The sequence below is a fragment of the Melozone crissalis genome, unplaced genomic scaffold, assembly GCF_028551555.1.
Source record: "Melozone crissalis strain CALT ecotype California unplaced genomic scaffold, PUWL_Pcris_2 ptg000068l_1, whole genome shotgun sequence".
In the NCBI taxonomy this organism is placed as follows: Eukaryota; Metazoa; Chordata; class Aves; order Passeriformes; family Passerellidae; genus Melozone; species Melozone crissalis.
Window position 1 is genome coordinate 10,764,164 of NW_026535846.1, and position 71,381 is coordinate 10,835,544.

Genomic DNA, 71,381 nt, shown 5'->3' on the forward strand with positions numbered 1-71,381 from the left:
CTGGGAGCGGAGCCGCGGGGCGATGGGAAGCAAAGGCACCGGGAAAGGCTTCAGCGACTCGAGGTGCGAAACTTCGGCTCGTAATCTCCCCCAGCCGGCACCTGCGCCCGAGGGCGGAGACGGGCGAGCGTCCCGGCGGCAGCGGAGACGGGCGGGGTGCGGGTCCCGGCGGGGCTGTGGGCCCGGCGTAGCCGCGGGGCGAGCGGGTCTGCGGGTCCCGGCGGCTCCGAGCGGGGACCCCCGCCCGCCCCCGCCCCGCGCCGCCCGCCGCCGCCGCGCGGTGGCGCCATCGGCCCGGAGAGCGCCTCAGTGCCCCCGGCGCGCACCGGGCACCCCCGCCCGCCCCCCCCCGCTCCGCCCCGGGCAGGGCGGCGGCACCGCCGGGGAGGGGGCGGCAGGCTCGCCCCGGGACGGGCCGGGCCGGGCCCGGGGGTGAGAGCTGCCGTCGGGGCGGGAGGAGGAGGAGGAGGAGGAGGGGCCCCGGCGGCGGTGGGCAGAGGCGCGCATGGAGCGGCCGGGGAGCAACGGCAGCTGCCCAGGCTGCCGGCTGGAGGGGGGCCCGGCGGCGGGAGCCGCCACCGGCCTGGCGGCCGTGCTTATCTTCACCATCGTGGTGGACGTGCTGGGCAACGCGCTGGTCATCCTGTCTGTGCTGCGGAACAAGAAGCTCCGCAACGCCGGTGAGCGCGAGGCGGGCGCGAGGGGCGGGCGGAGCGGAGCGGCCCCAGCGGAGCGGAGCGGCCCCGCACCTCACCGCACCTCACCGCACCGCTCCGCACCGCTCCGCACCGCACCGCGCCCCGGGCTCCGCCGGCCCGGCCCCGCACGGCCCCGCTGCTGGCGGGACAGGAGCCCGCGGGCGGCGGCGAGAGCAGAACGGCACCGGGGCGGTGAGGGCACCTCCGCTGGGGAGCCCCGGGCCGGTCTGCCCCGGCCGAGGGCTCCGAGCTGCCGCTGAGCCGCTGCAGTGCCCGCCCGTCGCTTCCCTCCGGTGGCCGTGCTGCCGCGGGGCTCCCGGCTCGCTCTCTGCCCGTCCCGTCCCGTCCCGCTGCTGCTGCTGTCCTCCGACTTTTCGAAACTTTTGTCCCCCAGAGGCAGCTGCAGACGGAGGAGCCAGCTCAGGTAAAACCCACGTCCCTTCAGCGAGCCGCGCTGGGAGGAGCGGGGCAGAGGTGCAGGTGAGGACGACTCCGAGAGCCGCGTCAGGTGCTGAGCAGGAGAGCTCGGGTTTTTAAGACAAGTCCATTACAACGTTGTACGCTTGCTTTTGTGTTCCAGCCTTTCAGTGTTTTAGTATTTTTATTACAAACCTGCTATGCTGAAAGCACAGTGAAGAATTTACGTCTTTTTTCCACGGGTAACTTGGAAGTCTGCCTTGTATTGACTTCCCTAATGAATTCGTCTAGGAAAATTGTTAAACTGATACTATTCAGTATTTTCAAGAAGGCTGTATTATTTGAGGATGTAAATTTCTTTCTTTCAAAGTCTTGTTATTTCAGCAAAGAAATACTGGATATCCGTATTAACAGAGAACTTATCCTGGATATAAGTTGCTCTGTAAGGAGTTTCAAGTAGTCTGCGTAGGGCTGCTTATATTGTACCATAGAGTATGTTTTACTGAGGACTATATCACTGTCTGCTTTTATAGAGAGAGACATAAAATGACCTTCAGTTTTATAGCTTGTAAAATGGCTTTAATGAAATATCTGTGGTGTTTACGATGTGCAAGTTGCAAGTATTTTGAGATGCTGATGTCTTACTGTCCCTCTCAGTCTCCTGTAAATAAGCAGTAACTCAGCAAGGTTCAGTAAAAGTACCGGATGTATAAGGCTGAGAGGACAATTTCACTCCAGTGCCTCTAACATTTGATTGATTTATTAATGAAAGAAAGCACAGAAATGGCCATTGGCTTGGGCAGGCAGTGGATGCAGTGACCCTGAATAGTGAGTTGCTTTTTAACTGGTACATAAAACGCTGCCCATAGCTACACAGACAGGCTGTGCTGGGTTTATGAGAAACTGCAGTGTAACTGGAAAAGCTCTTCTCTTCAGCTTTGCTTTAAAATGTGGGTGCTGAAAGCCAGTAATCAGTGGTTCTGGGGAAGAAAAGCACCCTGCCCTTCTCCCAAGATAACTAGCTGTTTATGTTATCTGGCTGCCAGCAGATTTGAAGCTATTAACAGCTTTTATTACCTTGCAATTCGTTGATCACTTGAATGCATTTCATGTTTTGAGACTGCCTCCGCTGTGAGTGGAGTTAAAGCTCCCGTGAAAGTGAAAAAGAACAGCTTTGTGTTGAAGTGATCACGGAGATATTTTCCAGATCTTAGTCCTTGTCAGTAGCCTGTTGTCTGCTCTCTGTACGAGCTGTCGGTGTGTAGGAATAAAGTCAACACAAGTGCAAACAGTGCTAACCTTCCTGATCTGAGGGGACGTGGCTCTTGTTGTAGACAGAACGTGAGTGTGACTAGTGGGGAATTCAGTGTGACAGACTGTGAAGCTGTGGTAAGTCCCAAGACCCATCCTGTTTTGTTCACCTGAGCACTGTTCCTGCTTCGGTCACAGCCTAAACTGGGAATTCCTGTGCTAAATCGCAAAGGGGTTCAGCAGCAGGGGGGTGAGGTGATCAGGCCAGTGGTGGTGGTGATTCAGTAAAGTAAAATGTCTAACCTGAATCTGAGTGTTGTCATCTTGTGTTGCTAAAAAGATCATATGTGCTTAGGATGTTCAGACAGTCCTGCATATCTCTCTGTTGGGATGTAAGCAGTCTGCCAGCCTCCCTGGATGCAGGACAAAAAGTCAGGGATCTCAGCTCAGTTCATGCTCCTCCTGACATGTGAGCAGCCACGTGAATGAGAGGGGCTCATCTGGAGCCCAGCAGTCAGATTGAAGTCTTTTGGACAAAGAGTTTATCTGCTCATGTGCAAATACAGCCTAAGCCCGTTCAATAAATGAAAAGGGCACCTGTGATGGCTGTGTCAGCTCCTGCCAAATCCTGGAAGGACCAAGTCTTCTGTTTCTGGAGCAAGCTCATGCAAGGTCATCCAGCTGGAGCTAAAACTATTGTCAGGATAAGCTGGGTCCAGGCTGGGATGTGTAACTGGCACTGCTTCAGGAGCTGTGGTGGGTGTCACTCTTGTGAGGTGGGGTTTTTGGTCTGTTACCCTGGATGCTTTTGAAGAACTTGTCCCTTGTCACTTCAGCACTGCCCACAGCTGCAATGGCACATAGCCACAGGAGTGTGACTGTTGGGCAGCACCTCACATCAGCATTTGCCTGGAACTGAACAAAGAGAAGGAGGTGAGTGGTGCCTGTGGGCAGAGGAAACTGGGATTCACTGAAAGCCCCAGGTGTGTTCTGTGGTAGACAGCTCACATCCACAGCTGGCTGTTCAGCCAGTCATGCTGGACAATGTCTGGTGTTGGGCTTTCCTACATCCAGGGTTACCTGGACACTTGGAGATATTTGTGTGGTCAGAGAGGTTCAAAAAAAGCTCCAGGCTTTGGTCTGTATGTCCACAGTGCAGGGCAGTGACATGATTGAGGGTGAAGGGTGTGAGGAACAACCCTGCTCCTCTCACAGAAATCTTTGACAAACCTGATCATCCTTCTATTGCTCTGGACACTGGGGGAGTTGGGAAGAACTTGCTCTTTCCAGAGAAATCACACTGCTTCTCTTTCCATCTGGGAAGGTGTAAGGTAAGTTGATGTGCCCAGTGTTGTTTCTGGGAGATGCTCAGAGTGCTGAGCACAGATTGGGACCCAAGTAACAAACAATGGTAGTGAGCTGTGGACAATGGGGCACGTGCGGGATCAGGACCAGCCGAGGGCTGCTGGCATGGCTGAATTTACAGCTTTCCATTCTGCCTCTGGCCAGCTTTACAAGTGTGAAAATCAGCTCTAAAACCAGCCAATATTTTTCAATGAGCTAGCCTGCTCCCTAGGCAGAGGCTCTGGCAATACCCTCCTCTAGTTCTTCTGAACTCAGTGCAAACTCAGGCACAGAGCCCAAACATGCATTCCCTGGAAACTCATGTCTCCCAGCAGTGCTGCCTGGAGCTTTGTGTGCAGAGAGCAATTTCTGCTGCCTCACAGGCCCTTTTTTGTCTTGGGAATGTCATTTCTAGGGATCCAAACCCTCTCTAGGGGCAGGCAGAGCAGGTACAACTCTAATGAGGTCACTGGCTTTTAATCCTTTGGATATACACTATACAGGGCTGTTTGCATAGCGAGGGGATTTTGTTCTTGAACTGTCACCCCAGCCAAAGTCAGGCGTCACACACAAGTCTGGATGTATTATGTCAACAGTTACCTTTGTCAGCCAAATGCAAACTCTCAGAAGAAATCCTAGATCTGTTTGACAAGCCCTCCAGCCAGAAAACTGTGTTGACTAGCAGGAGTTGTGTTTCCATCCCTGAGCACGGGCAGGGTGACCAGCCTGCACTGCCCGGGTCAGCCGTTTGCCCTCTGGAAACGCTGGCACTGGGCTAAGTTTTTGTTTGCTTGAGCAGGGCTTTTTATTTATTATCCCAAGACCTCTGGAACTTCCTGGCTGGCCTGGGACAGGCTTCTGGTTTGTTTTTTTTTTTGAAGTCAATGTTAGGAATTTGGGTGAGCTCTTTCATAGGCTGTGAGTCCAGGTTTTCTCGTTACAGATGTGAGGATGGTTAGCAGATGGTGCTGGGGATCTTCCCAACTCGCTTCTCAGAGAATTTTGCTATAGCTGAGATTTAAGTCATCCTTATTTGCAAAGATAAGAAGTAATACTTGTACTTTCTGTATCATCTATATCAGGATACTTTCACTGTACTTTTTTAGCATCAAGCCTAATGTATTGATAGATTGTTGCTTTTTTCCTGATAGAACTATTGCCTCTGTTTTTTTAATATCCTTTAGCTTTCTTTATAAAATGTGTTGAATTGTATAAAATTTGCTCTAATTTTATAGTAGATTTACATTTTTTACTTTTTTTTTAAAATTTGGCTCTTGTCTTAATTTCTATTTTAAACCAAATATTTTCTAAAAAATATACTGTTACTTTTTTTGGTGGCAAAGAGGGCTCTACTAAGGCATCTTTAAACATCGTCCAATAAGCATTGTCACACTTGCTTATATTTAGATGTTTTCTCTCAGTTATTTTTGTGTCTGGTTCTTTCTAGTTTTGTGAAATTGACCTTTAGGAGATGTTGTTTTGGACCATGTTCTGTTTCCTTACCTCAAATGTAGTTGGAAACTGTGATTGGTTTTCTTCCAGCTACTGCAGGATTTCCTTGTCCTAGAAAGCTATCTATTATATGTAGGTGTTGAGATTTATTTTTTTTAAATTTTTTTTAGCACCACAAACCCTCCAGCATCTGCCATAAGCCTGAAATTCCATCTCTTCTTGCTGTACACTGTGGGTAGATGCTTCAGGAGCTGCTCATCTGTTGCACTGATTCACTTGTCTACAGCAGACTCCTACCAGTGCTGCTGGTGCCCCCAGCCCATGGCCCTGAAGTGAGGGGGGCCCTGCTGCAGGTGGCTGGGCTTTCTGGGGGCTCTGCTGAGGGGAGCAGCCTGTGTGTTGGTTAAACTGTCAGAAGGTTTGCTGGCACTCCAGGGTCTCCCCTTCCCCACCTCTGCTATGGAAGGGTGGCACCCAGCACCCCTTGCCCTTCAGCGGGGATGGCACCTGTGGCATCGGAGGGGTGAGCTGCTGGCAGATGTCTCTGCTCCAGAGGGGGGCTGTCCGTGCCAGGGGTTGTTCTTGGCTTTGTTACTGATGCACCAAGAGCTCGGTGGTGAGTTTGCCATCTCGAGCTGACTCCCCCTGTGCCCCAGCCATGGGAGTGGTACCTGCAGCACCGGGGCTGGGGCTGGGGCTCAGCACAGCGAGGGCCTGGGCTGCAGGGCTGCTGCAGAGAAGTGTTGAGAGTGGTCTCTTGGGGGTGTGGTGGGCTCTGGGAGCAAGAGGGCAGGGGGGGATGGATCTGTCCCTCTGCTGCAGCCCTCTGCTCTGTAGTGGGGCTGCTGGCTGTGGGAGGGAGGTGGGAGAAGCAGGAGTGACAGTGGGATGAAACCTGTGGGAAAATCAATTTGGATTGTGGTGAAGTGTGAACTTTGAGTGTAATAGGTGTAATAAAGTGGAGAACAGTTTTGACCTGTCTTTTCCTAGAAGATGTCTTGCACAGTGAGACACAGAGACAGGGCATTTGTTCGGGCTGTGTTGGAGCCACAGGCACAGCCCCATGGCCAGACTGATTTGGAGAGGTCTCTGATGGCATCACCTTCACCTGCTCCTGCATTGGTGAGCGTTCAGGCTGCGTTCCCATCCAGGCCCTGGCACATCCCTCCTTCCAGCAGTGCTGCTCTGGGCTCCTCCTGGGCCGTGTCCAGAGTGCCAGGGAGGGGGCTCAGCCCCTGCCCTGTCTTGCTCCAAGTGGCATTTCTGGTCCCATGCTGTGCTGCTCCCATGCTGTGCTCCCAGGGCTCCAGAGGAAGCAGCAGCTCACTCAGCCATGAGCAGCTCCTAAGTTGCTTTGTAGCACAGTAGCTTCAGAAACATTTCTAAATTGGTCCTTCATGTAGCTCCTTTGGGGTTCCCAAGGGGATTCCATCTCATCAACTCTGTGAGGTCAAAGCTTCCAATATTTGGGTTTCGTTTTTTTTTTTTTTCTTTTCTATTTTTTTTTTCCAGGGAAAAATGTCTTTATGTAGATGTGAGTATTTTTAGGAATGCTGGATCTCAGGAGCCCCTTTGTGAAACTCTGTGTAACTCCCAGCAGAAATTTTTGCTCCTCCCACTCCCAAACCCGGGGTTGGAGCAGGACTTGAACACAGCACTGTAAATCATGGATGTGTGGCTGGGGAGTGGAGCTGAAGCACTGTTAGTCATTCAGTAAGTCAGCAGTGCTCAGCATGCACTTCAGGTGTACAAGTGATTTGGGAGCCAGATGGTATGTGGTCAAGTGATAAATACATGATTCGAGAGGAATTGTCATGGTTTGATGCTGGCCCAGTGCCAGGCACCCACGAGAGTCTTTTGCTCACCCTCCCCTGCTACAGCTGGGCAGTGGAGAGGGGGAAAAATAATTGACAAACATTTCGTGAGTGAGATAAGGACCAGGAAAAACACATAAAGGACAAAACAGGCTCAATTTATGGTTGAAAAATGAATTTATTACTGACAAGATCAGAAGAGGATAATGAGAAGTAAAATAAACCCCTAAAACACTGCATCCCCCCAGCCCCTGGCTCCTTCTGACTGACAGTGCAGGAGACAGGGCTTGGGGGTTTGGTCAGCTCATCATTGAGATTTTCTGCTGCTGCTCAGGGAGAAGAATCCTTCTCCTGTAAGACCACTGGGTGCCCCCATGGGACACAGTTCTCCCTGAACTTCACCAGAGTGGGTCCATTTTGTGAGCAGCAGCCACACCACACCTGCTGCAACATGAACTCCCCTATGGGCAGCAGCCCTCCCAAAACTGCTGTGACGTGGCTCTCTCTGTCCTCCAAGGAAAGGCTGCTCCAGCCTGGAAGAAGGGTCCCTCTTTCTCCATCGGGTCTTCCACTGGATCACAGCCTCCTCCAGGCATCCACCTGCTCTGGTGTGGGCAGCTTCCCCTATGGGCTCTGGGTGGATCTCTGCATCTCCCTGGATCCCCACAGGCTGTGGGTGGGTCTCTGCATCCCCCCTGGATCCCCACAGGCTGTGGGTGGGTCTCTGCATCCCCCCTGGATCCCCACAGGCTGTGGGTGGGTTTATGCATCCCCCTGGATCCCCAGGGGCTGTGGGTGGGTCTCTGCATCCCTCATGGATCCCCAGGGGCTGTGGGTGGGTCTCTGCATCCCCCTGGATCCCCACAGGCTGTGGGTGGGTCTCTGCATCTCCTGTGGATCCCCATGGGCTGCTTCACCCTGGTCTCACCGTGGCTGCAGAGCAATCTCAGCTCCCATGCCTGGAGCACCTCCTCCCCCTCCTTCTCCACTGACCTTGGTGTCTCCATCTTGTTTTCCCTCACATGTTCTCACCTCCTCCTCTGACTAGAAGCAAAACCTGTGACTTTGTTTTGATTTCATTCTTAAATGTGTCATCACAGAGGCATTACCAGCCTCTCTCATTGGCCCAGTTTTGGCCAGCAGCCTGTCCATCTTCAGAGCTGTCAGAGATTGGATCTGTTGGACATGGTGGAAGCTTCCAGGAGCTTTTCACAGGAGCCATCTTTGTGGCTCCCCTGCTCCCAAAAACCAGGCTGAGCAAAACCAATGCACCCTGAATCAGGTTTCCACTAGAAACAGTAATTCTGGCATTTCTGAACTGAAGATTATTTATCTTTGCAGTGTTTGACAAAAGTTCTGTTACACATGGGTAACAGGTTGAAATTAGTTGAAACAAAACTCCTGTTATTAGGCAGATCTGTGCAGATTTGTGTCTTGTATCGTGTCAAATAACACCCTGCCTCCCCAGATGGCCACCCTATGGACAAGAGAGCAAGCCATGCTCAGCACACTGCTGAGCTCCTGTTCTCCCTTTCTCAGTCCCTCCTAGCCCTGTGCCCTTCCCTGTCTCTACCAAAGGCTCTTCTTTTCTTTTCAGCCCCAAAGAGCATTGCTGCCCAAGGACTTGATGTTCCTAAAAAATCTCAAGAGCCAAGTACTGGCGTAGATAATGGTAAATAATTAATTACCTTGCAGACAGTCCTTCAATATGAGCTGGAACATCTTTCAGGAAAAGGGAAGGTGGGCATATGTGCTCAAAGTAACTGTTCCCTCTGATTAATTAAAAGGCTTAGAAGGACAACTGTCATGTCATGGCCTATAAATAAAATGGAAATTAATTCAGAGGTGGGTTTTGTATACTTTTATCTTTTTTTCATTTTGTTTGCATTTTGTTGTTTGCCTTCATGCAGGATGTTTAATTCTTCCAAGTCTGTCCCCCAGCAGAGAGCAGGGGTGGAGGAGGACAGGCCAGTCCTTAGGAGAAGGCTGTGCCCCAATCCCAGGACAGTAATGTCTGATGGGACTGCTTTTTCTGGTGCTGGGCAGGCACACAGCCTGCAGTTCCCATGGGCTCTATGAGCTGTGACTTAAATGCAGTTTAACATATTTCACCTTGCTCTTAGCCTGTTGTGTGGCCTTCAGATCTCAGCTGTGAGTTTTATTTCTGCAGGTGCTGCAGTAGAAAATAGATCAAACTGAATCTTAATGGGATGGGTGAAATCCACAGCAGTGTGGCATTTGGATGCATTAGGAAATGGAGCCCTGGCTGTGCTGCCCAGGGAATGCTGCCTGACAGCAGGGTGGGAGGGAGCAGCCTCCCAGGGTGCCCACAGCATGAGCCAGGATGGGGCACAGGGCTCGTGAGGAGATTCAGAAGGAGCAGTTTAGGAAAGGGAGAGATGTTCTCCAGGTGGTCCAGGATTTTCCAGTGACTTGTGCAGAGTAACTAACTTTCTGTCCTGTGTCTCTGAGGTGAGGAGATCCTATTCCTTTAGGTGACCGCTGCAGCTTAGGCTGTCCCTGGACTTGCTCACAAACATAGCATAGGAGGGTTTGTGGAGTGAACAGCACATAGAAGGTAAGAAGGAGTAGAAGAATGGAGTCCTGGTGCCTGGGTATGGATTTGGGCTCTGCTTTTAGGGTAGAACTATGGGAGACTGGGAGATGCTGATGTGTGCTGATGTGTGGTTCTTCTGCACCCACCCAATCCACCTGCTTGTCTCCTGCTTTCATCTGCTGGCCAGTTTCAATGGCAGCAGCCATCCAGATCTCACTGGGTCAGTTCTTTGGCCCTCAGTCCCACCTGCAGGTTGCTGAAATAGCCCTGCCCAGTCCTTTTTGGTGGCTTGCATTGTCAGCGCTCAGCTTTGGGGCTTCATGGGCCAATGGAGGGTCCCTGGCTCATAGGGGAGCAGGGTCAGGATCAGCAGGAAGGATCCAGGCTTGATGGGAGCTGTGTTTTTAAGGCACACTGATGGAGGAGGGAGCGTGTGAGGCTCCTGCTGGTGTCCCTGAGGGAGCAGTGAGACAGGGATGGCAGCATGGTGGCACTTCCCTTGTGCTGCTGTCAGTTTTTCTTGGCTGGTTTCTAGGAAAATGGATTATACCGCATTCAAAATATTCACTACTGGATTTAATAATATTTCAAAAATAACTTAAATGTATTTCTTTCAGAAGTGGTATTCCATAGAAATCCTTTCTGTTTATCTGCTGGCATTGCCAAGCACGTACTCCAAGGCCAGCATCCACACCAGTCATTGCTTCTTTAAACAGAATGGGAGAACAATAGCCTGTGTCATTAGCTGGCCCCGAGCTGTCTGAGGACAAGGGCTGTGCATTGTGTTATTCCCTACCTGCAGCTTTTCCCTGAGATTGTCTGGGTCATATCTCTGTGTTGGCTCTGCCAGAGGTGCCTCAGGGAGCAGAGCCAGGGCTGAATGGCTGGGCAGGCTCCCTCTACCACTGCACCTTTGCCAGCTGAGTTTGTTCTTCAGCCTCAGTACCTCTAGAGACAATTCTTCAGTCTCTACATGTCAACGTCCTCCCTCCTCATCTTTGAAGTGCTCTGGAACTTTCTGAAGTGTTTCACTTGTGGAGTGCTGGGAAGGTGGTGATCTCTCAACACTGGCCTGATGGCTTCTTTGCAGAGCTGACATAACAGCAAACCCCAGGCCCTGTGGCTGATTGCCCAGCCAGGTGAAGTTGCCCAGCCTTACAGCACCCCAGGACACTCCTGTGGCTTCTCTGTGTGTCAAGGGAGGAGATCAGAGCTGAAACTCAGAGTTTGGCCAGTGGTGCTATGAAGATGTGGGCGTGAAGTGCATTAGCTTTACCTCAAGTGTAGCAAACACCCTTTCCAATTCCTGGTACAGAGATTGAAAGCAAGTCATGACAACACAGAATATTCCTGGAAGTGGTTTCCAGTAGCATTTGGAATAGTCTGGAGTTGCCAAAGTTATTATTTCTGCTGTTCTCTCAAGCTCCTCTCTCACCTCCGCTCTTCTGACTCCTGAGGAAGGCAGATTGTGCTCACACTGGCAGTATCTGTTAATATCTGACTGAAAATATCTGTCTCTACTGAGTGTAGCACCATTAGCTTATTTACAAATGGTCAGTATGATCTCAGCACCTCAATAAACAGCATTAGCAAAGATCATGGAATTCACAGATTGGTTTAGATTGAAAGGGATGTTTAAAGGTCATCTGGTCCAGGCCTCCTTCATGGAGCAAGGACATCTTCAACCAGATCAGGTCACTCAGAGCCCTGTCCAACCTGGCTTTGAATGTTGCAGGAATGGGGCACCTACCACCTCTCTGGGCAGCCCCTACCAGTGGCTCACCATCCTCATTATAAAAAACTTTTTCCTAATATTTAATCCAAATCTACCTTCTTTTAATTTAAACCCATTATCACTTAGTCCTAGTGCAACAACCCTTGGTAAAACATCTGTCCCCATCTTTCTTACAGACCTCTTTAGGTACGAGGAGATGCTGTAGAGTCTCCCTGGAGCCTTCTCCAGGCTGAACACCCCCAAGAATTTGAATGAACATCCAACCTTTCCTTCATAGGAGAGGTGTTCCAAAATGAGGATGAGTTGAAGAGTTAGCTATCCTCTGCTTTCCACCACTAGTTCTGCCTGTTTTCTTTCTGGCCTTTCCAAAAATATTGGCAGCATCTCTGGAGTTTTCAGTGCTCTGCTTTGCAGGGAGAAATTAAGCTAGAATGAAGTATACTGGTGCCTTTACGCAGAAGTACATGTTATCAAGGCAGAGATTATATCTTTGCTATTTCAAGGGAAGACTAGAAATTAAAAGAAAATATTTTTCTGCTGTACTTAAGATGTGAGCATTAAGTCAGTGGTGAGCTCTGCGATTATGGCTTATGTCTTAAACAGTCTTTCTAGTAACCAAAAGTGATTAGTCAAAATTAATTGGACTGAGTGGAAAGCTTGCTGACAAAACACTTCAAGAGTAGGTGTAGCTGACAGGCACAAAAGCGGTCAGACATTACAATGTGGATTGCAAACTCTGCCTCTGCCGTGCTCATCGTGGGAGTTTCTGTAGGGAAGGGAGAAGTGTGGTGTGAGGATTGCAGAAAAACTCAGGTGTGATGGGAGAAGGAGGGGCATGTGTGATGGGAACAGGAGGGATGCTTGTGGTGGGAGGCTGTGGGTGAATCCCTGCCTTGGAAGGGGCAGTCCTGTCTGCTGAGAGTTAACGCCATGGCCAGCAGACAGAGCAAGGAGGAGCAGCAGCAGCCACAGCTCTGCTGGCTCTGGCCAGGCACAGGTTTGCAGCTCCTGCACAGGATCCAGCTGCACTCCTTGCTGAGATACATTTGGGCCCCGAGCAGACCAGCAAACCAGCCTGCTGGAAGGTGCCTGACCTCAGGTCACTCCTCACCCAGGTTAGGAGCATTGAGCATCTCAGCACATGTACTGGCCTTCAGGCCCTTCGGGGATAGAATTAGACAATGCTTTGTTTTGGAAGGGATTTTAAAGGTCATCTCATCCCAACCCCACTGGCACTGGTGTTACCCTCTTAGGAAAACAGAGAATTTGTAAGACAATGCACTCTTGTTCCTGACAGATGCTGATGAGCCAGTTCCTAATGACCCAAGACCTTGCTGGGGACTCGAGGGGGCCCTGTATCAGAACAGCTGCAGTGAACAAAACATTCCCTGCCTGCTCTAGGCTCTCATGGAAAGGTGAGGCAATGCTGTCTGCCTGCACCTTGCTCTAAGTCCTTCTAAAAAGCAAGTGAGGACAGAGAAGCCAGGAATTGACTTGAGGGAAAACCTAGGTGGGAAAACCAGGGTTTCCCATGCAAGGCAATGAGGAAGTAAAACTGACTTGCCTAATTAAGACAATAGACTAATTAGCTAATGAGAGAAGTCTTTCCAGTGTGGATGTACCATTGGAAGCCATTAATTAAAAGTCTTGCTAAATCCCAGACTAGACAAAGCCTTTGATAATAGGGAAGAGGAAGAAGTAGTTAGCACTGTGTCCCTTAGCACACACAAAGCCTTGTCCATGGAGTCTTTAAAATAATAAATTTGCTTTGGAATAAATGATACAGATATGGAAACAGAGGAGTGGGGAAGCAACAAACAGGGCTTACAGGGAGCTAGACTCTTTCAGTCTTGCTGTGGCAGCATCTGTTCTTCCTTACTGGTATTTTGACTCCAGTTCTCTCATTTGTTATTTCCTTTTTGAGACAAATTTCTCCCAGGAGAGGTTGGATTTCTCCTGATTGATCGTTGCATTACAAAACCAGTTGCTGCTGCTGGGCAGTTTCCATTGCTTTGGCAGACCAGTCTTTTAAAGTTTCCTCTTACCTTTAAAAGTGATTCTTTTAATTATTTCTAACAAATCTGTAACGATACCAGTTTTTCCTCCCATATGGAATGAAGACAAATGATCAAACTCTGACACCTTTTTCCTGGAATATGATCCTGGTTTGTAATCAACTCTTCTATTTTTCTCTTCCCTGTTTTTAAATGAGTTTCAGTTCCTGGTAGTCATCAAAACTGTCCATGGCCTGGCCTGCAAGAGACCTCGAGAGGGACTTTTAGAGGGGGGCTGTAGGGACAGGAGAAGGCAGAAGGGCTTCATGCTGACAGAAGGCTGGTTTAGATGAGATACTAAGACAAAATTCTTCAGTATGAGGACGTAGTGGGATAGAATATAAGAAAATAAAGATAGTGTAGAAAGTAATCTCACCCCTAAGGAGTTGCAGCTGGGCCAATTATCAAAGATTAGAAACAGGCCTGACTTTAACAGGCCACAGCTGTAACCAGTGAAAAGCAGAGTGCTATAAAAGAGTGGGGTGGCTGGGTGAGGGGGAACTGGAGTCAGTGACTGTTTTGTGAAGAAGAGTCAGTGCTCTGAGGAGATGCCCACGAGAAACACCAAGAAGGTGTGGAACTTTTGTGATAGGAGATAACAGCATGGGACCCCTGTGATAAGATGGCAATGAGGATGGTGAGACACTGGCACAGGTTGCCCAGAGAAGCTGTGGATGCCCCATCCCTGGAACTGTTCAAGGCCAGTTTGGACTTGGCTTGGAGCAAATGGGTCTAGTGGAAGATGTCCCTGCCTGGGGAGTTGTTGTGTCAAGCCCTTGGCCACAAGTTTTCCTTACCTGGGCTAAAATTTTCCCCAAACTGGAATGGGAGGATACAGCATGTCAATGAAGAGGAAGTGCTGAGCAGCCCTCTGTTGAGTTTAACTTTCTGCCATGGACACGTAAGACAATTCATTCTAAAATAGAAAGCTGAACAGTTACTCTGCACTGTGTTGTTCTAGAAAAGCACTTCTTTTTTTAAAGAACAGGCAGAGAAGCTAATTCCTGCTAAGCATTCATTTTGTATTTGTCCTTTCACTCACCCTTGCTTCTCTAATTCTGCTGAGACTGATCTTTCACCAGGAAATGAGGAAGGCTGGGGAAAGGTGCTGTGTGGGGGGCATCTAAATGCACTTGGTTGCTGACTGCAGGTGGATGAGGATGCCAGCACAGACGAGCATGTGGCAGTGGCTTGCACTGCTTCAGAAACCAGTGGCCCTTTTTGTTCTGAGGGATCTCTTTTAACTCCTGGACTTTCTTGAAAGCAGGGTTCTCAGTGTGTGCTGAATCCTTTTTAAAGTAACTGGGTTGGATTTGAATTAGGAGCCCTCTAAATACTGTGAGGAGCTGGTGGTACAGCTATATTTGTAGTGGCATCCTGGCTGCAATGCCATAGCTCTGAGCTGCCACACCAGCAGGGACTGCAGGGCTTGGCAGCTCCCTGTTGGGAACAAAGGCATTGGGCACAGTGTGTGTTGTGTCTCTGTAGGCTGTTGTCTGTCCTGTTCTCCCACTGTGCTGAGTGGTCCTTGGGGGCAGGAGAGAGGGGAAAACAGAGTGGAACCAGGAGAGAGAATGACTCTAGTCATCCTAGAGCTCAAAGTAGAATTGGAAAATCTCCAGGATCACTGAGTCCTACCATTGACCTAACACTGCCAGGTCCATCATTAATCCTGTCCCTAAGTGTCACATCTACACATTTTTTGAACATTTCCACCAGCCTCCTTGTCCTTCTTTGGACACAAATCACTTGAACAGCTCTGCTCTAATAGGAAGATAGATATTTTGCAATCATGCTAAAACAAGACTCTATAAAAGTCTTCTGATTCTGGACCTTTTGGCCTGGCTGGTGCTGACTTTAAAGGTGAGGTCTCTGCTGAAGTGGCCCAGGAATAGAACAGGGGAAGCTGTTGTGGAAGTTCCCTGCAGTGTTGGTAAAAGGACAGTCTGAGCTGAAGTGTCCTTCAGTGGCAAAAGAGATGAAAGTAGCTTTGGCTTGTGTACAGCCCCTTTCATATGCCTCTGCCTGTGATCTCTGTGCTTGTGTGCTTGTCAAAAACAGCGTTCAGTTTCCTTTTGTGGAGGGTGTGAGTGGTTGGAAAGCTCTTGTGCTGGCTCTCTGGGCAGCTGTGAGCAAACCCCGGTGCTGTTGATATCCCTTCCACAAAAGTGGGCCTGGTAATGTTTATCTTTCACCCTTGTGAAAGGAAGGCAGAAGATGGGATTTCTTTAGGATGGTGGTGAGCTGTGGACTGTAAAAAGAGCCTCCTTTCCAGAGGACTGCTGCCAGACCAGTACACTTCAGACAGACTATGTGCTGCTTTCTCTGTCCTAGACAAGGAGATTTTTAGCGCTGTGGTATCTGAAAGAAGCTAAGATGTGTTTGTGTCCATCTGTCCTGGTTTCAGCTGGGATGGGGTTAATTGGAGCCCAGTGCTGGGCATTGGATTTAGGATGAGAATAGTGTTGATAACACACTGAAGTTTCAGTTGCTGCTAAGTGTTAGTGTTTACACCAACTCAAGGACTTTTCAGCTTCTCATGCTGCCCTGCCAGCACGGGGGGCATAAGGAGCCAGAAGGAGCATGGCCAGGGCAGCTGACCACAGGGATATTCCAGACTGTGTGCTGTCATGCTCAGCCTATAAATTATGGGCAAAGCTGCCCAGGGGCTGCTGCTCAGGGACTGGCTGGGCATCAGTTGTCAGGTGGTGAGCAATTGCATTGTGTATAATTTGTTTTGCATATTCTAATTCTATTATTGTTATTACTTCCTTTCCATTTCTGTGCTATGAAACTGTCTTTTTCTCAACACACAAATTTTACCTTCCCTCCCATTCACTCTCCCATTCCACTGGAAGGAGATGAGTGAGCAGCTCTGTGGTGTTTAGTTACTTGCTGAGGTAAAACATGACACTGTCCCATCATCTGGTTTACTTTATTTTTGTCAGAAGTGCCCAGTTTGCACTTTAGGAGCTGCATCAGGGACAATGCTTCTTCCTTGTGAGAAGTGCTGGTGGTGGGATGTGAGACCTGTGGAGCTATAGTTTCCCCTCACATTGTATTAGTTTCTTTGTCTCATTCTTTCTCCCTTCATCTAAAATTATTTTAGCTTTTAAGTGCATTTCCAAGCTGTGGAAAGCTACTGACATTCAGAAGCTTTCAATCTTCACCACCAAGAGCACAATTCTTCTGCATTTTCTATCAAAAAGTGTATTATAACTCATCAGTCCAGTAACACCTAAGTTTGCAAAGGTTTATGGGTTGTTTAAATATATTAGGTCTATGAATCCAAAAAGTAGATATCTGCTAATGCATCAGATCTGTTCCTTATGCCTCTTGTACTTCCCTGCCTTCCTCACAATCCTGCTGTAGTAATTTTTTCAGGGACTAGCAGTGTCTGCCTGTAATTGTGTTGTGAGTATCTTGAGAAGTAAGAAGCCAGATAAAATTCAAAGCAGGACAAGGCAATCTTCCTACAGATTTTGAAAGTGCTGCAGAATTGTGGATTAAAGAGATCAAGCACCTCTGCTTTTGCCCTTTCCCTTCTGCCTGGGTGCTAAATGACCTGCATTAAAACAGTTTAGCAGAGCAACAAAACACAGCTAGTTTTAAGCAGCAAAAAGGCAGAAATAGAGCAAAAAGAGTCCAAAATTAATTTGGGAAGCAGCTTGTCGCCTTCTGACTTAAGATCTGTGTTCTGAATCATTGTTGAGAAAGAGAAGCCATTGCCCATGTGAGTGGATTTACATTGGGTTTAAAAGGAAAGGATGAGATTGAGTCTGGTGTTTAGGTTTGCCTGCCATGAGTCTTCATCTCAGTTTCCCTCTCCTGTGACACTCCCATGGAAGTAGGCCAAGAGAGTTTCACTCTGGGAAGCAATGTAAAGCCAATGAGCTGAGTTTCACAGCATGGAAAATATTTGCTCTCTTCTGCCAGTCTTCTTCCTTAATCTCTGAATATCTCCATGCACAATCTCGTCTGTAATTACAGCTGCACTGGAACCTGAGAGTGTGATACCTATAAGTTACTTACTTTACATTTATTTATTCATATAGCTTTTATTGTCTTTTATCTGTGTTGAAAACCAGGTTTTTGTTTTCAACTGTTCAAAGTCAAGTGTTTAAAAAACACACAAACCCAATCCTGTTGGCCCAGGCACTCATACACCAATACAAGTGTATCATGTGCCTTGTCATCTTACCAAAAGCTGCAACTTCTAAAAAAAGTAAATTGTTTTATCAGTGATTCTGGCAGCTCAGGCAGGGGTTTGTATGAACAGATGCTTTAAAGGCTAAAGGGACCAAACAAGGGTGCATGTATCAGTGTTGTTCTGAGACAATGGAGATATGGCCAGCCAAGTTGTTTGAGCTAAACAATGGACTTTTTGCATACTAATTGATAGCTTGATGTTTTCTTGAAATGTGCTGGTTAACAAAAATAATGACTGCATCACTGGGATACCAGTACATCAGAGAATCATAGAGTTGTCTAGTTGGAAAAGACCTCCAAGATTCAGCCATTAACCCAGCACTGCCATGTTCATCATTAAACCACATCCTAAATGCCACATCTACACGTCTTTTAAATCCCTGACAGGATAATGACTTTACTGTGTCCCTGGGCAGCGTGTTCCGAAGGTTGGCCACCCTCTTGGTAAAGAAATTTTTCATAATATTCAATACAAACCTACCCTGGAGAACTTGAGGCCATTTCCTCTTGTCCCTTGCTACTTAACTGGGAGAAGAGCCTGACTCCCACCTGGGTACAACGTCTATTCAGGCACTTGTGCAGGGTGATAAGGTCCCTCCTGAGCCTCTTTTTCTCTGGGATAAACATCTCCAGCTCCCTCAGCTGCTCCTCATCAGCCTTGTGCTCCAGACCCTTCCCCAGCTCCATTGTCCTTCTCTGGACACACTGCAGCCCCTCAATGTCCTTCTCGTGAGGGGCCCAAAACTGAGCTCAGCATTCCAGGTGTGCCCTCAGCAGTGCCCCATCATTCCAGCTTATGGCTTTATCTAATTCATGTTTGATTTAGATTCTAATTTTTCACATCATTCAGAAAAAGAAGGTTTTAAACAAGCAGTGCCTCTTAACGTACATGTAATTTCATCTTCTGCTCTGAGTAAAGGAGTATAACAGGGAGCAGGTGTTGCTTCTCCCAGCTTTATACATACTTGACTGTGATGCTTCTTTTAGAAATGTTTCCTTCTCCAAAGAGCCAAGTACAAACTGTCATCTTGATAACGATGACCAATTAAGAGAAGGAAACATGGAAATTTCAGGAGAGGGAACAGCATATGACCCTTATAAAGTGCTGTAAGCACTGTGGAGAGCAAACAACTGTACTTGGTTCCTGGCAATATCTTAAAAAATTAAAATATGAGGTAGCCCAAGAGGACCTGGTTGTAGAGCTCTGTACACCATCAGTGGTGTAGTCTGGTTTTTCTCTAACACCTTCAAGCCAGAATTTTGGAAGAATTTCAGTAAAAAAAACTATATTTTAATTTCACAGTGGTTAAAAAGGTATCATTTCTTGACAAAAGTGTGTCTAGCCAAATATTAAAGACTTTTTTCTCTTCTTCCATGGCTAATTTTGATTAAGATCTGCTTTGCAACAATGCCAGTAAAGCCAAAGTTTTTTTACTTCAGAACATGGAGAAAGGTACAGCAGATTTATTGGCAAGGCTGGATGTATTTTATTAACACCACAATGGGGAAGTCTGATTCTGATTTATTTGCAGAAATTTCACAGTTTGGCAGTGCTGTCTGGCAGACTTTCTCTTGATCGTTAATTGACTGAATATTAGGATTGGCCTGAATAGAAAGTTTTGTTTGAATGGGAACTTCAGTGTGTGCTGAATCCTTTTTAGAACCTGTGAACATTTTTGAGAACCTAAGGCACAATGGTAAATGTTAGAGAGTTTAGAAGGAACCAGTAGTTCCTGATCAATGCAGTTCTGATTCACATATCTGTTAGAAATAGAACTTTTCCAAAAGCTTCTGTCTAAATTTAAATGGACTGTTTATAGCAACCAGCCAGTAATACAATATACTGAGCAAAACGTGCTGAGCATGTGGAGCAAACAGGGTTATTAAGGCATGAATAAATCATTGGTTCAAATAAACTTGCACTAACGATGGTGCCCATTTAAAGAAAATGTACCTCGTAATTCAAAGTGTTTCAGAATTTAAAATAATAGTTACAGTCTTAATCACCAGGAGGCAATGTTTCTTTCCCTTGGTGGCAGAGGAAACCTTACTAATGTAGGGCTTCTCCTTCTCTAGGTATAAGACTCTAATTTCCCCATGAAAATCATATCAAACATGTGCCATTGTATGGGATTATTCCCCTCTGCCAAATGGGGAAAGGGAGAGAAAGATGACAAATTTGGCCTTGTGTATTGTTTTAGGGAGTGAATGTCTTTGACTCTTGATTTCTGTACTATGGGGAATTGTCATGTCCAGATTTGGGTTTTGGTGTTTAAAATTGGAACAAAAAGTCAAAATTCACTGTGGACTGGAGGTCGATTGCAGCTTGTCAAAACACTCTTATTAGTGCTGAAAAATGTAAATGTGCATATAAGGTAAAATGGAACTTTTCCATGAGGCAGCTCCTTCTGGCAGTGGTGGTGCAGGGCATGGCACCAGATGACCCTCAGGTCTGCTTTGATGTGGCTGTTCTCAGGCTCAGAGCATTCCTCAACCCTTTGGTCTCCATGAGGTATGAGAAAACACTCCCTTAACAGACCTCTGTGCATGAATTCAGTGTGGCAAATACTGACCTTACTTACCTGGCTTTCTGAAAACTTCCTGCTTCTGGTGGCACTCAAAGTCCAAGGCATTTTTTATAGAGACCTGAAAATGCAGGGTACTGAACCAAAAGGAAAACAGTCAAAATGTAAGCTTTCTACAGCTCCATGTATTGCAACCCCTTGCATTAGTAAACCTTTTATTTATTATATCAGACATAGCTGTGTGAATTCATACATTTCAGATGCATACAAATGAACAGGAAGAATTTTAAGTTCCTTTATGAGTGAGTACTTTCTGGAGTTTTTATTTTTTTTTTTATGGTGCTTGATGCTCTTTAGCCTCCTAAAGCTTGAAACCAGGACAGTTAATGCTGTGGGATGGGATGAGAGGGAGTTTGAAGAATGGAAAAGCACCAGAAACAGTTTCTTATAAGGTTACCTATAATCCCCTGCTAAATCCATCCTTCAGAAGCATCTCGAAAGGGATGCTGCTGATGTTGTTGCCACAAAAGCAGTGTGAGTGTTCCAGCACGCCAGGATCAGCCCTGTTGGGAATGTCCCTTCCCATAAAGAGAAAGGAGGGAATTTACCCTTGAGACTTGTCAGTAGTGGGAAGGGAAGTACCAAGTGGGTTAGTTTTCCTACCACATGAGGTTTTCCACTGCCCTCACTTTTCCTATGTTTTGCTGAAAAATAGAAGAAAAGCACCAAGGGAGTGGGGTAGAAATGAGAAAGAGAGGAATAGTAAGGATTCCCTTGTCTGTGGGATGTGGATTTATGAGTCTCATAAAATGCTTTTCTGCTTTTCCTAGTGAGAAATAATCATGCAATTCTGTTATCTTTGAGAGCATGATGATTTATGCTTTTAGAATGAGTGTTCTTTCCAATTTTCCACATCTTTTCAGTGCTTCAACAATGTCTTGGGGAGATTTCTTTTTCCCAAGAAAGGGTGGACCAGATGGTCCTTGGGGCCCCTTTCCAGCCTGGTTTTCTATGATTCTATGAAAAAGTGTGTTTGATTGTTTGTTATTTTTTCCATATGTAGTTGTGTGGTGTTCTCCATTAAGGGCTCTGTGATTGTGTCTCTGGGAAATGTGTTTAGATAGATAATCATTCACATGATTTTGCCAGAGTCAAAATCTGTGTAATTATCTAAACAACTGCATACCCTGCAGAGTTGGGTTGCAATTCGTGGCTTCCAACCTGGGCTTTATGAAATATCTAGTTTTGTCTTTGATAGTGTGTGGGTAATTCACATGATGTCATTCAAGTTTGCAAAGTACATCTCCAGAGTATTGGTTCTGGGATCATTAGTAATGAACATTAATCATAATTAAAGGAATGTCATTATTTGAACTTTTGCATTTTTGTCCTTTCAATGTTTATGTGACTGTTGCAGCAGCTGCAAATATTGTTGTAAACATCTGACCACATCCATGGAAAGAAATCTGTAAATGATCAGAAGACTACTAAAGTTAGGGCTTTCTTTTCCTGGACTTTAAATGGTGTCAGCAGCATAGTTACCTTCCCAACGTGTTTTCCCTTTTCTTCCTAATACAGAGAGGAGCCAGCTTTGCCTTCCTTTACAACCCCTGTCCATGGATAACAATCCAAATTAATCCTGATCCCATCTTTCTACACCATTTGCACATTGCAGGAGAATGTGTAAGTGAGGGAGGGTAAATATTTAGAGCAGGTACTGTCATAGCGTGCAGCCAGTGGGTGTGGGCTGGGGACGCGTCACCCCAGAGCGTGTTGTAGGATGCACTGTGGTGAGGTAAGGCACAAAGCATCTTTCTCATCGTGTGCCCAAAGAGGCTGCACCCAGCACATCCTGGAAATAGCAAGGTTGGGTTTGTTTCCAGAGGGCTTGTTCCCATGCAGTCTCCAGCACGCTCACCCTGGCTCAGGCTGCATGCACTGGACAGAGCATTTCAATTTCCAGCTCTGCCTGTAGGGAAATGAAGGAGCATTTTGAGACCTACTGCGTCTCCTTGCAGAGGTCACACTAGTTCAGTGAGAACTGGGTTTGTCTTCCCATGACACAGCAGTCTGAGGGGAAAAAATATGTGAATCCTGGCTTAAATGGATAATGTGAAATGCAGATGTGTCATTATGCCTTGCCCTGCTGTCTGCAGGGGCAGGGCTGAGCCTTGTGCTTCTGCTGACAGGGGTCTTGCATGGTTCCCAAAGTGTCAAAAGTTGAAGACAACTGTACTTTTTGGGTCTCTAGAGAGAGTGTGCAGTGCCCACACCTCCTGACTGCCCCAGCATTCCATCCATCCTGATCCCCTTCCTCCCTCACAACCTCTCTCCTGGGCTTTGTCTGCCTTCAGCCCAATCCTGTATGAAAACAACAGAGGGAGTTGGCAGGGGCTGTCATTTTCCTTCTGCTGTCACATCCACCCCAGAATGAATCTGAGGGTGACTTATGAGTTTAAAGTGAACTAGCAGCAGTTTTAAGCAGCGTCCTGCTCGTTCTGCTCTTATTCCTGATTTTTCTCTACTCATTGAATGCAGCCTCTCGTCAGAGAGGGAGCTGTCCTGCTGGCTGCAGCAAGCAGGCACTACAGAAGGGAGGGGACACTGCCCATGAGCTCCCACTGCTTTCAAGGGTGATGCCAGGCCTTGCAGTCACATCTCTGAGTCTTGCAGGAGGGTGGGAATTTCACTGAGTTGTATTGATGTAGGCATATAGTGCAACCTATGTGTTCTCATCAGCCTTTTTCTCACTTAAAACCCTTTTAATTGAACCCTTTTTGAAATTCTTGAGCATGTTTCCTCCTGCCCTACTTCATGTCCCAAGTTAAAAATTACCATTAAAGGTTTTACTGATAATTGTATCTTTATTGCATCCTGCAGGCAGAGCTCAAAGGTTGAGAGGAATGATGTGCCAAGCTGGGCTTTCCCTGAGGGGATTTCCTTTGTGATGGAGCATTCTGGCTCCAGCAGCTCCTTCAGCCAAATTTTCTTTGTCAGCCTTCATTTTAGAATGTGACCAGGTAATACTAGAAGAAAATATGGCCTTTAATTCTTACTCTTAGGTTTTTCCCTGCTGGCTTTCAAACCAATGATGTTTCTGAAATGCTGAGATGCAGATTTGTTTCTGTGTTTTCTTTCAGGGAGTGAGCAATGGCAGCCCTGCAGGTCCTCAAATGAGTGCAAGATGATAATGTTTTACAGAAGAAACCTTTGTTGGTGAAAAATTATGTAATCAATTTCCTAGATTCTTTTTTGCAGAAAACATTTTTTTGTGTTGTGAGGAAGAACAAAATAGTGGTTTTGACATCTTCAGAAATTAAGATTTTCATGTAAAACTTTCTTGAAAAAAGCACCAACCCAACACTTCAGTTTTATAATTATAATAAAAGAGCTTGAAGTCACAGTGAAATATTCTGCTCCCAAATTTCTTCTTGTTTGATGCACTGGAAATTAAATTTTCTGAGGTGATGAATAACAAATTGTGTTGTAGCAGGAGCCAAACACTCTTGTTCCAAACAGAAGGTTATTTGTACAACCTGTGTGCTGGCGTGTGCCAGGAAGTGTGTGAGGAAAGAGCAGTGGCACTCCAGATGCCACACTTCACCAATCCTTCCATTTTCAGGGTTTTCTGAATTGCAAAGTTTATCTTGTGTTTTGGATGGAATAATACAGATCCAGATCCAACAAGCAGTCTGTCTTCAGTGACTTGATAAATTGTTCTTAATTTTCTGGAATAGGTTAATTTCATTTAGGTAAGGAAAGGCAAAAAAGCAGGCTTTTCAGGGCACTGCCAAAAAGGAGATTAAGTCAGCATCAAATCCATTAGTCGACCAATTTATCTGTGTTGGCTAACACCATTTCAGCCTCTTTGTCTGTCTTTTTTTTTTTCTCCTTAGGTGACAGTTTAGGTAACTTTTCACTGCTGTATTGCAGCATTACCTGGTGGTTGCTCTGCATAAAACTAGGTTTACTGCCCTCTTAAAATTTTTTAAAGCAGATTTTGTTTAGTTTTATTTTTTTATGGCAACTTTTTCTTCTTCTGTGAATGTACCAGTTCTTTGAAAACTGATTTCTGGGACTGTGCAATCCTAATCATTGTTGTAGGCTGCTGCAGAACATGCCGGTAGTAGAAGTTGCCTCTATCAATTGTGCATTTTTGTGTTCATCATTATTCAGTGCCAGCTCTGGGTTTCCTTTCAGGATTCCTGTTCCAGGCTCCAGGGTGTGCTTGCTTGGGGTTGTCTTGGCAGCCTTTGTTTTCCTCATTTGAGTTTCCTATGACAGAGGATTGGAGATTCCTCATAGACAGAGGTTCTGGTGTCACTTGAAGTCTAACCACTGATGGAGACTTTTTTCACCTTTGGAATACTTCTAACATGTCCATCTTTTGAGGATTCTTTTCTAATTCCCTGGCATTAAATTTTTCAAATTCTTCCAAGAAACATGTATGCCAGCTATTATCCCTGCCTTTGCTGGTGTCACTGAAGCCATTAGGGATTTAGGGGAAAATACTGGCTTAGAGGAGACTTCTGCTAATAACTTCTTCCCAAAATGAGTTTTCATCTTCTAACCTGATACACTGAAGGTGAGTTAGTTTCACTTGAAGTCAGCATTATCCTCTCAACAGGAAATGTTCCTCAGGTACCATGGTGGGGGAATGACTCCATGGAGTTGTGGGAAGAGTGTTGCCTATGGAATTTAAAGTTGCATGTGCTACATTCAGCATTTCTCATCTAAGCTCATCCCAGTGTGGGGGATTGTGGGGAGCTCCAGGACTGGTGAACAGGGATGTGCTCCTGCCAGTTATACCCCATTTCTTTGGTTGTTGTTGCTGTCACAGCCCCTGAGCCCGCTGTGCACAGAGCTGTGCCAAGTGCTCAGTGAGGGAGGACTCCCCAGAGCCACAGGGTGAGCATGCTGGAAATGTTTCAATTTCTGTTCTGCCTCCCAGTCAATGACATCCTCGTGCTCACAGATAGCAGTGAATCCACTGGAGGCAGATCTTTGCTGGCAGAGCAGGAAGCTGGAACATGCAGAGGCAGCGGTTTGCTCATGCTGCACGGCGATTGACTGGAAAAGTCCTTGCTTGGAACAAGGATGTGTCTCTCATTTGTCCTTATATTCAGTTCTCCAGTATAAGACTAGCTCTTACTAATTAAATGCAGAATTACACAGTGCAGTCACCTTCTGTCCTCTGAAGAAATAGAGAACAAAACGTGTCAGCACTGCACTCTCCTGCTGTGGGGTAATCTGGAACTGGCTGTTGGTTATGTACTTAATTTGTTTGGTTTGTCAGTGTTTATTAGGAGCCTTTTGATAAAAGCAAAATCATCCCATCCCCTCTGGAAATCAGCATCCTTCTAGCAAAATGTACAGCTTGGCTTGCAGGGTACCTTTTAGTCCCAAGTATTTCCCTGTGGTTTCTGTGGTACCTCTACAAAATCAACTCCAGGTGTGACTTAATACAGTCCTGTTCCCCCAGCAATCCCAGCTGCTTTCATGGTGTAGTCACCAGTGCCTGGTGGCATAGCGAATTTGGGAGTGCTGAAAGGTGGTGACAGGAGTGGCCTTGACCTCTCTGGGAAGAAGGAAATGTGTGGTTTGTTCTACCATCAGCATCCTCCATGTTGAATACTGCCATGTCGTAATGGAATATTGTAATACCAAGTGAACAGCAGTAAAATTCAGTCTGGTAAGATTTATTACTTTAATATTGGAGGGCTTAAGCTGATACCAGATTAACATATTCATAGGGTTTTAGGAACTGCTTGGGTATTAACTGCTTCCTTTTAAACTGAAAACTTTGCAAGGGTGTTGCATCTCCTCTGCGATAATGACTCAGTCTGTCTTTGTAAGAGGTTGAATTTCTTTACATGATGTTTTGAGACTAAATATGAAAGAGGGGAAATGGCCCTTAATTTTAACAAGTTCCCATTTGGTTTAACAGCTGCTGTGAGATCTCTCTTGTCTTTTTGGCTGTGTTTGCCACTTAGGCAGTGTGTTTCTGGTTGTCAGAGTCATACAGAGTTCTAATGAAGTGCAACACTTTTTTTCTTTTCCCTACAGCTGTTATTTGTCATTTGATATAACTCTGCCTTGTGAGAGTTTTATTCCTGAATAGATGATAAAAGGACAGCTAGTATCAGAAGGCAGTGCTGGCATGAGAGACTTTGCTTTGTTGCTAGCATAGAAGAAGCCATTGCTCTCCTTTTAGAGGATGTGTTATATGGCTGAATTTGGGAAAGCCTTTCAACTCCTGAGGGAGCCAAAGCCAGTCTCTTCCCCTGTTCTCCCCCTTGCTGCTGTCCTGTCCTAATTAGCAGTTAAACTCCACGCCCTGTGCTCTCAGTGCCAAGACACTGACTTCTGGCAGTCATGGGAGGTTTGTTTTTCACTGCAGTGCAGTAAACACTCTGTGTTTGTGCTCTGTGCTCCCAGATGAGGGCTGTGAGATCTGCTGAATCAGCAGACACGGCCCACGCTCCTTGGGGCTCATCCTCCTCTGCCCCAGAGGAGGGAGATGTGACAGCCAGGGCTGGGTGACGTGATGGCCTGGGCACGGCGTGGCCCTGGGGAGGCTCTTGGGTGGTCCAGAATGGAGAGTTTGCTGCAAGAGCTGGGCTCTGCTATTTTGTGTAAATCTGTTATTGAAGCTGCAAATCCTGGTTCTGCTAGCTCTGACGTTACAGATAACCCCCTGATTCCTTAGAGTACGCACAGAGCTCAGCTGAGCTATTTCAGTGTTGGACATTTCATGTGGCTGTTGTACCTTCTGCTGGGCTGAAGGTGACTCCCATACTCTCAAGATGTTTCTTGGGCTCCCTAAATGCATGTACAACCAACACTGGTGTGCTCCCATGCCTGACAGGGAAATACACACCATATCCTTGCATGCTGCCAGCTCTGCTTGGGAAGCAGAGACTGTTTGCTGGACTCCACTCATTCATGTGCAAAGCTCTCATCCATTGCCAGAAACATGCCAAGCAAATTTTTGGATGGAATTTCTGTGAAGCTCTTTGTAATGCACACTAACCTTGCCTTATGTCTCCCTGTCCTCTCTGTGTTTGTGTGCTTTTGGGGTTCCCTTTGGAGGAGGAGGTGGGAAGCATGCTGTGAGTTTCCATTCCCTGCCTGGATATGTCTGTGTTACACTGCTGCTGAGGACTGGAAACTCTCATCCTTTCTAACCCTGCCAAATCAACCCCCACTTAGAAAAGTATCTTTAATGATATGTAAAGATTTCATGGTGAATGTATGGCATTGGTATTTGTTACAAATACTTCTCCCTAGAAGACTCTGTATTAAGCCCACGCTTCATTTAATCCTTAAAACTTCTCTTACTTTGGAGTTAGTTCATAAACAAAATTACTGTATTGGGGACAGATAACAACATGGGGTTTCAGCAATTAAATGAAAAGTAGCAGGGAATCCTAAGGAGAGGAAATGGAGGGTCATAAATGGCTCTGAAGAGACTTGAAGGCAGGAATTAATATCTTGTGCTTAATGAATGACAGCCCTTCAAAAAATGCTGTTAGATAAAGCAATATAGGAGTGGAGAAGAGGACTTTTCAGAAATTGCGCAGACTGATAGATGGCTTTTCTTTTAGAAATTTCACAAACTTGACCATTTCTCTTGTCTTTGGAGAGGGTGGCAAAGGAAAGCATGACCTCTAAAACTGATAGAAATTCCAACACTTCAGTGTGAAAACTTATAGCTTTTTCCTCTATTTTGCCCCTGCCAGAGGAGGAATCTCACACTGACTGAAGGTGCTGAGTTATTTCTTTGTTTCTGAGTTTACTCAACCAGCACATGCCTAAAGCATTTTTTATGGTAGCAAGTAGAGTGGAAGGTGTAGCTTGGATTTGAGTAAGGGCAATGTATTTATAGAAATCATAGAATCATAGCTTCATTAAGGTTGGGAAAGAACTCTAAGGTCATCAAGTCCAACCATTAGCCCAGCACTGCCATGTTCTCCACTGAGCTATATCCCCCAGTGCTACATCCTCCCGCTTTTGGAACACTTGAAGGGATGGTGATTCCACCATTTACCTAGGCAGCCTGTCTCAAGCGAAGAAAGCCTCCTCCTTTTAGCAGTTTTTAAGAACTGTGGGTGAGGGGGATGTTCAGTTGACCTCCCAGGGTCCCTCCAGCTCTGTTGTTGCTGATGGATTTTGTAGTCACACCCTTGGCTGCACAAACATGGAGGTGGAGAGCAGAGTCCCCTTTACCAACCTCCAACTAGCTTGAAAGGTCACTCAGGGTTAGCATTAAAGGGCTGCATCCTCCTGACTTCCTGGTGGGAATCATGAGGCTCAAGTGAACACATTACCACTTTGAAGTATGGAGGTGTGGATGTGGATGCTAAGTAGTTTCAGAGAGAAGAAATGTCTGTGATTTATTTCTTGCTGAGAAATTTCGTTAGGGAGAAAAAGTGAAAGGAGGGGGAAATTTTTAAGGGGACACTGAAAGCATCATCAATTGATGGTGGTTGTACAACTCTAAAAGTAGGCCTACCCTTATCACTACAGATTAGAGAGTAGGACTCAGGGGTATTCCAGGATTAGGCAATTTAGCTAAATACGTCAGAGTTTCTTTGCCTAATGTGGATGGTCTCTTTTACAGCATCTTTTATTCTTTCTGGAGCTTTTTTTTTTTTTTTTTTGCTGCGGGCAAAACATAGTTTTTAAGAGCAGAATCCAGCAGTGCTCTTCTACTGGAAGCTGTTGGTAGCAAAGTGTCTGCCAGCCTCTTCAAGTATCATCCACAGGTGTGAGGTCTGCCCTTGAATGTGTGTATTGCTGCCTGTGAGTCTGACTGCTTACTGCCTTCAGTAATTTAGGTGTCACTGTCCCATGGAGTCTTATTTGCCTTCAAGCCACTTGGACATTATCCACCACTAGACTCCCATTGAGATCAGTGTTGGAGCACACCCACTTGAGCCATTTGTTCACACATGCTCATGCTGGAACTCATTTACTCTGGACTTTACTGCAAAACCATCTTTTCCCCTTTTATAGACCCACACATGGCACCTCAGTGTTTTGTAAGTCATGAGGAAAAGAACAGTAGCAGATGCCATCCAGCAATACATTTGGGACTCCCTAGTCCAAGTTTCTCATATCATTGATCGTTTCTTCTTGTTCATCCTGTACCCAGGCTTGACATGAGGTCTGTAAACCCTGTGGAATATCTGGAGTGAAACTTTTGCTGATGTTCTGGGAAACAATGTTTTTGGACTCCTTTCTGGGAAAATGAGGGCATGAGAGTTTTTTTATTTTCCAGTATCATTATATTCTTACTGAACCAACTTTAACTGTTTGCATTGGACTTTTGCCTGTGTAATTGTATCAGAGTCCCTAAAGTGTTTCCAGGTGAAAGTAACTCTCCATTTCCTGTGGGATTAGTAAATAGTTATGAATGAACCAGGAGGTCCAGAACAGATTTTCTTTTACTTTCTTTTCTCCTACTTGCATTCACTGTGTCTCTCACAGTTCACACAGTCTTGATGAAGCCATGACATCTTGGGATTCTTTCTTTGCCTGTCCATTTTGTAGGGCCTCTTCTAGCAGATTGTGAAAGCTGGATGAGCAGTTCTTCAGGTATCTCAGCCCTTTCCATTGCCCCTGGTCATGCTGCTTTCGTGTCCCTCATGGCATAATTTCTCTTCCAGCCTCACCTCCACTGCTTGTATGTACTGTGGCTGTACCTGCTTCATGCCAGGTTCAGTGTGAGGCCACAGGAAAAAAAATGGGCTCTAGGGAATTCTATTATCAAAATCTAGCCCATGGGGTGTTGTTTTTTTGTTTTGTTTTGTTGTTTTTTTTTTTTTTAAATATGTTAAGGTCTTCTGAAGAAAGCCAATCATTTGGGGCACAGCATTGTATGGCATACCTCGTCTGTGCTGTAGCCTACAACTGGGCTATCACCTTGGAGATAATTTGGATCCAAATTATGTTTCTTTTTCATAAGTCTAGTGGCAAATGCTGTGCAGGAGCGCAGGTGATCATTACCCTGCTACTTGCCCTAACACCCAAGCCTTCATTCAGGAAACCTAGAATTGGTTCAGAATGAGTTAAACACTGAATGGTCTTCATCAATGGAAACATTTTTGTATGGTGACTGTTTCTTTAGTGGCTTCATTATTTCCATATGCAATTCAAAAGAATTGTAGGGGAAAAAAAACCACCTCCCATTCTCCCCAGCTAAGAAGGAAGAGCTGGGACTGGAGAGAGAATCATCCCTGGTATGTCAAGACAAGTTGTTAATTGTGGCATCTGCTCCTTTGCAATGCATGTCCATGGTTGTAGTGACTGGTGCTGGCACTAAGGTTTAGTCAACAAACTGCTGGTGAGGCACAAGGAGGAGCAGCTCCCAGGCTCAGCTGTGGTGGTTCAGCAGGGCTCTCCAGGGCAGTCAGACAAGATTTTTATCACTAAAATGAGCTCTGTGTTCATATCTGACTGTGTGCTCTGCCTGACAGCTGCCTAGGAGTTGGTTGCTTGCACACAGCTCCTTTCTGGGAGCACACTTTGACCAACACCAATAGCAAAAGAGCATTATTAAGGATATTAAGCCTGAGTTGGCAGATTTTTTTTTCTAGAATAGTAACAGATGGCAAATTCTGGTGGTACAGCTGCTAGGACTGGCAGAGGATGGATGTTGGTTTGTCATTTCAGTGGATGCTGGCAATAATTCATATTTGTGTTTATACAGGGTCTTTCCTCTTTGAGAGCACTTTACAAACCAGGTGATGAATAATGGCGTGGAGTTAACGTGGGCTGGTAGAGCTCATCCCTGAGCCCATGTGGCCAGTGTGGGAGGGCAAACATAAGGGCAGTGGCCTGTGCTTCGTACACAGCCTGGACGTGGATGGGGCAGCTGCTCTACATAACCTAGTGCCACTCAGCAGGGGTTTCAGGCAGAAAAGGAGGGCAAACAGCTGGAATTCAGGGGGTGGCACTGGTATCCAGGGTATCAGGTGCTGCTGTGGGTACCTGGACTGACCTCTGGCTGTGTGGAGTTTTGTGTAGACTCTTCCCAGAGACACCTGTGTCCCACAAGAAGCTGCCTTAGGGTTAGGTGGCCCCCAGCCACGCTGTCCTTGCAGAGTCAGACACGGCAGCCCAGGCTCTGCAGATCACCTGGCACTGGCAGAGGTGCTCGGGCTCCCTCTCACTCCGTGCCCCCAAGGAGGGAACGTGGCCCCAAGGCCCTCTTGGCTCTGACACTTGCTCTCCATCAGCCTTGCTGGGATGTGCTGTGAAGGAGGCAGGATTTCCAGGCCCGTCTTTAGTCCAGGCATTTGGAATTGATTTGAGAAGGAATCAGGATTTTGTGTGGATTGGCTCACTGTCTCACAGTGTTACTGCGGGTGATGAGTTTGGTGGATATAACAGTGAAAGGACAGAAATCTGGGGCTCATAAGCAGAAAGGGCACTTTTTAGCACTTTTTTTGTGTTTATTAGGAGCTGGATCAAGACCACCACTTACTCCTCCTCCATTACTAGCAGATTCAGTTGCCATAATTGCATTCAGGAATAACATCCCGCTAGCAAAAGCTAAGTATAGAAATCCATAAGAATTACAGCACTGTGGTTTTCCCTAATGCGAAGGGTCAGAACTTCCAGGAAAACACAGGAAGAAATCATTAAAAGACACTTAAATGAACATTAAATTATTTTAGAAATTTGAAAAATGTTGAAGGTAGGTAAAATGTCAACTTTATATAATTTTTCCTTTCTTTATATTATATTCAGATCACCTTTTCAGGAAGGAGTGCCTGAGGTGAGCAGGATGTGTGAGGATTAATGGGTAACAACATTTGGAAACTTGCCAAATACAGTTTCCCTAGGATGGTGTAAAAACTTCCTTTTATTTATAAAGTATTTGAAATTCTGAAGATGGGGAAGTTGCTCTGCATTGGTACCAAAAGAGGGCTGACCGCTTTTTAGGTGTTCAGAAGAAGATAGAATTTAATAATTTTTATTCATATGAGAGTGAATGTCCAGCTACCGTTTGTGTAGCAGCAAAAGAAAAATCCTCCCCTTTACATTGCTTCCAGTGTAATTGTAAGTGATATAAGGAAGGATATGAAATCATGTTAACAGGGTGTTCTCTAATTTCTAGCTCATTTCCACAGACTTTTGAGCTCAGCTAAGGCTGTCAATCTGGCTGATCTTAGCCAATTGAAACTTATGAATCTCTGGGGTGTGAACACTGCCAACTATTGCCCTTTTCTGCATTCAGTTAGAGTGGCTGAAGGCACAGCTCAAGTATGGTTTTGGCAGCAAGACAATTAGAAAGTCATGACTTAAAAGTTTAAAATCCAGTAAATCCAGTCCTTCACCTGGCAATGTAAACAATTCTGAGCCATCAGCCATGATAATATATGGTGCATAACAAATGTAATTGAAGCCCTACAGGGCTGGTCCTTTCTTCTCCAGTAAATCTCTGAGGCTTTTCTCCTCATTTCTCAGAGGTCCAGAGGGAAGGGCAGCTTTCAGAGCTGGAGTGATGCACTGATGAGAGGGCTCGTGGAGTCAGGGATGCCAAAGCTATGCCAAAGTGCCTGGTCACAGCAAGGCAGAGGAGGAGGAGAGTTTGCTTTGTGGACTGCCTTGGCCTTGCTCTGTGCATCTGCAGGGCTGGCACAAGGCAGGAGCAGCTCTAAGTGCCCCCAGTTTTCCCATAGGGAATGATACCAGCAAACCAGATAATAGTTGGTAGCCCATTGCATACTGCTGTTTTCTGGCTTTGTGGTTGTGCTGAGGGATCTCAAAGGACTGTTTTCAGGAGTTAAATTATTCTGGAGTTTAATGCATTTTTAGGAGTTTCATAATGTCCTTAAATTGGATATTTCCACATTGTCTAATCTTATATGCTAAGAATGCTGTGGGTTGGCAATACCTCCTGCCCTTTTTGTTATTATCCTGTGTATCATTTTGTGCAGCACAGTCAGGATTTGAGAGCAGCTGACAGCCCAACTGCACTGTCTGTTTAACTGCAGGAAACCACACTTTATCCCTGTCTGAATGCTAATGGAGTAATGATAGCAGATAATTAATTGAATGCCTTTTCCTTTCTTTTGTTTGTTCCTCTCTTTGAACATACTCCCTCAATACAAATAAAATCCTCAATTAAAATTTATGGATTAACGAATTGAACAACAAATATTTTTCTTTTTTTTTTCTTTTTTTTTTTCTTTCTTTCTGCCTGGATCTCAGTGAGAATTTTGCTGATTTTAACTTGTGCTCTCCTGTCAAACATTTTCAGTTGTCAAAGTGGGTAAGTATACGCTGGGCTGTCATGTGGGTACATCAGTGTATCAGTGCTTATCAGAATGGTGGAAAGAGATGAAAACAGTCTGGGATTTCTCCTGTGTCATTGTGTGTGGTGTGGAAGCCAGGAGCTTGTAAGGATCAGTGCAATGGTCCCACTCCCCTACGGAAGGATTGTTCTTAATGCACTTTGATGGGGTAAATATTGTGTACCCAGGAATGACCCTTCAGAGTTTGTGATGTAAGAAATGCTTCTCAGAGTGAGGGCTGCAGGCTCAGCATCCCCCCCATGACCACAGCATCCACTTAATTACAGCACTGCATGATCACTATGATTGCACATGCTCAGTGGTATCTTTATGTCATAAAAGAAGAAAATTGATCTGAAAGCGTTTCCTATGAACTGCCACTTAGCAGAACTGAGCACACACTTTACATCTGCAGGCTGGATGTTAGTGACACACAAGCAATCACACAGCAAGTGGCAGGTAAAAACAAACAGGAAAAAGAGGCCATCACAGCTAATAAAGAGTCTTCTTGCATGCTGAATAAAGCTTTTTATGACTTTATTTTTTTGCTTGAAGCAAATAGTCCATTTTGTTTCTGTTTTGCAGTGAGCATAAGCTTTGGAAGGTTAAACAGAGAGTATTAGATTATGGTAAGTGGTCATCAGAGGCTTGCTTTACAGTCATGGCCTGTTAAATTGTTTACTGAACCTCATTTTATATATGTCTCTGAGGCTGATGTGCATCTTAAATCCCATTTATCTGGAAGACCTGAGTCTGTTGATTTTTTTATAAAGCCTGAGTGAACAAACATAAAATTTAAGATTCTCTTTATTATGAGCTGTGGTTTATAGTATAATTACAGTAGTAAGAAGTCAAGGCAAACATACCAGTTGCATCAATAAACTTTCAGCATTTTGTTTAATATCTTCATTGATGATCTGGATGAGGGGATTGAGTCCACCATCAGTAAATTTGAAGATGGCACCAAGCTGGGCGCATGTGTCAATCTGCTGGAGGGTAGGAGGGCTCTGCACAGGGCCCTGGGCAGGCTGGATGGATGGGCCAAGTCCAACAACATGCAGTTTAATAAGTCCAAGTGCCAAGTCCTGCACTTTGGCCACAACAACCCCTGCAGTGCTCCAGGCTGGGGACAGGGTGGCTGGACAATGCCCAGGTAAAAAGGGACCTGGGTAAAAGGGTAAAAAGGGTGTGCTGGACAGCAGACTGAACATGAGCTAGCAGTGTGCCCAGGTGGCCAGAAAGACCAAGGGCTCCTGGCCTGTGTCAGGAATGGTGTGGCCAGCAGGAGCAGGGAGGTCATTCTGCCCCTGTACCTGGCCCTGCTGAGGGCACACCTCGAGTGCTGTGTCCAGCTCTGGGCCCTCAGCTTGGGGAGGACCTTGGGACACTGAGCACGTCCAGAGGAGGCAGCAAGGCTGGAGAGGGGCTGGGAACACAAACCCTGAGAGGAACCACTGAGGGAGCTGGGGGTGCTCAGCCTGGAGAAGAGGAGACTCAGGGGTGACCTTATCACTCTCTACAACTCCCTGAAAGATGGCTGTAGTCAGGTGGGTGGTTGGTCTCTTTCTCCAGGCAGCAACTGACAGAACAAGAGGACAGAGCCTTAAGCTGTGCCAAGGGAGGTTTAGGTTAAATGTCAGAAAGAAATTCTCCACTGAAAGAGTGATTGTGTGCTGGAACCATCTGCCCAGGGAGGTGGTGGAGTCACCGTCCCTGGAGGTGTTTAAAAAAAGACTGGACATGGCACTCAGTGCCTCCTAGCACCAGGAGGTATTAGGTAATAGGTTGGAATAGATGATCTTAAAGGTCTTTTCCAACCCAGCTCATTCTGTGATTCTGTAATTCTGTTGTTGTGTATCTTAGCACATTTTTATAATACAGGTTTTTAGACCTGCTTTTCTACAGCTGTCAGTTAGTCTGGCAGAAGCTGGACAGACACCAGGGTCTGATCTCACTGCTGGGAAGAGGCTGGAACAGCAAGGTGACCAGTCATGCAGTGAGCCCCATGGCACTCATCCATTGTGCCCGTGGGTCAGCTTCTCACTTGCTGCCTCTGAAGCTGTTGTGTGTGGTTTTGTTTGCCTCAAAATGCTGTGCTGGGCACTGTCCATTTGGGAACAACTCAAATCCCTGAACAGAGTGGGGAGGAAGCAGCAGCTGGGACAGCAGGCTCACTTGGAGCTAGACTGTTCCAGGTGAGCAGAAGTTGGTTCACAGCTGTGTTTCTGCTTTGGTGCAAATCCTGTCACTCAGGACAGTTCAGTTTCAGCACTGGGTGTACAGGTAACAGTGCTGACTTCAGGTTGCATTGAGCATCTCTGTCTTGTTCACCTGAAGGAAACAGTTTTTTAGGTCTGTAATACTTCTGTAGAAGAACTTCATACTAATAACAAAGAGGTTTGGATGTTTGGACATTTTGAGATGTACAAAAAGTGACAACTTTCAGAAAAATATTTTATCTCCTTCTCCCCCCTCAACTTTTAATTCTGGTTCTCAATTCAGGATATGCTAAACCACAGCCTGTAAAGGACAGCCTACAGCTGCTGTGTGGGAAAAACAGGGAGAGGCTGGATCTGTGCAGCAGGAGCTTGGGCACCAGGGGATTTCCAACAGCCTCTTGAGGCAGGCAGTGCCAGTGACCCTGGTGTTTGTACAGTGATGCTCAGTTAGGCTCTGTAGAACGATACCTGTTTGGATGAGTCAGGTGCTGCTGGGGCAGCCTGCCAGTAAAGACTTTTGCGTATGTGGTTTATTGATTTGCAGAATTCATTGAGGTATTTCCACATTTCCTAGAACCAGGGCTTGGTATGTCCTCAGATAACCCGTGTTGTTGGATAATCCAGGCAGAATGAGAGGTAAGGCCAGGCAACTGCTGGAGTGCAGGAGCAGACTGCTGGAGTGGGCACAAATAGGTTTATGGGAGCAGAGGGAGAACTCAAAGAAGTGCTAAGGCATGAGATGTTCTGGAATAAATTCCCTTTTGCATCACTTGCACATGCCTGTAATCTGCTCTGCAGCTGGGCTTCAGGTTGCTTGGAGTTGTTCTTTTTTTTCCCTAAACAATTTTGGATTACACTCTGAACAATGTGTTGTACCTCTATAATCTGTAGCTTTGTGTTGGGCTTCTGTAATGTAAAAGAATTTGTAATTTCTCTGAAAATGTGGAGAAGTCTGTATTACCAGTGTTACACTTGCCTTTCTCCCCCATTCCTGCCTCTTCATGTGTGACTGTAACTGGGGGATGGAGCACAGTGGCACATGGGCCAGTTTATAATAAGTAGAAATTAAAAAAGGGATGGAAAATGTGAAAGCTAATAAGGAAATATAGTCACATGCCAACAAAGAGAAAAAGATACATCTGAAAATATTGTTGCAGAAGCAGATAAATTTAAATTGGAGATAAAGCCCTACTGGTATTATTTATGGGCCAGGCTCCTTTGTTTTATAGTGGGAAAATGTAAAAAAAGCAGTACTGGGGATCATTGGCAGGAGAGTGCTCTTTACCTTTTCTAAAAGCCACATATATTAGATGGCTTCCCATTCTGCAGTGTCTCTGGGAAGGGGGTCCAACCTCATCCTACAGAGGGAAGGACACAAGCTGTTGGTGCAGGGCTCAGCACACGGTGGTCTCACAGCAAACCAGGGACTGCAAGGCCAAAGCAATGTTTAACTCAGATTGCTCCTATTTTAATAATTAGCCAACAGCCAGTTCCCATGCTTTGAAGGGCATATTCTGCTTTGGTGGCATGCAGTGTGCCCCCTCTTTTCAGTATTAAAAATGCACTGATTTCCAGGACTGACCTGCAAGTGGCTGTTTTATGGGTCTGCCTTGCCCCTTCTCCTCACCAGAAGAAAGGGATGAAGTTGAGCACATTGCCACAATAACTGGGAGATGGGCTTGTTTCTGTGGAGCAGTGCTGAGTGAATATTTCTGGCTGTGTTTACAGGCACCCAGCACCCTCCTGGGCCATAGGCCTGGTGGGTAGGAGAGGTGAGACTGCACCACTGAAGGTAAAGAGCAGGGCAGATTTGTCCCCTGAGTGGAGGAGGAGATGATGATTTTCTTGATAAAACCATGTCATTTTCTCCCTGCAATGAAGTTGTGTCAAAATAATACACACAATACTGTGCTCTTGGATTGAATCCAAACTATGAAGTTCATCCTGTGAATATTATTTCTGTAGATTTTTTTTCCTTATATTTTTACTTTCAAATATTCAAGTTGGTTAAGAAAAACCAACAGAAACTGCTTATTTCTTCCAGCAGCTGGCAGGAAAGTGAGACTAGTAATTTTCCCTATGATTTTCCTAAGCTTTGGATTAAATCCATGGATGTGGTGTTTTAAGTAGGGAATATTCAGCTTTGTTCTGCTCTGCCTGGTTCAGAACTGGACGTTGAATGTGTCTCTTTCATGCCCAGCAAAGGCAGAGACTTGCTTTCTAGCTGTTTGTGTATAAACGTGTATCCAGGTTGGACAGGTCTGGTGAAGAGGGAGAGTTGTGGTCCAGTTAGGGAGTCTGTCTCCAGTATCCTCTGGAAGTCTCTAAACTGGATTGCTGATACCTCTCTGTCTCTGTTTCACTCTCTTGAAAATTGTTTTAGAAAAGGAAATTCTGGTGCTGGGGTCCCATTTTCTTTTTGCTGAAGAAAACATGTGATACATGTTCTTCTGTTGCATGTTTTTGATTGAGTGAATAAAAGTTTTGCTACAGAAGAGCATTCCCTCTCTGGGGTGCCTGCAGCCTCACTAAGCCTGGCCACATTTGGTTCTGCCCATGAAAATGGGCATAAATGGAATTAATTATATGGAGGACCAGGTTCAGTAACTGCATTTTAAAAGGCTCTCAGTAAGTTATTAAATCAGCAAGAAAGCAGCACTGAGGCCCAGCAGATGCAGAAGCTGTGTGCTGTGGTAAACCTGTGTATGTAAAATTTCTCTCTAAAAAGATTTTAGCACTTCACATGACCTCTGCTAATAGTTATTTTGAAGTGACAGTCTGTGTCAGCTGCCTCAGCTGCACACTGCCAGGGGCTATTCTCCAGTCTGGACTGCTTTCTGGTCAGCATGAAGTGCCCTGATATGAGCTGTTGACTTGTCCTGATAGTTTTTGTTGGCACAAACACAGCCATGACCCAACTGCAATGCCAATGCAGCCATGCTTTCCAACAGCCCTTGCATGTTTTTTCCAAATGCTAAAGCCTGTGACCTGGTTGAATCGAGGTGTAAGAGAGTCCTTTCAGGGATACTTCATAAAAATACCTCTTTTTAGTAATATTAAAATAGATATCTACTCCCCTAGACAGCAGGATATGAGGGTTTGAGGAGGAGGTGTAGGTGTGATCAGTTGGATGGGATGTTGCCTGCATCACATAGGGGCACAGGTCTTCACACCTCAAATGTGTTACATACAACTATATTCTCTATATATACTCTCTCTATGTGTATATGTATCTGCTGTCTAGTAATATTTTTCTTCCCACTGCTGCAGATACACCTAAAAGTTGCAGAGTTAGGAAAACCAACTGTCTTCTCTAGTGTGCTGTCCTCTAACTGAAGTATTGAGCTCCTGCTGACATGACATTCTCTGTGGTCATCGAAATGCTGAGTATTGACAGATGTCCTTTTCCACATTGTAGCTAGTCCTGTAGTTACACCAGTTCCCACAAGACCTTGGGGTCCTTTTCTTAATGCAGTCCTCCATGCTGACTGGCAAACTGAACAGAAAGGCTTTTTGCATCCCTGAAAATACACCAGACTCATGAAATGAGCAGCAAGCGCTGTTAGAAGGTCACTGGTCACCCGGGTCATTGGAGGCTGCTCCTCACAGTGGAGCTGTCAGGTGTTGTCCCACACAATACAGAATTTTCAGTCCAATAAGGTTTAAATTATTTTATACTTTCTGAGACTCTCAACTTTCTGTTGTAGAGCCTAAATGAACAAGCTGCAGCACATACTCTGCAGAGATGACTGACTGCAGCTTATTAATCACATTCTCTGCCCAGGACCAGACAGCGAAGCAGTGACTGACCTTCCATATTGAACTGGACAATTTTAACATTAAAAAGACAGGAAAATACACCAAATAAGATAAGCACATCAAGGCTGCCTGCACTATGGCTCCTTGAAGAACACACAATCATTAACATGAACAGTGCAGAAATTCTGGTGAATGCATACCTACTTACATGCAAGAGAACAAAAGAGACTTTTCCTGTGCAATTGCTGTCAATGAAATTAATAAACCACTGAAAACATAACCTGCCTACCACACTCCTTTGGCCCATGATGGTCAGAGAGAGTCAAGCTGGCTGGTTAACAAGGAGAACAAAATCCTTCCCTCCTACACAACTTAGAGGACCACAGGTACCTGACTCCCAGCTGTAGCCAAGTTACAGGTAACACTTCTAGTGCAGAGTGTTCCTAAGAAGGAACATGCAGGTCAATCATGCCTAGTTACTCTCTCTTGCTGTCACTAGTAGAGCAAAGTCTTCTTTTCTAGGGTTTCACATTCCAAGTGGACAGTAGATTGAAGCCCATCAGAGGACTTAGGCCTAAAGAGGAGTTTTGAATTGCAAGTTGTCCATCTGGACCTACACTAACCTCTCACGGTCTCTTCTTTTTTGTAGGCAACATCTTTGTTGTCAGCTTGTCCGTTGCAGACCTCGTTGTTGCAGTTTATCCTTACCCCCTGATCTTAAGTGCCATCTTCCACAATGGATGGACCATGGGAAACGTCCACTGCCAGATAAGTGGGTTCCTGATGGGCTTGAGTGTCATCGGGTCCATTTTCAACATCACGGCGATCGCCATCAACCGCTACTGCTACATCTGCCACAGCCTTCGGTACGACAAGCTCTTCAACCTGAAGAACACCTGCTGCTATCTCTGCCTCACCTGGACGCTCACGGTGGTGGCAATTGTGCCAAACTTCTTTGTTGGCTCCCTGCAGTATGACCCCCGGATTTACTCGTGCACCTTTGCCCAGACGGTGAGCACGTCGTACACCATCACGGTGGTGGTGGTTCACTTCATCGTCCCGCTCTCCGTCGTGACCTTCTGCTACCTGCGCATCTGGATCCTGGTGATTCAAGTCAAACACCGTGTGAGACAAGACTGCAAGCAGAAACTCAGGGCAGCTGACATCCGAAACTTCTTGACTATGTTTGTGGTTTTTGTCCTTTTTGCTGTGTGCTGGGGACCATTAAACTTTATTGGCCTTGCTGTTTCAATTAATCCTTCAAAAGTGCAGCCACATATTCCGGAATGGCTTTTTGTCCTGAGCTATTTTATGGCCTATTTTAACAGCTGCCTCAATGCTGTGATCTATGGACTTCTTAACCAGAATTTTCGGAAGGAATACAAAAGGATATTGCTGACACTGTGGACTCCCAGGCTGCTGTTCATTGATGTGTCCAAGGGCGGGACAGAAGGGATGAAAAGCAAGCATTCTCCAGCCATAACAACCAACAACAACCACGCTGAAATACACCTATGAGTCAGGACTACTATTTATTCTGGATTACAGTTGTATATATAATACATAAGAGCCTTTCTAGCTGTGTGCATTGCACAGCTGGCGTTGCCCTCATGCAAGGAAGGAGTCTGCAACCTTTCATGCTTAGCTTATTGCTGTGACATCAAGGCTTTGAATAAGGATTTCCAGAAGGGAAATAACTGATCTTTTTTTTTTTTATGTGTCATCTTTCACTGTGTGCCTAATTAATCGGTTTGGTTGCTTTTGCCACGAGCATGCCAATACCCGAAAAGGGAAGCGTTCAGAGTGCATGGAGAAATGCAGTTATGCTTGAAATGCAACCTTCGAGAGGCAGCAAAATTGCCATTTATTACACACAAACCTTTCTCCCCTTCCTCTGAATTCTATTTTTCTAGCATTAACTTAACCTGAACTGTATCAAACAAAGTGTAAACTGCATGGCTTTTTACATTATAGATAAGTAACCGTATTAGCCAGCAGGTGTATGTATGGGCATGGTGTGTGTTTTCCTTTTTCTTTTCTCTTAAGGTTTAGGAGCTAGCCTGGGCTAGATGTGAGGCAGGCAGAAGCCAGACCAGTGTGTGTCTGATGCACTCATTTTAATTGAGTATCTACAGACATTAAGTACCCCTGCACTCTCCTTCCCAGGCCATGAGTAAGTTTATGACATATGACATAATCTAATTGCAGTAAGATACTTGGAGCCTGATTCTAATTTAGGCAGTATCCTATCATGGCCAGCAGTCATTCCAAACATCTTTCAATAGTCACTGCTACATGAACATCACAGTAAAAAAGATGAACATAGCACAGTCCCATCTGTGTAACACAGATTGCAACTTTTAAGTTCCAGTAACATTTACACTTGCAGACAAAGGCAGAAGGGGAAGGCAGTGTTGTTACAAAAATCCTTTTTCTTGCGCATCACAGAACATGAATTTGCTGATGGGAGAAAAAGTGGAGGTTGTTTTCCCATTTTATTCATGTACAGAACTGTAATTAACTCACAGAGTGGGGAGACAAAAGCGGCTTAAGCATAATTATGCATCAGTTCTGTTTAAGCCTGGACTGTGCTATCTGTATCACTGGAAACCGTGTCATGAAGTTCTGGGGAGGCCAGTATCACATTAGACATAAGCACATGGGCAAAGATAAGGCTGTTTTTTAATGGAGTATGAAAGGGGTGTGTGTGTGTGATGGCAGCTGTCTGTAGGTAGGACTTCTTTGTTTCCTTAGCTTCATTGTGAATTCATCTCTTTATGGCTTTAAATGTGGATCCTGCTTTGAAACAATCCCATAAAATGAACAGGTAAGGCTCCCCTGGTGCAACTGTACCTTCAGGTGAGCACCCCTGCCTTGATGCTGGTGTGCTGAGGGGCACAGCAGGGAGAGGGGCAGGTCTGAGCCCTGGGGGTCTAACGAGGACAGCAGGCAGCCCTGCCCCTGGTCCAGGACTGCACTCTTCTCTCTTTGGTTCTAGTCAGGACTAGTTCCCAGCACTGAGCCTGAAAGACTGAGACCAGACTTCGCAGGCTCCTGGAGATGGAGGTGTGTAGGATTTCCCCAAAGCCTGAGCAGGCAGTGTGCCTAATCCTTAGTGAAAATAATAAGCCATTTGTGCACTGCTTTCTGAAACCAACTTGCTGCTGAATGTCCCTTCTGCTGATTTTTTTTGGGGAAGAGGAATTGAGAGAAATTAAGGCTCTTTCTGAAGTGGGCCAAGGAACTTTGCATGCAGCGTTGCCTCCATGAGGACTGAGTGTCTCTGCTGCCATGTGGTGAAGGTCACTGCAGTATCAGGGGGGCCCTGCATTAATAGGGTGCCCTGGCACTTAGGAAGTTTCAAACTTGAACATCTCAGCCACTTCAGATGAATGTTGTTTTAAAATGCACTGCAGCCAGCCTCCCATAATAGGAATCAAACTGAGTTCTGTTTTGGCCTCTTAATCTGTCTCAGCATGGCCAAATAAAGGTATTTTGACCCTCAGAAATAACTGTTGTCTGTTCGCCTTCCAGAAAAACCACCCTGGATGAATTCACACCATTCCATGCAAGCAAAATCATTTTGAATTGAACTTGGATAAGAAAAGCACTGAGGGCACATAGCTGCAGGGAGTGTTTGTCCCATCACGCCTGGGAGATGTCCCGTGTTCCATGACTTGCCTTCAAAGTCATTTGCAATTAGCCACAACAGTGTTAGTTAGAATCACATTAGCAAATTATTTGAAGCATCTAGTGCCAAGTGAAATATTCTGCTTTAAGACAATTGTGAAGAATCTTGTGCAAGTTTGCCAAATATCTCAAATATCCCAAAGCTGGGGTTTCATTTTAGGATTCTTGTCTTTTTAACTGAATGTTCAGTGGAGGAAATGTGGGGGTTTTTTTATTATTATTTTATTCCTTAAGCTTGTATTTGCACTATTTCCTATTCAGGCTCCAAAGTTAACAGCCAGCAAGTATTTGAACCAAACCAAGTCCAAAGAGGTCCTGAACAGGCAAGCTGTGAGAGTCCCTTCTCCAGCTGGCAGCAATGGGAGCAGCAGGAGCACGATAGGGCATCTCCCCAGGACTCACAGAGTCACCACTCAACCAAACTATGCAAAACGATCTGCTCCTGTTCTGCCACAGGCTCTGAGCCCAGCTGCTGCCCACATCTCTGCAGGGGCCAGGTGAAGTACCTGCAGCGCTGGGGTGGGTCTGAGCAGCACAGGAGCACAGCCCTGCCCAGAAGGGCTCTGGGTGTCCCAGGGAGGTGCCAGGGCTGGGCTGGTTCAGCCACCGTGGCTGGAGGCTTGAGCTCGGTCTGCTGGAGCTGAGGTTTGCCATATGAACCATGGGAAGCAGGGAATGTAGCCTCAAAGAGGAATCACTGTGCAGTTTGTTAGCACTTTGAGAGAGGCAGCGCTTAGGATAGCATGGAGTTTTATATTGACTTATTAAACTACCCAAGCAGCTCCTTATTTTTATGTTAGGAAATGGTTAACAGGGTACAGAGAGTTTATTTTTGTTAGGATTTGTTTACAGAAAAAGGGAAGTGTGTTTTAGCTGAGAATTCTGAGCAGTGTCACAGTTTCCCTATGGGAATCTAGCTTTAGTCCAAATTTGAGATTTCAGTGAGATCCTACAATTTTAATTGCATTCTGCCAGTTCCACCTGTTGCATATCTGGCCTTAAGTCTCATTGAGATCTCATATAAAGTAGTTTCAAATCACTTGCTCTGGGTTTGATATGGTGTGTTGAATATCTCTTCTAGTCTCAAGCTCTAAAATTGTTGTGGTGGAAACTTATGGAGAGGAAGTATTGCTGTGAAGAAAGATTAATCTCTTGCCACAAAGAAATATTTTTGGATGTTGCTAATGAATGTTGTTTCATCAATTTAAGAAGAATGTAACCAATATATTTATATATAAATGTATATTGTATATACTGTTTCCATTTTAATGTTTGAGAATTCTTCAATATACTTTCCTCTTGCCATTTTTGTTCATAAAATAGATTAATTCCCTTTACCTGTTAAAAATGTAATAAATCTGCCATTGGACTATTTACTGATTTTTTTTTTCTCCGCTAGCAGTTACTTTTTAATAAATATTTGGAACATCAGCTTGAGTTTTGTTGACTCACAGAATGCAGATTGAATTGACAAACATGTTTGAGTTCACACATATTTCAGCAGCCCAGCTTGGACCTGGAGGTGAATGACCCAGGGCATCTGAGACATCTCCTTGGATCCACATGTTTTCCTCCTCTTGCCTGTGAGCCAGCTGACTGATGCACTCTGGCCTTCCTCATCAGGGAAGAAACTTTCGCCACACAGCCATTGCTCTTCTCCCTGTGTGCCCCTGCAGTGTCCTTATCCTGCCTACCGTCGTGTCTGTCCGGGGTGCTGTGGGAGCAGAGTTTGTCAAATCCCTTCCCTTGCTCTTTCCTGGGAAGGACAGCACAGCTGAGCTGTCAGCAGGAGGGTGTGGGAGCCAGGGGGGCTGTAAGCCAGGGCACAAGGTGGTGTTGGCTGGTAGGGAAGGGATGGGACAGAGAGGGTCACCCCGGGCTGGGGGCACGGGGAGGGCTGGCACACACGGAGCTTTGTGAGGATGCTGTATCCAGGATGTTCTGTTTGTGCTCTTTCCCCCACCTCTGTTTTGGGGCAGGTTTTGCTGTACTCATTCAGTTCTTCAGCCAACAGGTTCTATCTGCAGCTTGCACTGATTATATTCCTGTGCTGACTTCACTGGAGCTGTTCTGGGGCAGTCCCTGAGCTGGTTGTGAAGCAGGGAATGTGGGAGTATGGAGGGGCCCAGTGGTAACTGCTACTTGAGCGCCTGTTTCCTAACCAGATGTCACATAGAGCCATGGTGTTAAGGTACTAGAGGCTGAGGTTATCCAGGAAAACAAAGAACATCTGTTAAACCAAAGAACTGCTGAAAAGCCATGGAGCAGACGTGTTGAATGAACCAGGAATATTCATTCAATTACATCCCCAAGCAGTTTTGTTACTTTTTTTCCCTAATCTTTTCCAACAGGCACTGGACTTGACCTGCTGCTTCCACAATGAAGCCTGAAATGCTTGGTATTGTGACATGCTAAAAGCAGTGTTTATGACAGTGGCAAATCTCAAAATGTTTCTCTGTGCAGAGCTGCCAGAAAAGCCTTTCATGGACTTGTACCTGCTGTTTCTACCATGTGGAACAGAATAAATTGAACTGTCAGAAGTAAGGCAGTGTTATTTATTTACTTACTTGTCACAAAGTATAGTAACTGGGAGATAAGACAGAGATATAAAACACAAGAGGTGTGGAAATTTAATACCAGGATAAAATCTCACTCATAGTGACTATTTAGAAACCAATATTTGTCCTAATGTATTTACCTCCAAGCTTATAATTTATAACATGAAACCAGTCAGTAAAGAGCTACTGCATATGGATTTAGAATTTTATTTAAAAAATGTAAATCACTGGACTTAATGTAATACTTCTTACCACAAAAACCCTGAGATAAGAAATGCAGAATAGGTTCTTGTAAGAACTCTGTGATGGAATATGCAAATTTTTTTCATTGGTGATAAGAACCATAAAATTCATATCACTCAGGAACTACACTTGTGAATGGAAGCTCCATAATATTGTTAACTGAATTTTCATTTTCAAGTGCTTGTTTATAATATCCATTATTCATGGGCTATAAGTACTGTACAGCAGAGATAGAATTTACAGTACAGGGTCAATTTCCAGAGCAAACAAGGTGGGTCTGAACCATTAACTGAAATATGTTTCTATATTTTCTGCCAAGCATGGTCTCCTGATAAGGTTTTTAACTCAAATGATTGCTTCTAAGAGTTCAGGGAAACTTTAATGTCTTTTAGATTAGGTGCAATGTCTGCACAGTCACGGCTTGCTTGGATTACCTTTTAAATAGACTTGAGCCATCAAACATTTTATGTCTGTCCAGTTGAAGCACATAATTTATTTTGTATGTGGAGTATTTTATACATAGCACATTTAATAAACTGTTATGTCCTTCCTTCATCATTGTGCTTCTCCTGCAAGCAAAATTTCTGAATTTCACTGGAAATAGGATGCAAAATTGTTTTCTCAACTGTAAGCAGGTTGCTTTGCCTCGAGGTAGTTTTCCACTGGTTTTGATAAGTGTGTTGGATAGAGGTTTAATGTGGCATCAAAATACAACAATCTTCTGGCTGAAAAGTGACAGCTGGTTTGCATTTTTTAAAAAAAGGGTGTGGAAAAAACTCCAAAACAATTTGTAGGAAGTAATTGTAATAGACATTTCTGGTTGAAATAAGAGAGAAATATTTGAAGGGATTGTACTAAACTGGGACCTGGCCAGGACAATGAAGTTAAGAGACCCTGTAATATAAAAAATGACCCAAGGATTTTTATGGCACAGGGACATGCAGGTGGCAGGGAATGGGTGTCTGGCTGCAGAGGAACAGTCAATACAGTAAGGAAAATGAAAGAAACCTAGAGTAAACAAAGCACACTTTGGAAGCTATTCAATGAACACATGTATTGGTAGTTTAGTAAGATTTTGCTTTTGGTCTTTCTTCTCTTTCCCTCCCCAGCAATGATTTCATTGTAAATAAAATTAAGTAGTCACTGTCAAATGCTCCCAAAAGACAATTTGCTTTTGGTTTGTGTCTGTCTCTAGGGAGCCCCAAGCTGTAGGAATGGCAGCCTGGGCACAGCTTGGCCAGCAGGTATAGGATGGGGCTAACGAGCTGGCCCTGGGCAGAGTGGAGCCCTCAAGGGCTGAAATCCCCCTGGGGAGAGGCTCTGCTTTCCCAGGAGTGAATGGCTGGGAGAGGAGGATGCTGTTGTGCTGTGGTTGCTGTGGGAGGATGGATTGTAGAATAAGACATTAAAGATGGAAAATTGAAGAACAAGAGATAGTGCAGAAGGCAATCTCACCCCCGAGGAGTTGCAGCTGTGCTGATTACCATGGATTGGGAACAGGCCTGCCCTTGATAGGCACAGGTGTATCCAATGAGGCTGAGTGTTATGAAGGTGGGCTGGGGAGCTCAGAGAGAGTTGGAGTTGCTTGGCAGTGCTGTGGTGAGGAGGAAGGGGCCAGCTGGCTGTGAGGAACTACCCATGAGAGCTCACAGAGAAGGTATGGAGGTTTTACAGTCAGACAACAATGGCAGGTTGCTGTGCCAGCCCCAGGGTCACTGCAGGGCTCCAGCACCTTGAGGTGGTGCAAAACTGGGGCCACATCCCGTTCCAGTGGGGTCTGGTACCCACGCTGAGGCAGGATGGGCCAGTTCTGCTGGGGGTGGGAGGGAGGATTGCTTCCTTGGCACAATGCTCTCTGTGGGAAAGTCAAAAGGTGTTCCAGCAAGCAGGTACCTCCTGTGGGGAACAGAGCTGCTCTGTGCTTGTAGCCTGTGGCTGTCTCTGCCCTGCTGGTGGTGCTGGAGGAATTACAGTGGTGACAAGGGGTGTTTGTCACACCCAGCACCTGTCCTTGTTGCCCTGCCCAGGCTGTGCCCTCCCAGCCCACCTGTCCTCACAGAGGTGCTGCGCTCCTGGCTGAGCTGGTGACACCAAGTACACCTAGCCCTGCCTGGGGAAGTAAGAAATGCTGCTAAATATTTAGGCAATGACACAGGTTAAACCCTGCTTGGGTTAGTCATAACCAAGCCCTGCATGAGAGTGGTAGCAGGGCCTTTGTCTGCAAACCTTGAGTGCAAAGGCTTCCACTTGAGACTCTCCTGATGTCTCCTAGACCAGAAATTCCCCTCCTTCCCGGGCTCATCCCTTCCCTGTAGGCCACCACTGAAAGAGAATAATAGACAGATGAAGGAAAAAGAACTGTGCTTTGACTTGAAGCCCTTTGGAGTCTAGAGTAGACCTTATACTGCTTTCCTCATTGTATAGAAGTGTGTATATGTCTGATTATTTATTTATTGACACAGCCTTGGTTTTCCTAGAGGAATTAAGACCAGTCATACATTTAAAATAACTTGCTACACAAAAGTTCTGGGGTTTTTTCCTCCTGGGTACTTCAGAACAGATGGAAAATGCAGCAGGTGCTGCTAATGTTTTTCTACCCTTGGGAAAACTTGTCACAGTTACCTGTTTATCTTGTTTATTTTGACATTTTGCTGCCTGAAACTGCTCTGTAACATAAAGGCACATGCAGGGTGGTTAGAGGTGAACTCTTACAGATTCACGTATTCTTGAACAATTGAAAACCAATAACTTACAAGCAACAAAGAAAAATGTGGGGTTTGGTGCATGTGGAAGACAGCTGGTATTTTTATTTTTACTGAGGAAATGCCATGGAATTATTTGTGTTGGAAGGGGCTCTAGAGCTCATTCAATCCCAGCTCCCCTGCCATGGCCAGGGACACCTTCCACTGGACCAGGTTGCTCAAATCCCCATCCAGCCTGGCCTTGAACACTTCCAGGGATGGGGCAGCCACAGCTTCTCTGGATAACCTGTGCCAGGGCCTCACCACCCTCACAGGGAAGAATTTCCTCCTTATATCTAATCTAAGCCAGTCCTCTATCAGTTTGGAGCTGTTATTCCTTGTCCTGTCATTCCATGCCCTTGTACAAATCCCTCTCCAGTCTCTTCTGGCTCCTGTAGGTGCTGGAAAGTGCTGTAAGGTCACCCTGGAGCCCCTGTATTTCCATCAGGGAATGCAGGGGTTTGCACTTTGTGTATCACCGACTGAAAAGCGTAAAATGAGCTTTGCTTTAGTTGCCATGCACAAGTTTTCCTTTGCTTTTCAACAGGAAGCTGAAGCCTCAGTTTATTTTTGCCATGTTCTTAGGACTGTGCAGAAGAGGAATGAGGAGGTTGGTAATACAGACGCTGGAGGGTTTCCTGTGCTCAGCATGTTTAGAAAGTGGAGTTTGTAGATGAAAGCAAGGCCAGTTGTGCTGGCTGTGTCTCTGCAGTGGGACTGGTGCTGCTCAGAGCTTTGTAAGGGTTCAGGAGTGGGGATGCTCCTTCCCTGCTGATCCCTCTGAGGCCTGGAGAGATTTGGCCAGGCTTTGCTCCCAGAAGGAAATAAAGATTTTGTTTTTACTTGCAGGTCCTTGGGCTGACAGAATGTGTCATTTCAGATGCCAGGCCTTTCCCTCACTCTGTTTTCTGGTGCTGAAATTTTGGAAAACAATGAATAATAGTCTTTACTGCTCCCACCCCAAGAGGCAGCATCTTGTGAATGCCTGGAGCTGGTTGCTGCCTTGGGGTGTGTTTGTGGGTATTCTTGTTTGAGGAATTGCTGTTACCCCTTTGAAGGGGCACGGGGCTGGGCTGGAGCAGCACAGCTGGTGATAACAGCTGGCATGGCAATGTCACAATGTGTCCATCTCCATGCCTTGTGGAGTATGGTAATCAGACTTTTGGGTAATTGCACCTCTCTAACTTCACTGTCCCCTGGGCTGCAGCAGACAATACCCATTACAGCCTGAGATGGAGGTGGGATGGCCACTTTGGAGCCATCTCTGTAGGGCTTCTCAATTCTGAGTGTTGGTCTCTTAACTCAGACTTGTTAGTTGTGCAGTTTCATCTGAAATTTGCCTTTGAAGTGAAATGAATCCTGAGCTACTGTCTGAATTCAGAGCTTTCAGCTGAGTTATGTCTCAGTGTTTAACACAAATTAATACTGGCCATTAAACATCTCAGCTGCTAATTAAATGGAGTATTTCTATGTTATATATAAATCCATCCATATCTTCATTTTGCAGCCAGATAGAATTTCATTAAGGCACTTCAGTAGCTGTAAAGGGACAGAAACAGCATTTTGGGGTATTTTGTGTTTGGTGAATTATGTAACTGTCTTGAAGTGATTACTAAATACCTTAATGATATGTCTGGTGGAATTTATTCTAGTTTTGGTAGGGCCATTAGGATGATAAAGAGCTCAGCAAGGAAGAGTAAATTACAGCTGAGTTCAGAAATGGTGCTTGAATCTTTAAAGTCCATAGTTGCTGTAAGTTTTTACTCGGATGTGTAAAAAGAGCTAGCTAGCTTTGTACACAAGTCTATTTGTCAGACACACTGCACATCAAACACTGCCTTAATCTGCAGTTCCTTTATATGACCAGTGTGGAAAGGCTCCTTTTCCCAGCCTCTGTTCTCATATTTTCAGTTATCAGCTTGCACTGGCCTTGGTGTCCTGGGTTTTGTGTCAGCTTGAGGAGTGGATGCTACCTAGTGGTTGAAGCAGGGGACTGAGTGGAGGTGGCAAGTCAGGACATTTACCTCTGTTCTTGCCTCTCTCTGCTTGTTTTGTGACCTTGAACTGAAGTGTGATTTACCTTTGCTTCTGAGATGTAGTTAATTACACTGCAAAACACTGAGGATGAGACAATTAAGTTATCTAAGGGAATTGCACAATGATTAATCCTTAATTTGCTTTGTGATTTCTTTGTTTCTCATTAAACCTGCTGAAGCAGGACCTTTGAAGTGAAAAATCAAAGGTGAGTATTGGTTTTAGAAGTGTAGAGGACTGAATAAGTCAGCTGTGGCAAAGCTTTGCAGAGCCCATGGTTTTACATTGGCCTGGGGCAAACCCCAGGGCTGGGTGTGTGTAACAGGTTGGCACCTGCTGCAGTCCCTGATTTTTTTAAATTATTTTTTTTCCTGTAACAGAACAACTGTTGTGAGAACAGTTAAAAGCAGTGGAGGAAAGATCAGATCTGCTGTGCTTGATTTGCTTGGATGTGCAATTATCTGTAACACATTAGAGTCCAGTCAAGTTCATTTATCATTTCCCTTGTGGGATTTGTGGAGTTGTTTCAATGCCGATGTAGGACTGATTTTATTTTGGTTTATTTGGTGTTCATACTAAAGTATACTGTCTAATTCTAGTGTCTGCAAGGTGGTGTGATAACTGAAATGAGCCAGTTTGCTTGGTGAAAACACTTAGTGTCAATGAAACCTCAGATTTGCTGCAATATTCTTTGGCCACACTGATTAATTCTCCCTCCAGCATTGGGTCATGCATATGTGTTTTTGTGGCCTAAACTCCTCCTGCAAATGTATTAGGGAGGAAACAGTAGGACTGATTCTTTTTCTTTGTTTCCCAGCAAAGTGAACAAGACTAATTTCACTGAAAGCTGTAGTTATGCTAATGTAATATTGGTGTAGGAGGAGAACTGTGCCCAATCCAGAATGATTTGGTTTTATCAGTTAAAAATTAGGACTGTTGGTGGTAAAAGTAGCAATAAAAAATGAAAGTGAGAAGTGATTTAATGATAGAAATATAAATAGATCTTTTTAAAAAACTGGAGATTGCTCAAGCAGTCCATGTGTAGGCAAAATTAACAATATCCATGATGTCTCACTATACCATTAAAAAATGGTGTGTATATATATAAAAAAGGTATTAAAATTATTTCTATGCTCTACAAAACTACATAATGTCTGTATTGAATATTCTTAAATGCAATGAAAGACTGTATTTGGAGAGAGAAATTAGAGATATTACATTAATATATATATACACATATAAACTCATACAGGTAGTATTGTTACTGCTAGAGTCTCTTAATTTGAGGGAAAATAGCAGTGGCTGTGTGCACTAGTGAGAGATATATTCATGTAGAAAATGTGTATTTTAAGCTACAGTGAAAGCTGGTCAAAACTGAGGCATAGTAGCTTGTGTTCTCAACAAGAATATCTCATCACTTAGATTAGAACCATGGAATAATCATGGAAACCATTAGAACTTGGAAAAGACCAAGTCCAACCAAGCTCTGCCAAGTCCAGCACTAATCCATGTCCCCAGGTGCCACATCTGTGTGTCTTTTAAATCCCTCCAGGGATGGCTGTGTTGGAGATTTTCACAAACTGGGATACATTCCTTGAGTTTTATTGTGTATCAGTCTCATTACATGGTTGAGACAGCTGAAAGATGGCAACAGCTCATGCCTTGCTAAAGATTTCTTTGTTATAGAGTGTTTTAAAAACTTTCTAGCCAGCAGCACATTGTTGAAGCCTAGAGATGATTGTTCTAGCTAATCACTAAAAGCTCACGTACACTTTCTTCAAACAATGCTTGCTTGTCTGCTTTTCTATTAACAATACACAATACTCTATTATTAAGTTTAAAACCTTCTACTGTCTTGTTAGGCATATTTTTCTACAGTCTTAAGGTCTATCTTAGCTAAACCTAAAACTCAAACTATTGTTTCATGTCCTTGCTTGCTACACTGTTGTAACTTTTCTATTTCAGACTTTGCTGCTCTAAGTTTTCTGCTCTTTCTGAGTCCTACTTTTACAGCTTTCTGAAAATCTTCTTACATTTACTATGTTTCCCACAATGGTGACTCCACCATTTCCCTGTTCCAGTGCTTGACAACCCTTCCAGTAAAGGAATTTCTCCTAATATCCAATCTAAACATCCCCTGGAGCATCCTGAGGCCATTTCCTCCTCTGTTGCTTGTCACCTGGGAAAAGAGAGTGTACACCTGCCTGAAAGGAGGTTGTAGCCAGGTGGGGCTCAGAGTGATAAGGTCCCCCTTGAGCTGCTTTTTCTCCAGGCCAAATACACATAGCTGCTCCTCATCAGCTCCAGCCCCTTCCCCAGCTCCATTCCCTTTGCTGGACATTTTCCAGACCCTTCCCCAGCTCCATTCCGTTCTCTGGATGGCTCCAGCCCCCTGCCCAGCTCCATTCCTTTCTCTGGACATTCTCCCTGTCCTGATGGGCCCAGAGCTGAGCCCAGGATTCCAGGTGTGCCCTGCCCAGTGCCCAGCACAGGGGATGGTCCCTGCCCTGCTGCTGCCACAGGCCTGGTGCCCCTGCCCTTCCTGGCCACCTGTGCACACCTGGCTCTGTTCAGCTGCTCTCTACCAGCACCCCCAGGTCCTTCAGTCCTCTGGGCACCTTCCAGCCCCTCTGCCCTGACCCTGGAGCTCTGCAGGGGGGTGTTGTGTGTGTGTAGGATCCTGCCCTTTGCCTTGCTGAGCCTTCTACAGTTGCTCTGGACCCACCAACCCAGCCTGCCCAGAGCCTTCGTGCCCTCCCTGCCAGCTGGGTGTCATAGGCAAACTGAGTGTGCTCTTGATCCCCTCACCCAGATAACTGATAAAGAACATAAACAGGACTGGCCCAAACAGAATTTGTCACAATTAGCTGTAAAGTTGCATCCACTGCTTTGGTTTGTCAGCTAGACTGAGTTTCTGCTGCTTCTAAGTCACTTTGGTTGGATTTTATGTAGTTGGGATGAGACACACGAGGGGTAAATGTTTTGCAGATGATTTCACAGCTGCTGTGAAATTAGCTATTCAATTATATTATCTGCTGGGTTTCATTATTCAGAAAGATATCCAGAGCTTTTGTATTCATCCTTTTCTAAATAATTTAACTGATTTTAGGGCTGTTGTTGGCTGTGTGAAATTCCACCTAAATGCTCATCCCTGGGCCAGCTTCAGGTGAGCACCTTGTGCAGTGACATCTTGACTCTTTGCCCTTACATATCTGTTTCCTGCCCTGTCACTGGGGCATGGGTGACTTCAGTGCTCAAATACAGCCCTAAAGTGATATATGGAGTTAGGCAGGAATCCTGAGAAATATAAGCCTGAAGTAAGAGCACCTCAGCTCTGGACTAGGCTGGGCATGGGCATCTTTGAGCACCTGCCTGGATCCCACTGCACTGCCTTTGGCCCTAGGTGAGATATCAGAGTATTATTTTGTCAGTAAAGAATAATTGCTGTGGTGCTATTTCTTTTTGTAAAGGGAAATGCAATCACTTCTTCATTGGACTTATTTCTAATTAGCTGGTTAAATCAGGCAAAATGAAGATATTGTGTTTTAGGTCTGTTGTAAATTCTGTTAACAGTGTGGAAGGTATGATCAAAAGGGAAGGGTAACACCATAAAGTCTGCACAGAGGATGGTTCACAGTGATTGCTCTGAGGGCTCCATGTGCTCAGCCAGGCACAGCTCTGCAGCCACGTGTGCCAGGAGCACCAGCACCACTGGCCTGGCCTGTGGGGTGCAGTTCTGCACAGGGTCCTCTGCAGGGCCCAGCAGTTCTTGGCAAAGTCTGGAAGAGGCTTTGGTAGCCAGCCAAGCCCTGGTCAGCCCCCACCTGATGTTTATTTTTGGGTATTTTTTTGTTGGAATTAAATGTGCTCGGGAGTCTAGTGATAGGAAATGGGGCTGAGGAGTCTGACAGACAGAAACATAGCAGGATTACTGCTGCTGTCTTTCCTTGTTTCTCCATCTGTCCCAGGCCATTTGCAGATTGAGGGGATGCCTAGAGCATCTGTGACCAGGTGGGTCAGTGTTGTAGGACTCCAGCAAAGCTGCGTGCAGGAAAAGCTAAAAATTACCGAGCAGCTGTTTGCAGTGATGAATTGAAAAAAATGTATTTATTGATTACTTTTTAAGGTGAATCAATTCTAAAAAGAGGAGCCATAAAAACTCTTTTTATTATAACATTATTAAGCTTTAATGTGGTCATGCTGCCATTATAGCAATTATTGTACTTTGGTACACTTAAGGCTGCCTATGAGACTGGTTTAAGAGGTGAAACCATTTGTTATTTCTTCCTCTACCCAAATATAAATTATATGCCCTGTAACATTTGGTAAGACTAGATTTTCAGAGAAATCAGGAGCTCAATTATTCATGTCCTATATTAACATCAGTATTTCATGGTTAAGAAGAGGTATTTATGTGAGTCTGGTGAGATTTTTAAGCCTCCTTTATTTTGTGTTGTGTTTAGAGAAAGACTCTAACTCTGGAAGCAGACCAGTAGGCTGATGCATGGGCTTAATTCGTGTGAGGTTGTTCTGCTCAGCTGGAGCTTTAACAAGAGATGATGTGCCCATGCTGTGCTTGCTCCTCACCCTGCTGCAGATCCCTTTGTGGCTGTGGCATGGGACATGGAGCTCCTGGGAGATGATGGAGAGTCTTGCTGTGAACCTGTTGGGATGCTGGAGCAGGTCCCGTCCTGGGTGATGGCAGCTCAGCTCCTCAGCTTTGAGGATTTTGTGCACACAGCTGCAGATGGTGAAGGTGCACTGAGGGACAGGTCACAGAGCCCAGCAGTCTCACTCAGCCTTGCCCTGTTCATCTTTGGGCTCTAACCCTGGAGGGTCACAGGCTGCCACCTTGGTTCCCATCTGACAAATGAGATGGGGTTTGTTGCTCTGCCCATGTACAAAGATGCTCAGACCCATCTGTGTTTAAATTTATAGCCCTGAGCTTGAATTTGAGTACCTCCTGTGAGGAGAGATTTAAATACCTGGGGTAGCCTGAATTTGTCTGTGGGTGAGCACCATAATCAGGTTTAGATAAAAGCAAGGAGCATTTCAGAAAATCCAGGGGGACTAAAACCTGGTAATTTCTACAGGGGCAAGGTTCATAGAGGTGGTCAGAGCTCTCACTGCAGGACTTGTTTTGGTGTTTTATCCCTGCCATGAGCATGTCTGCCCTCTGGCAAGCCTTGGTCCTACCACAGTGACTTGTTGAGGGGACAGCTTGTGACACAAGAGGAGATGAACCAAAGCACTTGGTCTCTTCTACTGAAACACCCCAGCATTTCTATTAATGCAAATATTTCCCTTTTTTGAGTTACCTTCTTTGTCTGCACTCTTCTCTGTTATATTAAGGCAAAAACCCACCAACTGCTTTTTGGCTCATTTGATTATGGTCAGGTCACAGCCATTCAAAAACCAAAACAACAAAAACCAAAACAAATCATCTTTTTTAAATCTTCCCTTTGTGGCATGGTTCAGCTTTGATTTTGATGTTTTATTAGAGCAGCAGAATTCACACTGCTATAATCAGAGGCCAATTGCTACTGCAGTACAAAGCTTGATTCCCAAGAGTCTCATAGCTTGCCTGTGCAACAAGTAAATAGCTGCTGTCCTGCAAACTGAGGTATTGTCTTAAAAGTATTCATGCCTTCTCCTCCCTTCTCCTTTCTGTTTAGCCCACCCCTTCCTACCACCAAGGTTTCCCCAATACTCTTGCTCAAATTTAAGCGCACTTCAAGCCATCAGTTGATGCTGGCACAAGGAATGTACGAGAGGTCACCCTGGCCATGGGTCCTGCCTGTGTCCCCAGCACTCACCACTGCATCCAGCTGTGTCACACAAACTGTCACAGGCAGAACAAAACTCCATCTTAAACCCAGAAAGGTGACTCCAGCCCTTTCCAGCTCCTAGAAGGCTTTTCTAGTGACTCTGAGTTCCCAGCAAAACTCACCTGCATGTCAGTATTTGGGGTGTTCTGCACTGTTCATCTTACCTAGCTTTTCCTCCTTCAGTGAGGTTGTCTTTGTGCTGAATTCCAATAAAGTTACTGTGTCTGTCCTTATCCAAGCCTTGGTAAATGCTGGCAGGTTCTGCTTCCAGCTCAGGTGATGCCAGAAGTACAAAACAGGAGAGTGAAGCTCTTGTGCTGTCCCTGTGCTGTGGGAAGCCTTGCTGGGAGCAGGTGAGGGAGCAAAGGGGAATACACACAGCTGGAAGTGTTTCTGCTGTTTCTGTTCCGTAGAGCTGTCCTGTGCACATTTCACTTGGTTTAAAAGCATCAGTGGCATCTAAACAACTTATGGCAAGCGGAAAAACAATTCAAACTTGAATATTGCTCTAGGACTGATAATGGTTTCCATCTTTTGGGTCCTCTTCCTGCTGTAAGAGTTGAAGGCTCCTCAAAGGGTTGGAGAAGAACCTCCCAGTGGGCTTTCACTGATCTCAGTGATACTCCTCAATGCTCTACATCATTTATGCTTATAACATTCTGCAGTGTCAGAAATGGCACGAAACATTAAACAGAATCTTTGGAATGTGCATACAAGTTTGCCCTGACTGTACACTTCACTTGTAAGTTTGGTTAGGTTAGGTGCTTCAAAAAAAGAAAAAAAATTGTTCTGTCAGTCTGCTTCAGAGTCAACTAAAATGTCTAATAAGTCAAATAACTTTCTAAAAATTATCCTGATTTCTGCTGGTGTCCCTGGGGTTATATCTGTATGCAATACTGACTGACTACAGCAGGGCAGTCTAGAGAATCTGCACTTTTTTGTCAGTTTTCTATTCATTAGCTGTTGCTGCTAACAACACTTTCTTCGCATCCTTGTCTTTAGTCACTACACTCTATTATTTGGAAGAGAGATTGATTCTTGATGTGTTTTTGCAGCAATATCCAGTGTCATTAGGCTTGAACTTAGCTACAAGTCTTGGTCTGTGTTCCATTGCTGGCACTAATTGATGTCAGTTTTAATTCTGTGAATCCCTGACTATTTGGCTGTGTCTGTACATATACAAATACAAAGAATGCCTGTCTAAAACATCATGTACCGCTGTATGTGGGAAGCGCTGGGATCTCCTGTGAAGCATCTTAATTAGTTTTGCCTTTCATGTTGACATCCTAAATTCTAGGCTTGATTTATGGATCAGGTTTTTTTCTCCCTTGTTTGTCAAAACAGAACAACTTCTTTAGAGCAGAACATAATGCAAATACTAATTAAAACTGACAAGTCAAATTGATGTCACCTATTTTTAAGTGGAAGAAAAAATCGACTAAGAAAAATCTCTTCTGCCCTTGTTGAAGTTGGCTGAAACATTACTGAAATCTGTGAGCCCAGAATGGATGCTGAGGTTTTGCTGTTCCTTGAGGCAGGATCAGCCATCCAAGGGCTGAGAGAGCAGAGCTGTTGCCTGTGGGGCAGGGCAGCAGTGCCAGCTTCTCTCCAAGCTGCTGTGCTGCTCTCGCTGACAGCTGGCTGGGTGCTCTCTGCTCTGGCCAGATGTGATCCCAGATGTGATCTCTGCAGATGGCAGCTGTGGGCACTGAGGCTGGCACTCATCAGCCCTGTCTCTCCAAAGTGCTCTGGAGGTTGCTGGGATGAGCTCCTCAGTGTGAGCCTGGCAGCTTTGCTGCGCAGGAGGGTGGCCCATGCCAGGGTGGTGCAGCAGCCTCGCTCAGCTGCTGTTTGGCAGGGATAGGACAGGTGCTGCCCACAGAGAACTGGCTCTTGTCACACATGACAGCAGCGTGGGAGCCCTCTTTGTGTAGCAGGGAGTTTGGATGGCTGATAATTACTTCTTTCCCTCCCTCCCTGGGAGGCAGGAGATGTTACAGGCACCTAATTATCATGAAAACTTCAGAAGTTTTTTGGTTTAGATCTGGTTTTCTTCCAACAGAGAGCACTGCATCATTTCCAGAGCATCCTAGTGATGTGCTAATGGTGTTCTGCTGCTGAATAGCCCAATAAGAAATAAATACCCACTCTTGTTTGGGGAGGTGCATTTTCTGGATGGTGAGATGCATAGATGCTAACAACAAAAATATTTCCTGTGTGGACAGACATCCGCTAGGGTACAGTGCAACCATAGTATGCATAAACATTTATAAAATGGAAATATGTCAGATATATTCTCATCACATCTTAAAATAGCATTTGTGGTATGGTGCATTGCATTCCCTTTCAGTCTGTATGCATCTGCTAATGATAGCTGCTATTTATATGCTTTCCCCCTCAAGTCTTGTGAAGATTCTTCTACTGCTCTCCAAAAGCCTGAGTTCTTCCTGATGGCCTTACTCCTTCAACCACCCCTGGGACCCATCAGTCTGTCAGTGCAGCCTCAGTGCTCAGCAAGTTGGAACTGTCAGTGGGTGTTTTTCTTATTCTGCTCCCATCCCTGTTTGCTTGGGGAAGTAAAGGCTGCTAGAAAATAAAGCCATTTTACTTCCTCCAAATCAAACCCTGTTTTTTCACTGGAATGATGGAGTATTACCCAAGAAATATTAATTTTTCATGTTTGGCTTTTATGGTTGAAAAAAATCCACCACCCCTTTTTTCCTCCTGAGCCCTTGTAGTTTATTGAGCTGGCTGAGATGGGTTGGCTGTCTGTAGCTTGAGAGTGAATTTCAGACAAATATCTGAGTATCTTTTTAACTAAACTTGTACTTTTGCCCAAAGTTTTTTACAAGAGTTTTAGACTAAAATTCTTGTAAACAAGCTTTCCAGAGCTGCTCTTGCTGGGAGCTGGCTTGGTGCTATCTGCTGGTAGATGGGCTTTGGCCAACAAAACTCTTGAGACAGGCTCCATGACCCTCCAGGGAAGCAGACTGGTGTAATCCATTTCCAGGGATGACACTCAGAGGGCAATGAGGAGGCAATCTGCTGCTGAAGGCAAATAATGGCTCACATTTTTTTTAATGTTTGGGCTTCTGTGGGGTGAATGGAGTATCTGTGTTTTTCAGATGAGAAATGAAGGCCAGATGCAGGGCTGGGCTGGTGCCAGTTGCAGTTTCTAGAGTTTTGGTCTGGAGCATGAGATGAGCTGCAGTGAGGCTTGTGGAAAACCAGATGTCTCCAAAGAAAAGAGGTGATCAGTAACCTGATGAGAAACCATGGGAGGTACTGGGGACGCTGAGATTGCAATCCTCTCTCTGTGGAAGGCAACCACCCGTGGTTATTAATTGTTTTGGTGTTGTTGTGGGTCCCAGGACAAGGGGAGAGATGAGAATTGACTCCAAGTTCTCAGAAGGCTGATTTATTTTATTATGATATGATGTTATCTTAAAAGAAAATGATGTACTAAAACTATACTAAAGAAAGAGAGAAGAGACAGCAGAAGGCTGGAAAAGAATGATAGTAAAAAACCCATGACTGACCAGAGTCCTGACACAGCTGGACTGGGGTTGGTCATTAAGTAAAAACAATTCACATGGAACCAATCAAGGATGCACCTGTTGGTAAGCAACCTCCAGACCACATTCCAAGCAATCAGATAATTATTGTTTACACTTCATTTCTGAGCCTTCTCAGCTTCTCAGGAGAAAAATCCTGGCAGAGGGATGTTTGATAAAACATGCCAGTGACAGCCCCCCATTCTGGAGCAGCAGGAGCAGCTCTCTGCTGGGACGTGAGGCCTGTCTGGGTGTGCAGCAGGCACCACCCAGCTCAGATCTGGCACTCGGCTCTTCCCACCAGCCAGGCTACCTGAGTGAGGCACTGTCAGGGGTGTGACCAGACAGATGTGAAGCACCTGATGTCAGCCAGCATGAATCCACCTCTGGAAATGCAGCAGTGAAATTCAGGAAGAGGTAGCTAGGTGTTCAATGACACCTCCTTTAGGGCATGGCAATGTTGCTGCAGCTGATGATGCTTCCTGGGGTAAGAGATGGTGCTAAGAGGCACTGGGGAGCTGGAGGAAGAGCAAATGGCCCTGAGAACTGGAACATACACGAACAGGTTGATGGGTCTGTAAGGACCTTCCCAGTGGTTTGTGTTTATAACACACAAACTGCTCCAGCAGCAACAGGAGAATGGAATACTCAGTACAGAGCTAAGGAGGAAAAACCATGTACTGCAAATGTACTCTTTGTGATCCTTAGGGAGATGATTTGTTCCTGAGTGAAGCCCCATGGGACCTGGATCCATCTCCAGGCAATCACTGCAGTACAAGTGTACCAGACTTCATGTGCTGATCACCACAGGACTGGTGACATCAGCTGTGAGAACTGGTAAAGACCTGATCTCTCTTTACTGGAATAAAGTGACAGTGCAGCCGTGATACTTTACATTACATTTTTGAATAGGTGAGCAAAGAGATGTGGGAGTTGTCTGTGCACTTCCAGCTTCCCATCCATATTTTCCCAGCTTCAGCAATGAGAAGTAAAAGCCTTTTCATTGTTTGGTAGCAGTTACCAGTGTGATGTGAGCCTGTATGACTCTAACAATTAGTATCACATTAAAACCAACAGGTAAGAAACCTGTTTTATGTAAGAGTGAGATGTCTGGTGAAAGTTATTGTGACAAAAACGTTGTTCTTTCATCACCACCTGGGTAGGGGCTGGGTGCCCACACACGACACAGGGCTGCACTCTCTGGCCTGAGCAGGTGAGTGATGATGAGTGGAGCTGTTGGCAGGGACAGTCACAGGACTGATGGAGGAGCTGCTGCTGTGTCAGAGCAGGGCAGGCTGGGCTCTGCCTGCTTTCCCCATCAATCCCTTCCCACTGCCTCCAGCCCAGCCATGGCAAATGAGAGCTGAGTGCTTTTGCACCACAAACATGTCCTGGGGAGCCTGGATGTTATCACAGCAATGGCTGTGAGCCCACAGCTCTCCCCAGGGCTGGGGCATTTTCTAGATAATAATAACAATAACAATAACTGGGTGAATCACTTGGCAGGAAGAGGGCAGGTCTAGTGCAGGGAGAGCTCCATGGCAGAGTGTGGCTGCCGTGGCCCAGGTGCTGGACCCAGTGCCTGTTTTATCCCAGGACATTTTTCCAGGCTCTCTGGCCCACTGTGGTGGTGCCATGCAGCTGACAGGTCCCACTGGGATGCAGATAGATTTGTCTGAAGCTGCACTTAGTGAGTGCTTTGCTGTGAATGAGTGCTGGCAGGCAGCCCATTGCTGTGACTTGGCCAGCTGACAGCAGGCTCGGTGTGTGTCAGCTGCCTGGGTTAAACCTCAGCAAAAGCAACTGGAGATGTTCCTAGGACATACACAGGAGAAGCTGTCCTTTTCCCATGGAATTGCAGATAAGGGAATTATTCTTTGGCCCAATTTCCTAAAATATGAAAGTCTGAAGTGTTTTCATTGCTGATTATTTTTGAGTAGCTCAGCCCACCTATTGTCAGCCCTCCCTTTTTGCCAAAGTAGCACCAGCACCTTGGTGTAGATCTTGGTTTGTGACTGGGTGAACCAGGGAATCCATTTACCAGAAGCAGAAAAGATGTGTTCCAACATCTGTCCAGCATGCCAGTCACACAAAGCAGATGGAAATCACATAGCTTATTTAACTGCACTGGGTAAAGTACAATTATATTGCCAAAATATACACCCAGCTTTGCACTTCGTGCTGTTTTTCAAGGTTAATATTTCTGCTGTTGTTGTATTTGATTGCTAGAGGTAGTGAAGCAAAGATTATCTAAACCTGCAACATTTTCTGTTTTAATAATCTTTGACAATTTGCAAGTAATACTGGAGATATGAGACTACTGAAATGTAGTTGCTTTTTTAAATCATTGTTTCATAACCAGCTTTGCACGTGTAGCCCTACGAACAGCCAAGACACTAAAAGTTTTATGTAGTGATGTCTTCTTAGAGGTGGAGGATGTGTAGTTACACTGTGGGTTGGATGCTGTTATTTTCTAACTGCTGCTCAATTACAAATTCTCTGATTCTCTCTTAGCACTGCTTGCTGCTTTTCTTGCTCTCTGATGTTTTACCTGGCAGAAACCTCCAGCTTTCTTTGCTTAACAGCTCAAGTAATGTTCAAAGTAAAATACTGTTAATAATGACACCAGGGATATATCTTTTTGAGGGCAGATATTGAAAATTCAAAATTAGAAGACACAAGAAGAAACTAGCAGTATTTGAATCTAAACTCTGGCATCAGTTTAAATTGTGACTTTATTGCTGATATCTCTCAGCATTGTCAAATGGGGAGTCCTTGAGAGTAGTTTTCCTTTTATTCAAGATGAAGTAAGGGACAGGTTTGGAAGTTGAGCGCTTAAATCTTCAGTACTGATTCATACATTGTTTTTTGAAGTGAGAGGCATTTAATATCTTATTTCTGCTCAAGTGTCACACAGGTGAAATCCAGCTTCCATCTGCCAAACTGAGAAAGCTGCTTTAGCAGTCAGTGTTGGCAGCTGCTGAGGCCCCAGTGAGCTGCAGCAGGAGCTGGGGCAGCCCAATAAGCGTCATTGTGGAGCTGCTCAGCACCTGGAGCTGCTTCCAGGAGGCTCTGCTCAGCTGAGGCATCCCAATGACTCCACATCAGCACAGTTTTTAAAGCCTTTTGGCCCAGGATCAAGGGTGGGTGTTGTTTTGCCCTCAGAATGCCTGAGTTACGTCAATGGCTTGGATTTAGCTGAAAACTTCGGAAGGAAATGGAGCAGTAGCAAGGGGAAAGGCAGCTGAAAAATAAGGATATGGCCCAGGGTCAGTGAGATGTAGAGCTAATGAAGATAATATTTTTGAGATTACTATCAATGCTAGAAAGCTGTGTGTAAATGGAGACTGCACTGACCCTGGTAGTTAACCCTGAATCCCGCAGTAAATCAGGACACTGCGCTTGCTGACGTGCTGCACAGCCAGGTCAGGGATCCCTGCCTGACCAGGGGGGCTCAGAGCTGCCTCATGCTCAGCCTGGGCTCACAGAGGATGGTCATGCCCCAGTGACTCAAAGATGAGGTTAATGGAAATCAACAGGAACAAATTTTGTTGTTCTATGGTTTTTCTTTTTTTTCCCTTGGCTCTTCTATGAGGAATTGAAGCATCAGGAAGTGGCTTGGTTTCTCTGAAGGAAATTCACAGCACAGACATTTCTTTTGCAGGGCACATAATTGTCATTTCAGCCAGCTCTGCCTTTGAATGTCACAAGCATCCACAACCTTTCTTCACTGCCTGGAGTTTGCAGGGTCTCTCTGCAGAGTGCACGTGCCCTGTGCCTCAGAGAGGGTTTGTTTAGACTGAACTCTTCTAAAACAATGTAAGGAGCAGAGCTTATGATGTGAATGCCTTGTAGTTTACATCCACTGCATGTTTGTAGTGAAGGGTCAGGCTTGGGTGGAATCACTTGGCTGGGTTAATGAGGCTAAAATCATCTTTTAGTCACAGGTCAGAATTCTGGGCAAACTTTCTGCAAATGAATTCTCTGTAGCTTCTCCACCACAAGGAATTGGAAGCTTAGAGTGGCCTGGTCTGCCTGCTCTGCTCCTTAAGAATTATTGAAGCCATACAATCAAACCCTTGATTCAATTTCCTCCCATTTGGCTCTACTGGTTCCATCCCTGGGCTCAACCAGGGACCAGCAGTGACGGAGATGGAGATTAGTGGTGATCAATCTAATTTACTGGTTGGCACATTTCCAGTGAGCTCAAATGGACTATAGTTAATCTAGTTTTCAACTATGTATGCTTGTGTTGTGAGTGCAAGTTAAAATTTGCTTTATATCCCTCTTACCAGATGGCCTTACAGCTAAAAGTATCAGAGTGGGAGGAAGGAGATCTGGCATTAGTTTGTAGCTTTTCTTCAGCTTTTCTATATCATCCTGGAATGCCTCTGTGAGGAGTTCTCCCCAGCACAGTGACTGAAGAGCTTTTATTTCTTTTTTTTTTTAATGAGAGCAGCACACACTGTTACCACAGCTCATCTTGCATGAAGTCACAGAAGGGTTTGGGTTGGAAAGACCTCAAAGATCATCCTGTTCCAGCCCCTCAGTGCCCTGGGTAGGGACACCTTGCCCTAGACCACATTGCTCAGAGCCGCCTCCAGCTTGACCTGGAGCACTTTGAGGAATGGGGCACCCACAGCTTGTCTGGACAGTGCCAGCGCCCCAACACCCTCACAGCGAGGATTTTGTTCCAGTTATCTGATCTGAGCCTGCCCTCTATCAGTGTGAAATAATTTCTCTTGTACTGTCACTCCTTGCTCTTGTCCAATGCCCTTCTCCAGCTCTCCTGGAGCCCCTTTAGGTGCTGGAAGTTGCTCTCAGGTGTCCCTGGAGCCTTTTATTCTGAGAGGTGTGGCACCACTGCTCATGTGCAGCACAGGGTGGCCCTCTGGTAAGGGGGAGTTTGCACTTGATTCTGCATCAGATAAGTTATCTTGTAGTGCTAGTAGGTGATATTTTAAATTATTTTATTATTATTCCTATTTTTTAAAATCACATATGTTCTCAGATAAACCTAGAATTAACCGAGATCATCTTATAAACATTCAAGGCTGGGTTGGGTGAGGCTCTGAGCAGCCTGATCTAGTTTCAGATGTCCCTGCTTATGGCAGTGAGATTGAACCAGATGACCTTTAAATATCCCTTTCAATCAAAACCATTCTGTGATTTCTGTGTTGCTCTGAGTTAGCTCAGTGAGGAGAGGATTAAATCCTGGAGATGCCAGCAGGGTCACCTCTGAAGCCTTGCAAAACTTGGTCTTTGTGTCTGGCTTTCCAGAACTGCCAGATAGGAATGAGAACCATAAGAGCTCTTCATTCCCTTTGTTTAGCAGCCCTTGTCAAGGACTGGGATGAGTAAACCACTCCCATGCATCTATAAAGGTGTTAAAGCAACGTGGGGCTTGGCTCCATCTGGTAGCAGATGCCTGCATGTGTGTAAGCACTGTGGAAAGAACAATGTCCTTTGAATGCTGAAAATGAAATTCTATATTGGAAACAAAAGTTGTCATGGAATTTACTCTTCCCCAGTGCAGCTCAGTCATTCCTGTGCTCCTGGCTGAGGCAGTGAGTCACAGCTCCCATGCAGCCCCAGCAGCAGAGCCTGGTGATGACATCTGAGTATTGTTTGGCTTAAGCTCTTTTCTCCTGCTGCTTTTCAGCAAGCAAAATGAAGGGTTTGTGTCAGTGCATGTGTCAGGCATGGAGGTGGGGGCAGTGGGCTTGTTTGCCCTCTAACATTTCTCTCTATACAGAAAATACTGTCTTACCCTGGAAGATGCTTCATGTCATCCTGGGGTTTTTTTCCAAGAATCACTTGAGATCCACAGAACAATGAGCTTTGGCAGTTAGTTTGGAAGGAAGCTCCACCAGGCAGGAGAAATGTGGATTTATGAGCTTCTTTGGAGCCTGCTGTTTGGGGGCAGGGGTTTCCAGGCACTGGGGTGTCCCAAGGAGCAGCACAAGCTCTCTGTGCAGGTGTGTGGGGGACCAGCCCTGCCTGCCCACCCTTCCCAGGCTGCATTTCCAGGATGGATTTGTAGGAAAGCCTCCACTCTTCCTGCAGGCCCTGATGAGGTCCTGTGGAGAATGGCCAAGCTGCCAGGCATGGCTGTTGTGTCCATCCAAGGCATCCTCTTGGGCAGTGTGGATGAAGGCTTTGATATGGGCTACCCTCCATTTCTGACATTTTCTATTATCTTTTTCAAACTAACAGTTAAATCACTGGGTAATGGCACTGGGTGTGCACATGGATTTTCGTCAAGCTCACCTAGATGACAACTTACTTTCAGGTGTTTTGTACATTTTACCTTGTTCTTGAATATTCACTTTGTTATCCATTAGTTATAAAAAAACCCATAATACATTAATTATTCTGCTGCTTTGGGGGTTCAGAGCCAGGTAATGAAAAAGCTGACAATTGTCCAACCATAAATTCTCTTAATACTCAGTCAGTATTATTTAAAAATAAAACTCCACCATATCATTCATTTTAACTATATCTCATATGTCATGATTTGGTGCTCATGTCTTCCTTCTCAGCAGCAAGTCTTTACATTTTATTGTTTAGGTCAGAAGGGATTAATAAAATAAAATCTTTTTTCAAAAATAACTGGATTGTATCATAAGACTATCAGCCCTGATTTGCTTTATGGCTAACCTTACTGAAAGTCACTGTTTCAAATGGTGGCATGAATTATAACAGCAAAAAAAAAGTATGTCCTGAGGATAGCAAAAAAATGAGGGCATGTAAAATGTTGCTGGGAATTAATTTACTGACATTGTGTCATCTTTCAATAAAATATAAATCATGTGTGTAATATAAAAATAATTAGGCAAGGCATGCAAATGATTATGAAATCCAAATCTTGTGTATTGATTCTGATCTGTTATATGGTTGAAAGGGTCTGGAAAGCTTAACAAAGGTAGTTGATAGTGATGAACTTCAAAGTCTCAACCTTTGCTGAGATTTCCCTCGTGAATTGTATGTGATTCAGAATTTACCACCTTAAAGAGACTTTTCACCTGAAAAACCATTTGCAATTAACTTTTAGGGGGTTCTCTATGCTGAGAAGACTTCTTCCAGGCTTTTGTTTCTGCATGTAAACTCCTTGAACTTTTTGATTTATGGAAATGGTATCAGTAATTCCAGCATCCCCTTCTTCCCTCTGAATCTCTGTCACCCCCTCAGTGCCCACAGCCCTGGGCAGTGCTGTGTCCCTGCATTCGCAGTGCTGTGTCCCTGGATGGACTGCACTGTTCTCTGGGCTGTGCTGTGTCCCTGGATGGACTGCACTGTTCTCTGGGCTGTGCTGTGTCCCTGCATGGGCTGTGCTGCTCTCTGGGCAGTGCTGTGTCCCTGGATGGGCTGTGCTGTGTCCCTGGATGGGCTGTGCTGTGTCCCTGGATGGGCTGTGCTGTGTCCCTGGATGGGCTGTGCTGTGTCCCTGGATGGGCTGTGCTGCCTTCTGGGCTCTTCCCAAGCTCACAGTGACAGCCAGGCTCTGGGATTTGAACCTGACCCCCATTTCTCCCCACAGATTTATTATCTCCAGTCTTCAGTGTGGAGATGTGGCTGCCCTGGGAGGGATTTGTCCATGGCACAGCACTTGGGGCTGGCTGGGCTCTGCGCCCAGCACGGTCACCTGCTCTCCTGGGGAGCACAAACCCTCCAGGTTATGGTCAATATTTCTTGTGAACTCAGACGTTTTCCTGCCTGTGTCTCCTTGGGGTCTGCAAATTACCTTCCTTGATGGATTCCAACATGTTGTACCACATCCATTCTAATTATGTATTATCCACATTGTCTAAGAAATCAACAATTGGAGCGGTTGAAGCTTTTCAGGATATTTTTCCCCAAATAACAATTTTGTATTTTGAGCACCAGCCAGATTCTCCATATGGCTAAAATGTGCTAGAACAGAAAGACATTAGCATGGCTTAATAAACTTCATGCATGGTTTGTTATTGCAATATCAGAAAGAAAACAAATATAGCCACTAGTTCTTGGAATAACTCTGTTAAATTACTGTTGTTTGAAATGAGCTCTTTTATGGCTGATGTAATTTGCATTGTGATAAGTAAAGCAGCATTCTGTATGTTTAATACCTTTCAATTTGACATAGGCCTGCTTGGATCTTGCATAAATCTTCTCCCCAGTGGGAGGGGAAGGCAGTAGATTGAGTTTAGATATGCATCAGGAGGCAATGGGTTTGGGAGACACTCAGGCTCTATTCCAAACTCTACCATGCAGCCCAAGTTTTGTTGATAGACTTTTAGCCTGTTTTCAGTCTTTGTCCATTTACCTTTCTTGGTTAAATGTTCTGGGAGTCAGACCTAGCTGGGCACACAGACTGGCTTTGCTCCTGTGTTTTACCAAAAGCTGCAGTGCCCATGGTCACATTTGTGCTGGGGCATTTTGTCTGTCAGCAGAGGATCCTGCTGAGCACCCTGCTGCTCATTGCCCCTGGATCAGCCCCTGAGTCTGGTATGTGCAGTGTAGCACTGGGGACAAGGTGATCCCTGTGTGTCTGAACTGTGTGACTCAAATGAGCTTCACACAGAGGAGTCTGACACTCTAACGCTGGTGAAAGCTCATGTTTGGGTTTTGGGCATGCCTGATCTACAGAAAGCTTTGTGTGTGTGTGAGATTTGCAGGGCTCAGTGTGTTGTCCTGTATGTTATGGCCATGAGGGTCCTGTGAGATTCAGGGATAAATTACTGTGCCCTTGGGACATCCCTGACCCCTAGACATGACCTGCCCATGTTCAGGTCATGCTCTGCTAGGAGAACCTGCTCTGCTCATTGCAGTTCACTCCTTGATGATGCTGACTGTGGGCTATACACAGGAGCTTCTAGTGGCGAGTCCCACAGCAGAGCTGCTGCTGGATCTTGTGCTCCCAAACCACTTTACAGCAATTGGCACTGGAGGAGGATGAGCTTGGGCTTTTTCCACCTAAAAGAATGGCAGATATCTCCTTGCTGCTGATGCAGTCTGTCTTCTGTGTTCTCATGAATGAGAGTACCTATGAAAAATGTTTATTTACAGGCCACTGGTTTGGAGGCACTTGATGTTTTAATTAACTTTGAGGGGTTATGGTCAGAATGGCTCACACAGCTATTCCCAGTCTGATCTGCACCTCTCTGAATTCAGAGCACATCCACCCCAATGCCTTCAGAGCACACGAGTGAGTGTGGATTGCTGATGTGCACAGGATGAATGTTTCTATTGCCCCATCATCGTTACCATCAGCATTTTACTCCTTGCTGGAGCAGTGCCAGTGTGGCTGTAATTAGCTGTGATTGTGCAGGATGGCAGCAGTAATTGGGAAGGTGTTGCATGAGAGGGGCAGGCTGTGCATCCCTTCCCCTCTTGCTGCTGGCAGTCTGTGAGTGCAGTGCTATTTGCATTTGTATATTAAAAAATGAGGAGGAAAATGCTGCTAGAAAGCAATCTTCCCTGGGAACACGTTTTCTGGGCTTAGGAGTTCACAGTTCAGCCCTGGCAGGATGTGAGACTCTGGCTGCCACCCACACCATGGGCTTAGGAGTGTTACTCTGCTGATTTCTGTTCTGCAAAGGAAAACAATGCAGGTAGGAAAATATCTGTGTGAATACAGAAACTGTGAAAGGTTTCTTACCTCACCATGCTGAAGGCCTGTCCCAGGCTGGTTTTTGTGGGTGGGAGATCTGCACCATTTCCATGCTGTGCCTGCTCATATCCAGTTGAGATGTTGGGTTGCTTTTCCCGCAACAATTGCATCCTGATGTTTCATAATACACTTGGTAGCTTCATTCCTACCACCAGTATGAGAAGTAACAATAGCAAAGTGTTTTCTTTTCCTGCAGGGAGAGCAAGCTGGCACCCCAGCTCTGCACTGTCTGAGCTTAGCTGCTCACCCCTTTGCAACTGCTCTTGAAAATGCTGCTTTGCCACCAAAAAACTGTGTGCTTGCCACATGGGCAAACCTGTAGAGAGAGCCAAGAGCTCTCAAGCTCTGTCTCGGGGCCTCAGCTGTAGCCATGATATTTTCTGAAAAATCCTTTTGCCGGGATTTTTTCTCCTGAGAAGCCGGGAGGCCTCAGGAACAAAATGTAAACAATGATTATCTGCTGCTGTGGAATGCAACCGGTGGATCTGTGATTGGTCTCATGTGGTTGTTTCTAATTAATGGCCAATCACAGTCAGCTGTCTCAGACTGTCCGGTCACTCATAAGATTTTATTATCGTTCCATTCCTTGCTAGCCTTCTGATGAAATCCTTTCTTCTATTCTTTTAGCATAGTTTTAATATATCATTTACTTTTAATATAATATATATCATAAAATAATAAATCAGCTTCTGGAGTCAAGATTCTCATCTCTTCCCATGTTGGGGCTGCCTGCAAACTTCCACACTCGGCCTCAATGAGTCATTTAGAGATGGCAGGTGGTGGAGGAGAACCCCTCTGGCTCCATGCAAAAGCAAGGAGAAAGCAGAGCTGTGGGGAGCAGAGGCCAGCCAGTGAAGCTGGAGAGGCTCCTGTGACAGTGCTGGGCTGAAATATGCCTTCACTGCCTTGGCATGGCTCAGCAGAGCTGCAGGATGGATCAGAGCTGGCGCAAACCAGAGCAAAGTGTGTGTTGGCTGCCCCTGTGAGCCACAAACCTGCTGGATGGAGAGCAGGGAGACAAATGGCATGTCTGAACACAGAGCATAAATAATTGTATGGGAAGCTTAGTGCTCCCATGCCAGCGTGTATAAATATTCATATTATTCCATGAATCTGTCATTATGTGCAAGTGCTTCATCTTCCCAACTTTACTCCTGCCAAAAGTCCTCACTCATGGAAACACTGGAGGCAATCAGATGATTGATGTGAGTAAAGGGCTGGGGGAGCTCTAACAGCCTGATTTACAGCAGTATTTCATTCCTAATTTCTGCACACTGGGAAGCAAAACCCAAACACAAACTCAGCTGTTTTTGAGAGACTTTCTCACTGCAGGGTTCTTACTTCATGAGGGCTGAATGAAACCACAGAGCTTTTTCCCAGTCACTAATCATCTGCATCCCCTTATTATTATCAGTGATGCTGGTGAAGGAATTTTGGTGGCTGAATTGTCTCCTGAGCTGCTGCTTTCCACAGTCTCAGCCAGGCTTCTGGCATGGCTCATAGCCCACAGGAGGGGCTCCCCTGTTATAGTTGTTAGTGCAGGGCAAAACAGCTCTGAACGCTGATATCTCAGGAGCATTTATAGGCACAAGAATGCTAAAGCTTCTCTCACTCCTGTTTCTGCTTAGTTCAGAGCAGAGCAAAGGTTTGCATATGCCAGCAAGTGGCGTCTCTTTGAGGCTGGCAGGCACAGAGGCTGTGGTGGATGCTGTCCCCAAGGTCCATCCATGCCTAGAGAGG

The 71,381-nt window shown here is 45.4% G+C and overlaps 1 protein-coding gene across 1 annotated transcript; it reads left to right on the forward strand.

Annotated features, from left to right (window-relative positions):
• Positions 1-505: 505 nt before the first annotated feature.
• Positions 506-43,542, forward strand: GPR50 (G protein-coupled receptor 50). The gene is made up of 2 exons (XM_054289618.1): positions 506-680; positions 39,991-43,542. The coding sequence occupies exons 1-2, from the start codon at positions 506-508 to the stop codon at positions 40,857-40,859; spliced, it is 1,044 nt and encodes a 347-aa protein (XP_054145593.1). The 3' UTR covers positions 40,860-43,542.
• Positions 43,543-71,381: the final 27,839 nt, after the last annotated feature.

Coding starts and splice junctions, on each gene's coding strand:
- GPR50 (XM_054289618.1), top strand. CDS start 506: ATGGAGCGGCCGGGGAGCAACGGCAGCTGCCCAGGCTGCCGGCTGGAG. Junction 681..39,990: donor CAAGAAGCTCCGCAACGCCG/GTGAGCGCGAGG, acceptor TCTTTTTTGTAG/GCAACATCTTTGTTGTCAGC.